The sequence below is a fragment of the Hakea prostrata genome, chromosome 8, assembly GCF_041222555.1.
Source record: "Hakea prostrata isolate BN-2017 chromosome 8, UWA_Hpros_2, whole genome shotgun sequence".
NCBI lineage: Eukaryota > Viridiplantae > Streptophyta > Magnoliopsida > Proteales > Proteaceae > Hakea > Hakea prostrata.
Window position 1 is genome coordinate 1,949,232 of NC_142607.1, and position 69,891 is coordinate 2,019,122.

Genomic DNA, 69,891 nt, shown 5'->3' on the forward strand with positions numbered 1-69,891 from the left:
TCGTCCGTTGAACCACTCAAAAATAAGGTCCCCTATTTGCCCAAGAGCTGCTCTCCCTCTCAATTCCCTTTTCTTTTTTTTTTTCTTTTTTCGTGTGTTCCAAACCTTCTCAATCTCCTTTTTTATTTTTTTGGTATAATTAATTTGTGTTAGTTAAGTTAATTATAATGGATTATCTTGAGGTTAGCTTTTAGGAAATATATCATCTACATTTTCAAAATCACAGGTATCATCTATGCTTTCCATTGTAAGACTCCAAATTTACCTAATAAAACCACCATTAAAATATCTTTTCATCCTTGTACTATTATATTAATATATTTCATTAGAATGCAAAGCCTTGTTTTATATTTAAATTATATATATATAATACATATCCTTAAGGAGTAGTCAAAATATGCATAAACTAGCCGAGGCGAACCTCACTTTCAAAATTAAAAACATCAAATCTTCCAACAAAAAATTGCTTCTTCTCTAATGCATCAATTTTTCTCCTAATAGTGATTATAGATTCAAACAAAATCATCGTTTTTAACTAAGAGATCTTCTTCTCCACTATATTAATATTTATGAAAAAATAATAATAATAAAATTTAGCAAAAAGTATATACACCTCAAACCCATGCCTATTTAAAAGTATACAAACCTCAAACTATGCCTATTTATTATTTGTTCAGTTTTTTTTTTTTTTTTTTTTTTTTTACAAAGGGGCTTTGATAAGCTGGGGGATGGAAATATTAATATGCCTCAACAAGAGTCGAGACGACCTCTTCACTAAAAGGTGTTGGTTTCACCACTAAAACAGCTCTGTGTTGGCATTTGGACCCCCATTTTTATTAATAGTGGATGTATCCTTAGCTATATTATTCTATATCTTATCTTATAATATAAAAATATAAAAATGACAAAAATAATGACACGTGGATAAAGAAAAAACATTAAATTTAGGATCATATTTTACCAAAAACAATATTGTAAAGTTGGAAGAGATCAAGGGCAACTTATAAATTGTAATCTTGTCTAGTCATGACTAAGCAATATTTTATTAAGGTGTGTACTATTAGGGCATGGTTGGTAACATGAATCCAATGATTTCAAGTCTCTGGATTCATGAATGTGATATTTATATCCGTTTAATTGTAAAACTCTCTGAATTCATGAAATCTAGAGTTCATCTTTTTACACTTAAAACGTTAATCTGTATATTTATGGGTAATGGGATGAATTCCAGATATTTCACCCCTACTATAAAAGTGCTAAACATTTGCACGTTCATAAAAATAACATCGACCAAATAGTTTTTCAAGATGAATTGAAATATTTCATTCCACAAATTCAAGTTAACCAAATAGTTCATTTTATGAATTATGACTCCATAGATTTGAAATTTATGGACTCACGTAACCAAGTAGGTCCTTATGTAAATGTAAGAGACATTTTGTGGGGTAATTACCAATTTGACCTAGTTTTGAGGTGCGAGTGCTTTTTGCCAATTATCTTGTCCTGAATTTTTCAAAAAATAGGCTCCTTATCTTATATAGGAGAATAAAATAGGTTCATTATCTTATATAGGAGGCCTGTGGATTACTTTGGACAAGCTGATAACCTACTAAAAAATAATTTTTAGTGTTTATTGTTTCGAGAAGCCAAAAAATTGCTTGAAAACTGCTTAATAAAACAAGTTGGTTTCGCATGGCTTTTAAAACATAAATTGAAGTTTTTGAATTTTTTGCCTCAACTGACACTTTTGACATATGTTTCTCGAAGGACAATTGGGTGCAGCTTGGATTTAAGTGAGATAATGTAGAAGGGGTATTACAGAATTTGGAACTCTAAACATGACAGTAACAAATTTCATAAATTTTATTTTAATTTTTTTACTTCAAAAAACAAGTTTTATCAAATGTCTAAAAATGTGTTTTTATTACAAAAAAAACACTGAAGCCCTTTTTGGCGTTTCTTGAAGTATAAACACTTGGATTACCAAGAGATGAAAATATCATATAGTTTGTGCAATCTATTCATGGAATTTACCATAAAATGAAAACTCATAAAATAGACAATATGTATTTAGGTAACAATTTTTACAATGTTATTATTTATATGATAGAATTTAATGAATGTCAATTTGTACTAGAATCTTTAGATGTGTGAAGATATATTCTTAAAAGACTATTGTGGGTTGTTTTGTTAACCAAACGAATAACCAAACCCTAAAAATCCACCGAAACGTGATAGAATTTGTACCAAATCTGGCAAAATCTTGAAATTCCGGTCACCGATTTTTTTGTGTGGGTACAAAGGGCTTCTTAAGTAAGAGAATGGGATATTGATATGCTATGAGTCGAACCCACTATCTAGATTTGGTTTCACCATGGAACAGCCCTACATTTGCAGAAATTTAGAATTTTAATAACTAATAAAATAGGAACAACAAAGAGTTAGATCCAATTGCTGCACCGGTTGCATCAGACCTGAATTGATTGGAGCCTTGGTGGTGGGCGTGTGTAGGTTTTTCAAAAGAAATCCTACTGTTTTCAGAGTTGGCAAACAGTTATTCCGGACTCATGGAGGAAATTCGATCTTGATGGGGGCTTTCGGAGAGAGGAACAACCTTAGAAGGAGGAGAAGCTATCTGATATAGCTGATAACCCATAACCCTCCCTCCTTGGACATTAGTTCAATCCAACTGAATTAGAATTGGAACAAATTTGATTCGAAAATCCTCTTTGTTATCCATCTACCTACTCTTGTCGCTTCGAATTTTTTCTGCTAGACCCTGGCCTTCACCTCCTTCTCCTGTTGACAATTCCCTAACAATCTTCTTCTGTTGAATTTGAAAAACCCTTAGCCTTTCAGCTCGTTCATCTTCGTCATCCTAACGACACTCCGAGAATCACTGACTAACCCGCAGATTCCGGAAGTTTGAAGCGAGATGGCCCTGAGTTGGGTCCTTCAATCTTCATCGGCTGCTTGTCTCAGTTCCTGTCCTTCTTAGTAAATTATCTATCATGACGGGTGAGGGCTCGGATTCGAAAGGGTGGAGCCGAGCTCGAGGTTTGGTTGTCAAAACGTTAGTATTGTTTGGAGGTGCACTTCTGCTCAAGAGACTAAACAAGTCCACCACTAGGTGGGATCATGCTCGGATCGTTGCCGATTCCCTCAGCGGTGAGAAGGTAAATCAACGCCCTCTGTTTCTTTCTTTCGTTTTCTTTTTTCACTTGCAGCATTTCTCTTGTGTTCCTAGTCCGACCCTTCATCACTTCCTTCTGGTTTTGCAGTTCTCTCGGGAGCAAGCTTCCAGGGATCCAGATAATTATTTCAACTTTAGGTATGCATTAAATAGTTAATTTCCACTTATTTAAGTGCCGAGTTTATTTCTGATCGAGAGTGCATGTGGGTTCTTTTATTTTTATTTGCACCTGAAATAACTAAAATTCGAACCCCTAAGACTACGAGTTGGTAGCCATCTGATTTGCCTCTTCTTACATTTGAAAGCTTTGACGGCAGATATTCCAATATCTGAGTGTTTGTACTTTGGTTATTGATTAATTTAGTTCAAAATTGCTGAGTTACATGACTGAAACTTCTACTTGCATTAGAACTTGGAATTGAGACTACTTCCCAGATAGTGTTACTTTTCACACCTGCCCTTTTTGCCTTCATCTGGAAGCGGAAAAGAATGGCTTCCTTTTTCTGGTGTGGAAATGCTTTTATCCACCCAATTAAATACTTATATAATTATGCTTTTTCAAACTGCCATGCCGTTTCTTTTTGTAATCCTTATTGGGGGATATATTTCCTCAATGTGAAGAGTAGTAGTGATAAATCTGTTTACTTAACCCAAGATGTTTCAATTTTAGAATGCTTACATGCCCAGCAGCAGAGATGGAAGGTTCAAAGGTGTTGTATTTTGAACAAGTGAGTGTCATTGGCCTTTCAATCATTGTTACTTCATCATTTGATGGTCAAACAAATATATAACTTTGAAGAGGAATTGTTTTAATGGCAGGCATTTTGGAGGACTCCTCAGAAGCCCTTTAGACAGGTATGCTAGTGGCTTGCCTCAGTCAACATCACTTACACCCCCACCAAAAAAAGAAAAAGAAATCATATATCTGTTTGTTTTGAACAGCTATATTAAGATCAAGTGTATAACCATAAATGTATCATATTATGTAAGAGGGGCCTATGTTGGAAGGTTTTTAAGGAGAAGAACATTATTTGTCCTCTGCGATTTTACTTTAGGATGCATTTGGATCATGGATATTTGAATGTCTAAAGAATTTTATATTCTAATACTGTAATTCCAACAAACATGTCTACCTTTTCATGTGAATTTTCCCTTGTAGGTAGGGAGGGGGAGAGAGGAGTTCCACATGCCAATTCCTTTTCCCATACTTAAATCTAGTGAACCCAAATGCACCCCCTAATTTGACTTTCTATCTCTGGTTTAGAAGTCAGCAGAGTATTCTAACATCTTTCTTATTTAATCCTTTTTTGGCAGCGATTTTATATGGTGAAGCCTTGTCCCAAAGAGATGAAATGTGATGTTGAGGTGGGTTCAATCATTTTCATGGTTCACATCTACTAAGAGTCAGGATTTATTGTGTTATAGATTTTTCCCTGGTTATTTGGAACTTTTCAATCTTTTGTCTTTTGTGATGATATGCATGCTTAATTTCGTTTGCAATTGTAAATTGTATATGAAGGCAAGATTTTGGTGCTGTTATCATTATAGACTGTACAGTGAACGATCATTAGTATTGTTGTACTTGTTGAGATTGTTTTGTTTTGGACCTGAAATATTGTGTTTTCAGAATGGCATGTACTCTTTAACTTGGTTTGTTCATGGGACTCTTTTCCTTTCCCTTCTTTTCCTGCTAGTTTTCATTTTTTATTTTTTTTAGTAATTTTCTTCCTTCCTTTTGATTGTTGGACTTGGGAGGGGAAAGGTTGAGTTGGAAATTCAAAATTTGTGTTTATTGATTTGGTTATATATTGAGCTTGTTTTCAGTTGTTTGCAGAGGAAATAGTATGATGTTTGCTACTGATTTTAATTTCTAATATTTCATGAATAGCTAAGCTCATTTGCCATTAGAGATGCGGAGGAGTACAAAAACTTCTGTGACAGGCCAAAAGACCAGCGCCCACTGCCTGAAGAAGTTATTGGGGTAAGACTGCACTTTCCGCTCATATTTTTATTAACCAAGATGCCAAAAATTGAAATCTGGTATTTGCATGGTGAAAAATGTCTAGATAATAACTTTCATCAAAGACCTATTTGTTAGTTTCTCTGCAGTCTCTGTGGCAAATTAGAGTTTGGGTCTTGAGAAAATTCTATCTTGTACTCAGAGACTTGCTTTTGTCCAATTCTTAGATGGTCGTTGAATCAAAGATTACATGCACTGAGACATAAGGTCATAAATAAATATCCTTGGGGACATGGAGGTGGGGATGAACCTTTATTATGTTACCCAGGTGTCTTTACATATCGTCAACGCTATTTCATATACTCGTATTCTCTCTCTCGCGCTCTGCCCCTCACCCCGACTCCCCCCCCCCAAAAAAAAAAAAAAAAAAAAAAAAAAAAGAAAAAGAAAGAACCACTGAGGCTTGTAAACTGGGGATGAGTTTCAGGAGTAGTTTATGCTGGGGGGTTGCATCTTGTCGAAGAAAAAAATGATCATGATGGTGTGCAACCTCTGGTTTTAGCAAAGGTATAGATATGCATTAGCTTCACATATGTTCCAATGATAATGGCTACAAAGTCAAACTTCGACTGCTGGGATTTTTAAGTCTATTCAGATAGAATTTTTTCTTGGGAGAGTAATTGGAGAATCACTATGGTGTTTGATGTGTGTAACAGAGCTAAGTGCTATATCTTTGAGCAAGCAAATTCTAACTTTTTCCCTGATGAGGGTCCATGTATTTAATTCACTTGCATAATCCTTGAAGGTGCTATCTTTTGCCAATGATTTCAGCAGTTTTAAAACCAAATCACTAAATGATCACTAAGTAGGAACCCCTCTCCCACCTCCCCCTGCCCTTAAAAAATAAAAAATAAAAAAAATTCAAAAATCCCCTCCCGTATGAAAGATTTTAAATTTTCTGTCCTCAACCACATCTTGTTTCAGTATTGAACTAATCCACCCCATCTCCATCATGGTTTTATTATTATTATTATTATTATTATTATTATTATTATTATTATTATTATTATTATTATTTTTAAGTAAAATAATAGTTATTCCATAATTTATCTATTTCATCACCATTTGTTTGTGTTATTTATGATGTGAATAAAATCAACCATGATGAGTGAATGTCCACTCTATACAGATCTCACAATCTTTCCGTGTTTAAAAAATAACGTCGCTCTTACTGTTTATCTTGTTGTACCATCTTCATCCTTAGTCGTATATTAGGATGAGGCTATTTTTTTTGCACGCCAACAGTGTATGTGCATCAGATATGTGGGGGTTTCTTTTTTAAAGCTAGAGTTATGCAACACAAGCCTCATCGGTTCAACAAAAATCTGTGAGGGCAAAAGCCCAGATGTACGATGTGTCTTAATGTTTAGTTAGTGGGCGTCATCTTTATCTGTTATTTATCTTCTTAGAACAATTGATGCTTAGAGTTCTTCTTACAAAAATTTTGTTGCATAATGCATTTGGTGGTTGCTTAATATGCTGATTGAGTTTCATCTTTGGCAAACTTGAGAGTTGTCTACTCATGTTTAGTTGTGTATTTTCTTTTCTTGACTTCATTAAAGACATTGAGAAGCAAAAGGCACATGTCACACCATGCTGAGGCAGAATTTCAAACATTTCACAATGCGTAGACTAGCTAGAACCCCAATGTGGGAATCAGCCAACTGATTCGATGATAATTGTAAAATTGTTCAGAACCAGGGAACTGTTTTGAGGTTGTCATCTTGTCTTTGTTTCTTCTCGCTTATCTGTTTCAAGGCAAATACTCTCAATTCAAGTTGCTCGCTGACGGTGCATTATTGCCATTTCGCCTAGTCTAGGCTACATTAAACTTTATTAGATTCATATGCTGTAGAGAGTCCCAACTTGGAAACCTTGCTTTATGGTCTGCCCAGTCCTACCATGCAGCATGACGATCTGGCAATTGTGATTGTTGTATAAACAGGTCAAGGTCTGGGTCAGCCACGTGGCAATTGCGCATAGCCTTCTGGCTTTGCATGAATGATGAATCTAACATGCCTGGCATTAGCCATAGATATAAAACTACATGCCCTTTTGACATGATAAGCTGTATTAAGCTGACACAAGCCATGGCTGTTAACAAACTGATAGTGTTACCGCTGGGATATTTTTGAGAGAGTAAAGGAATGGTCTGACAGTTGAGATTAGTTCAAGATTAATGTGGTAGGATTGTAACTAAACATGATCCCACCCTTAGTCGATTACCTATGAGAAGCCAGCTACGTTGCCTCTAAGAATTATTTCATGTTCATGGTCAAAGTTATCTGCAAAATATTCAGTGTTATGGTTGTAGAAATTACTTTTGAGATGGAGTTTCTACAGTTTTATACTTCCATTTCCTACATCACATGCAGGACGTTGCTGAACATTTGACGACTATTTATCTCAAGCGCTGTGAACGTGGAAAGCGCTGTTTATATGAGGGTTCAACTCCCCCAGGTGGCTTCCCAAATTCATGGGTAAACTTTCGTCCCTGCTGCTAGTTGGCCTTGAAATTTCTGTGTTTTTTCTGAACCACTGAAATATTTCCACCTAACAAGTTTGGTCTTTGGATAACTCTATGTATCTTCCACAGAATGGTGCGACACATTGTACGTCTGAGCTTTCAGTCCTGAAGAATGGCGAGATACAGACTTCGGACAGGGGCTATGACGACAATGGAAATCAAGTTAGATTTGATTGCCCAAACATTGCTTTTATCTTTTCTCTTCACCAAACACCCCTGCAACCCCCCCCCCCCCCCCAAAAAAAAAAAAAAAAAAGGTTATATATATATATATATATATAATATAAGATGCATACTTATTTTTCATGTCAAACAGGTTTGGGGAGTGAAGGGAGGCCCATATGAGTTCAAACCTGCACAGTCGTCGAGTTTAGGCAGCTTGTCCTTTCTAGATTTCTCTTCGTCAGCGTCGATGGAGGGCACATTAGTTGTGCAAGATCAAGAATGATAACTTGTAGATGCTGTATTTGCTATGTAAATTTGAAGTATTCTTTTAGGTACTTGAATTATTTCTAAATAAGGCGTATTCGTTTTCATCACTCCCCTGTACTTCCAGGTTGTACCATTTCACTCAAGCTGGAAAAGACTCACACCCACCTGATCTGTACAGCTGGGTGTTTAGTGAACTCGGTATCAATATCCTTGTAAACAGGTAAAATAATGTTGTCTCACTCTCGAAAACGTTACACCGCACCCAGGCGGCTGAGGCTCAATCCAACATGATGGTGGCAAATTATATGGAATCGCGAAGACAAAATCTAGTGTGGTTTTATGGAGGTACTACATTGGTAGCGTGTTGACGTTGAGCCTTGTTCTTGCAGTCATATATGGCTAAACCACCCTGTTTGATACATAATATAGTGGAAGCGAGCTTCAGGATAGGAGCTAATCCATGTGATGGTCAGTAATGATGGGTGCCTACCAAAATTATCGTTCAGCTCGGCTGCTTGGGCAGATAAGGAACTTCAGCTTAGTTAGTCAGCCGTGCATGGGTTGCATTGAAGGAATCTTTACTGATCATTATCGGTCTTACCCTATTACAAGTTTTGCCAGGCGACTGTGCACTGGACATTATTTACGCTGTCAAATTGAACAAACAAGTACCCTGTCCAGATTTGCTCTAAATCTCAAAATACATCTGGGCCTTTGACTGCTGGATGCAACGTTGCTCCCAAGCAAAATCATTTTGCAACCATAAGGGACTCCAACCGGCAAAACTATTCTAGTGCAACCGATAGATGCTGGATTCAGCAAGTTTTGTTCCAACCATTCCCACCTTTCTCCCTATTCCCGACTTGTGGTTGGTTGGGAGAGAGAGTAACTAGAAAGAGCTGGAGTGCTCGCCCCCTAGTTCAGGGGTCTGCTGATAATGGAAAAACCAAGTAGTCATCCATTTTTTTTTTGAAAGTTAACTTCATCTTCTGCTATCGATCCATAAGACATATTAGAAATTGGAAAATATGAATATTGTATTTCTATATTATTCCAACTATAGATGTTACAGACTATATAGCAATTATGGTTACAATACGGTTGCAACCCATTTACAGCTGTACAATATCTAAATCTCAACAAGACAAACAACAAATCTATGACCAATTGATTTTCAGTGATAGTGTGAATATACAAGCATTCTGGAAAACTAGGATTCAAAGGGGGAATTCTGACATGAATGTATACTTTCTAAAGTGGTTCAATGTAAAACGACTAGTGAGAACCTTGTATTCTGGCATTCTGATGGCATAGCGTTTCAACTTTCCTCTCCAGCTATATAAGTGAAACAATGTCATGCTGTTTGGGTCTATTTCTTGCCTCTTGCTTGCCTGGAGTCAGTTTGCCTCTTGATATGAAACAGAACTTATGGTCATCACCTCGTGGATGCTTTCCAAGTTGCATGAATCAACTGATGATCTTAGGGTTTAGGTGCTAATGGACTAGTGCTTTGTGGAGTGTTATGCTCCAAGCCTGCGCAGAGAAAGACCAGCATATGGACGAATAGACAATGGAGCTAATGTTTCTCAATCAAAATAAAGAATGATCTTCCCAAAAGAGCTGAGAAGCAATCTCTTTAAGGCAGGCCGAACTTGTTGGGCGATCAGTCTCGAACAATTTTGAGGAGTTCAATATCAAATAACAAAGTCTTGTCTATCAGTCCTTGGTTCCTCAGCACAAAATCTAGCGCTCTTTGACCCTGTTGAACAGAAGATGATAAATTATAATAATTTTTTTTCTTCAAACTTATGGAATATAACTAGGAGAAAAAGATCACTAAGATAAAATGACAAATACAGAAAATGTTGTCGGTCTTGGGCCACTTTTGTTGTAGTCATTCTCTGGATACCCCAACTCTGGGGGCACAATGATCCTGCATCACCATGAAATGACCATAGACCATGTCTCGTTAGAGTTAGTGTTTATGTTTTGTACATACATATACATTTCAATACTTCTATCCTAGACTGTCATGGTAGGTACGCAGTTGTAAAGCAAGAAACACTATCAGGACTATTTAAGAGAGTGAGCAAGGAGAAAGAGGTAAACATATATTTTCATGTCTTTGGTTCCTATACATAATTTTGAGCGTCCAAACAGCCAACAAATTTATTCCTATCAACAGAAGGCTGACCATGAAATTAGATAAAGCAACAAAAGACTATAGTTTTCAAAAGGCCTTTTGATGGATATAAATGGACATTCATCAGTGGTTTGTGAAGACAGATGGGTTTTTTGGGGCCAAATTTCCCGAGATTTTTTTTATGTTTCGAGGAAAGTGAAACATAAACACACCTGTGAAATGAAACTGACTGGTTGACTACAATTTTAACGAATTTACTGTATTTTGGTTAAAATCTTGAAAATTCCAGTTCAAATCTGAGGAAGTTTGGAAATTGAGTATGAGTCCCACTTAAAGCGATGTACTGAATCAATTTTTGTGAACATCTTCTCCTACCCAATCCACTAACAATACATGCTACGAATGGCATCATATGATTTATCACAACTGATCAAGAGGTTTTTTCAAATTTGGTGATCAATATCCTAAGATTGGTGCTCAAAAAGCAGTACAAAATGGACCAAGGGTTTTCCATAATGTGAACTTCAAGAATGTTTAGATGTGTGGAAAAACTGAAAATACATTCAGATTTGACAGCACAAACACAAATAAGAGTGCAAATCCAAAAGGCTATTGTGTGTTACTTTTTAAACCAATTAACCATAGAAATGTGTTTATAGGCCCTAAAATAGGTTCTCCAAAAAGAACCAGACCCAAAAAATGCATAAAACCGACCAAAACATACCACCAAAAGCTGGCAAAATTTGTACCAGGTTTCGGCGAGATTTCAGTCGTCTCAAGGTGGCCAAGCCTCGAGACGAAATAAAATCTTGAACCTTGCTCTACAGTTTATTCTTTGGCTCTAGCATTGCATTTGATATGCCTGTATTGTTGTATCTTTACATTAGAAAAGCTTTTTGCCCTCAAACAGAAAAAATAATAAATGGATAGGGTGTAAATAGAAAGAAATTATGGATCACCTTCTAACGCCACCAGTGGCCATGCCTAGGATGGCTTCCTCAAAAGCAGGAATTACCTATCCAAGCATTAGGCAACTGTATTAGGAAACAGTATTTCCAATGTCCAATAGAATTCCATTGACAGATGGAATATATAATACACACACACATTAACTAATAAATATGACAAACTGTAGCTCCTGACCAATCAAAAATCACAAGAAACTGATTCTGTGATTTTTGACCTGTGTCACAGATTATTAGAGTACAGACCTTTTAAATACACAAGGTTGAAACCTTTCACAACTTTCATCATAAAAAGAGCTCCTGGTTTAATGAAACACATAAAGAAGTATAGGCAGAGAGGAAAAACCATTACCTCATGAGATCCAATTGTAAATTTGAAGTAGTCTTTGTTGTCACCCTGGGTGTTGACACCACATAATTATTCAAATAGCATAGGAGTTGAACCAAATGATGATAAAAATGTGAAACAACTTCAGCAATGTTAATATGGGCAAGAAAGAACTCAATTAAAGGAATCAGGAAGTATGGTGCTTGTAATACCTCAAAAGAGCCACCCTTTGTCTTGTTTCGGGCTTCAAAGATTCGGCCGTAGTATCCTATGGTATAACCATCCCAGTCGACCTTGCACGGATTAATAGCAACAGTATGCTTAAGATTTTTTTTTCATACAATAGGCAAAAACATCAGACTAGGGTAGAATATCAAGAGTCACGGCCTTACCACAACTGTCTCCCCCATCTTTACAGTTGGGCCACTGCCAACTCTTAAGTCCTGGATCCTTTAAATCACAAATTTAGAACACCTTAACCAAAATATAGTTCGGTTGTTAAAATAGATAATAACAACATTTTTTTTTTGGGGGATCAATGACCTTGTACTGAAGACCTGATTCTGTTTCTGCATAGTCTGGGTAACGCATTTTTGTCTTCCCATAATCCTTCCCCCGAAGTGCGGGCACTGATGAACAAATGTGCCGTCGATTTTAAAGTCATTCACACCTCAAAAGAGTAATCACAGTATTCTAACTTTTTACAATGCCTATGACCATTAGAAAATAATCAACATTGTAGTTCTAGAGGTATCCTGCTGTAACCTACATGAATAATCATCAGTGTATGGTAATCTTTAGGTTCCAGATGCTCTAAAGATTTGGTGATTTAAGAATTCAAAACTCCAGGTCAATCAGGTATGAAACCAGCTTATGTTACCTAGATTGTGAAGAAGTAGCCAGTTGGTTGGGCAGATGGAATACATCCAACTGGATCTAAGATATACAAGGGGTTGCATCAATTTAACTAATCCCGATGAAAGAATACACAAAACATGATCCATATCAACAACCACCATTTTTTTTAATACCTAATCATTGCCACTTACTTTATGCAGGAAGATGGGAATGGAGATGGCACATGCTTCAGTGTTAACCCTGTTACCATAGAATGCAACAGTAGCACAGGGGCACGTGCAGTAAAAGAAATAGTAAAGTCCCCTAAGCAATCAACCACAAATAATATTGAACACTATAAGATAGCTAGGGTTGCAGAACTTACTGTCAGCAAATTCAGATGCTAGAGCTACTTCATCCTTTAAAGCATCACATATGGCTGCTGATAGAAGCCCGACTGTCGACAATAATACTTTTCTTCTCTCAAAAGCATTTACAGAGATGGAACCATTTTTACCTAAAAACCAACAAATGAAAAATCCTGTGTTAAATTTATTATGAGGGCACCCCAAAATTCCACATTTCCACCATGGCCAACCACATACTTTATTAATCTAACCAGCAAGCCTTCACAACATTTTTGAACCATGCATTGATGGAGTTATGCATCTGAAGTGTGAATCAACAAAATCCAAATGAAACAAGAAGATTGTGACTCAGGCTGTGTTTAAGCATGGATTCTAGGGTACAGGCTCAAATGTACCCTTACCATTTGATTCTGAAATTAATAAGATTTTCGTGACCAGGTTAAGAAGTTCACCCAGAAACTAAAACGCCTTGACTCATATAATTAAACGAGAGTTTTATGCCCATCCCTCAATATAAATACATATATAAATAAATGAAAACAGTTAATTATTTATAACAAAGTAAAAAATGATGGAAATGATTAACAAGAAAAATCTATAAACTGCGTACTACAAAACCACTTTGCATTAGTTGACGAATGATGTATATAAATAGAAGCAATATAATTAATGGGTTGAAGCCTACATTTGGATTTTGGAGAGGGGCACCACATACTTTTGCATGCTTCCGTCACAACATCACAGGGTGCAAAAGAGAAAGCAGTAACCAAATATTTGACGACAAAAGTAGCAGTAAGTTGTCTGCAATGGCTGAATAACTGACTATTTAATAGGGATATGGTGAGGGAGAAAAGTCAAAGGGATAGAAAGATATTCTACCTATTAACAAATAGGCTTCTGTATAATTTGTGAAGAACAATAAAACTTGCACTGATATGGAAAAAGAGTATATAACTCTCTTAAAATAGAACCCTTTCTTGCCACAGCAGAGAAAATAATGCAGAATCAAAGGCTGGACAAAAGAATGGTAAGGGACAAGGCCATGGAACCAAGATCAAATGGATCAGCACTGGAGGATGCTAGTTCAAGCCAACCCAATCAGCTCGGCTGGTCTTTTAGAATGCCAAAATGAGGGCAGAACAATGTTCATGTTACTGTTTCAGGTACTGAAGAAGCTCTAAATCCAAGGCTGCTAGTAACTCCAATCATCAAGACTGTGATTTGTGTTGCTGCTGCTAATAACTCTCTCAATTGAACCAGGCTGCTATTATACTAAGATATGGAGGACTGCTGCATCAACAGGACCCTCATCTCTTTCCTTTCACTTACCAAAACCTGATGGATTTAAGCCATTCCATCTCATCGCCTCCTCTATCCAACCCACCCACTCATTCTATCCATCCATTAGACCATATTCCTTAAATCTTCCATGTTACATCTCATTCTATCCATCAATTAGACCATATTCCTTAAATCTTCCATGTTACATCTCATTCTATCCATCCATTAGACCATATTCCTTAAATCTTCCATGTTCACACTACCTCCATAACTCTCACTCAGAATGAAACCAAAGTTGCAGCAAGTCTTCATCACCACAAGTACACCATTCAATCAAAGCTGAGAGCATTCCGCTGGTGGAGACCTATAACTACTAATTTGAGAACTGCTGCTACCTTCTTGATGCACAACCAGAAATTGGAGAGAATTTCAGCATATCCACCCTTCTTTACAAGTAACAGTTAACCCGTGTTTGCTGCCCTTCTGCTGGCTAGCTTGTTATATATTTATCAAGTTACTACCTCTAATTTGCCTCCAATTTGAATTAGTGCCTGAGTTTTTCTACTGATTTTATTGGAACTTGAACATCATAACTGGGACTGTTACCCTTTTGGTTTATAATCTGACATTATAAAGATCAGTAAAACAAGCTATCATCCAAACTCTTGTTTTACAGGTTAGAATTTATTTGTTCCATAGTACCACAGAAATTCCGGAAATGCCTACCCATATGGGTATTTCAGTAAAGACCATGTATGAGGAAAATTTAGGTAAAACCATTACAAAAAGAAGGATATTTTGCTTGAAAATTTTCCCGTTACAAGAATTATATGAAGAACCAAGAAAGGAAATGCAAAATTAAAAGGAACAGAAACTATATGCCCACTCCGTAATGCTTACGGTTGTAAGCTAAAGCTGTATTTTACTTGAGAAGAAACCAATTATAAAATAAAAAAATCTCCCAAAGATGTGGGAATCCAAAACCACAAAGCTACTATATCTGCCACAAGGGAGGTTGATTGTTTCCCAAAATAATCTGTAGTGGGTGCATCAATTAAGGAGTTGTGGCAATTTGTCTTTGCTGCAAGAGTTTGTTTGTCTGACATATGTATGCAACTATTTCAACAACACTGGAAGAAGTCTAATTAAATACAGTAATAAAAGGGAGACGGATTCTATCTTTACCTGGACAGGAGTTATCAGGTGACTTGGTATAAGCAATTCTGCTACTGCAAAAGTACCTATACGTGATGAAGACACACATATTTTAGGATTCATAAGCAAGCAAGAACGACAGAAAAAAGTGGAAAATAAAGAACTTGCTTGGAAGGAATACGCGTGGAGAATGTTGACGCAGCAGAGGAGATGGGTCGAGAGAGAGAAGAAGGAAGCACGATATGGAGAAATGGAACAGAGAAAGATGACGACCCGTGCAGCGTTGGGCCGACATGCCAATTTGGGGACACTGGAGTCATGCTGGCGGAAGGAAGAGGTTTTTGTCCTTCGGGAGGATAAAATCGAAGACTCTTCCTCTCGCGTCTCCCTCCCTCCCCCCCTTCTCCCGAGATTACAGTGGCAGTGACAAGTGAGTGCCTAAAGAGTTTAGAAAACTACGATTTTGTGATTTTATTATATGCCGAGGGTATTACTGCCATTCCATAATTGAGTAAGAGCGTATGGTCATTTATTAGCCTCTTGGCTAAGGATAAGGTTGCGACTTGCGAGTGAGCTGGAGAATTAATTCATTACCACACGCAGAGAGTAGCACACAGAGCCAGCCAAACCAACTACCATACCAGAACCATAGCAGCTCCTAGGTGGCCATTAACGAGCAAGACCAACAAGGCTCGCAGCATCTCTCGCATTTTCCACCTTCAATTGCCGCTCCAAACTCTGCTTCATCAGTCATCTCCAACTCACACTGTTTTCTCTGTTGGGAGTCTTGGGACGTGAGAAATTCAAAGCTGATTATACCGTATGTAATGCTGACTCGTATATGAAGAAGGTAAGTATTTTTTTTTTCTTCTTTTGAATATAATATTCCCCGCTATCCAGACCCAAGATTCCCAAACATGATCGGATGGACTTTTTAGACTGAATGCACCGGTTTAGATCGCAATGGAGGAGCCAGGAAGGGACGACATCAGTCTCCAGGCAAGCTTCAAAGAAAATTCCAACCTCAAAGAATGTAAGATCTATAAACCAGTTAGGCCCTGTGATGCATTTGTTTGTCTTTTTTTAGCTCTGCATTGAGAGAAATAATGAATCATACTCACGAGATAGACCCTTTTTTTTTTTGTTGGGGTAAAATGCAACCAGCTAATTTGAATATTTGATATGGAATACACTAGCTTAGGTACTCGATCAAACACAAACAAAAACCCTTATTAGGTACTAACACAAACTATTTACAATAGCAGAATGAGAATTCCTTATTTCAAGTTTCCTCTGGCAACCCAACTGACAAAAAAAGAAAATAAAAGAAACGATGAGATCCTCTGACGAAGCAAGCCAACTTGGCCTTACAGTGCCACTAACTTAAGGGTGTTTGCCTTCTCTTTTAAGGTACCAAGTAGGCTCTCGAAGCTCTTCTTGAACGAATCCACACCTTCAACTTCAAGTTGGGTCCCAACCTGGCCCCAGTCAATTCCCAATTTCTCAATGGCACTGTAGATTCCTTCAGCCTCTGATACGTTGGAGTCAATTGTCCTCGAGACAGCACCATGGTCAATGAATGCTAGAAGAGCTTGGTCAGGCATGGTTGAGACCTGAGGAAATGTAGAAATAGCAGGTTAGCATCAAACAGGTTCATAACTTCCTTTCTGAAACAAACTCTACTCCACTGTACTTCATCACTATTATCTAATTTAGTGAATACATGAGATGTACGGTAAAGATTGAGTTAATTACACTGTCTGGTCCAATGAGAGGAGCAACATATAAGGTATCAGGATATGCCGGATTCTTGACACTGGTTGAGGCCCAAAGCACCCTCTGCTTCTTGGCACCTTTCTTCTCCAAAGCCTCCCATCTAGGACCAGAGAATTTCTTCTGGTAGAGCTGGTATGCCAATACTGCCTGAGCTACTGCAGCCTACAATGCGTCAAAAATTCAAACAAATAAGCAGACCCTGTAGCGCAATGTTCATAACCTATCTAACAGTAATACACATGCCTCGACTTACCTTCCCTCGGAGATTAAGAGCTTCAGGGATTCCATTTTTCTCCAGCAACTTGTCAACAAGGGTGTCTACCCTGCTGACAAAGAAGGAAGCAACACTAGTAACTTTTGAAAGGTCGCTCAACCCAGAAGCCTCTAACCCATCCAAATAAGCATCAATGACTGCTTCATATCTTGTAAGAGAGAATATGAGCTGCACAATGGTACAAGCCAAGAAGAATTATCAGAGTTCCATCCAGTTGATACTTTGCTTCCAAGACACTAAAACATGTTTATCTAATCTTGAAGCACATGTGAATAACTTTCAGCTGCTAGAAGTCAATTTTAACAACCACTGCTAGAGTAATGACTGGCTGATCGCAACAAGCAGCAGGAATTAAATTTGATTGCTCAGTTGGAAATTTGTGTCAAACTATAAAAAGAGCAGCATATGGAGAAAGGAACTTACAGTTACATTGACACTGATACCAAGTGAAATAACTTCCTTTATAGAAGGCACGCATGCTGCAGTTGCAGGAATCTTTATGTACACATTCCGACGATCCACCACCTTGTGAAGCCATTTTGCAGCCTCTACAGTACCTTGCATATCAGCAGCTAGCATTGGAGAAACTTCAACAGACACATAGCCATCAGCTGCATTTGTTTGATCATAGATTGGCTCAAAGAGCTTGCATGCGTCTTGAATATCCTTGATTACTAGTTCCCAGTAGGCAGCTTCAATGTCTTTTCCCGCTTTTATAAGTTCACTGCAGATTCCAATTCAAGTGAGGTTCAGGAACCATAGAAACAATATGGCAGAGTTCCCCTTCCCCCTTTTTCGTTACCACAGTATGGGGTGGGGGGTAGGAGATTCGAGAGCAAAGTGATCAATATAACCATCAAATAATAATTAATAAAGTAGCATGATTTTCTAGTTGAAAGTGGGGTGTAAATGGATAACGAAACCGCCCGGCACCGCCCGTTGGGACGAACGCGATAATGGACGGAAGGGCCCCCTACCGAAACCGTCCGAATATCCGTGACTTTGATTTTTCTTATTTTAAAATTTTGCCGTGGCTATTCGTTTTCCTAGTTACAAGGTAAATCTATTTCAAACCGCCTCCAAAAGGTAGTGCGGTCAAACTTGTTTCTTTTGTCCGTGGCCGCCCCCCCGTGGATTTCGTCGTCCTGGCGGCCCTACCGACGCCTGTCCCCTAGTTGAAAGTGAATTGAAATAAAATCAAATGCTTAACTCTAACCATATGAACCCCAAAGAATCCAGTCACGTGAGTTTTCTACACCTATGCACTATTTTCTACCCCTTGTCAGTATGGTGGTTGATAAACCCAACACCAAATTGTTTCTATCCGAGTGCAAATGCCTCAACAAAATTGTACCGCCGGGGGGGGGACCTCAGGCTCACGTGACACCAAAGTAACGGAACAACACAATTTCCTTTTTTCTGTTCACATGCACTTTATACTACAATTTTTCATTCTAAATCATCCTTTAGCAATGAATGCATAAAAGATCGGAAGCAGCAGGTTGCACCATGGCAAGTGAAGCCACAACCTCTGCCTTAGGAAGGAGGAAATGTGCAATCAACCATGATGAGAGGTTGCAATTTTCTTTAATGGAAAATATTGACAGTACCTGAACTGCTCATTGTAAGCGTTTGATGATGATATCGCCTTCTGGAAGATCTGAAACGAGATCCATTGAATTTAAGTGATACTGATCTGCAACGGGATGAACGTGAACAACTCCTAAGCAGATGAGAAATACTTACGGCTGGGTTGCTTGTGACTCCTCTAACTCCACTTGCAATCAGAGGCAGCAAATCCGTGACAGGACGGCAGAGATTATCGTACCAGGGACTCTGTCCTTCCTTCTCGTAGAGATCATGAAGAGTGGTTCTCTTGGTCTGGGAACTATTTCCACCGAGCTGGGAGCACCTAACACTGTCGTAGGGAAATAAGGAACCAAATGCCAGACATCAGAAGCAAAGGAAAAGAACACTGGTTCGCAATAGGAATAGGGGAAAGAAAATGCCGAAACAAGAAAGACAACAGCCACGCCAACACTAGATCTTGATGAACAAAAAAAGGAAAAAAGTTTTGTAACTAAATCCGCAAATAGTTAGTCAAGCATCTAAACCTGAAAGCAATATCTGTAATTACCGTAAAACAGTTAATCGGAAATTGAAAAAGAAAAGAGTAAACGAGAGAAGGAGGGAGTGAATCTCCAAAATCTTGATCGCGCAAAATGAAAGCGGAAAACATGCAACACAATCAAGCTATATAGACAGGTGACAGTGGAAAACAATACCGCGAGACGTCAAGAAAGACAATCCAATTAATTAAGCATCAAAAGGATAAGAGACAGCCAGATAAGGGAGGAGAGAGAAAGAGGAAAGATGCAGAAATTACATCAATGATCGGTCCTGCACATGATCCCTTCGAATGGATAGCTTGAAGGAGGAGAAACCTTTGTTAATCGTGGATGCCGCGGGGAAACCAACCAGGAATCTCTGTTCGGAGGAACTGAGCTTGCCAGAGGGAGAAGAAGAAGAAGAAGAAGCAGCAGCCACGGCTGTGCCTGGAAACTTAGAAATGGAAGCCATGGGAGGTAGAGGTAGAAGAGGCGAAGGCAAAAGAAGAAATTAGAGAATTGCAAATTACAAATTGATGGGTGAGAATGCGAGTCTAGGGCTTCTTAAATTGAGGGTGATCCTAACAAACTTCAGGTGAAGAAATAAAAAAACCAAAAAAAGCCACAAGTGGGCTAGCGGAGAAGAGTTGGTGGCGAGTTGTTGGCGTTAGAATTCACCAATCCGAATAGGAACAGCCGAACAGGGACGGGAAGGAAATGAGACGGCGGCGTGGGTTCAGCCATATTTAACGGATTATAATGAATTCTTTGAGATGACATTTATATCCCTCCTCTAGCATTAATCTGTATTTATGTAGGAATTTGATTTGGTATAAAATATAAATGGAACAGATCTCAACCCTCCATTGGTATAAACGATAAACAGCTATTTATTATTCTCCAGGTAGAGACTAGAGAGACATCGGACAAGTAGATAACCCACATGTCAATATGTCATGTTTAGACCCAAAAAAAAAAAAAAAAAAAAAAAAATGTCATGTCGGCTACTGAGCTGGATTCCGAAACTGTGACTGAGCTGTAAACCTGTAATTACTGATTATACCCCCACATCTCCCCGAAAAAGACAATAACCTACCTCACTATAATCATTCTTGTTTTAATATATATTAATATATTTATTTTTTTTTGCAACAATAGACTCTACATAGATAATTGATCTTAAATTTTGTTATGTGTGAATCCTTTTAGATTATAAACTAATGTTAAGTCTTTAATTCAATATATTACATGTTTGTCTCAAATAGATTAACACAGCTAGTGATTTTTAATAATATTTAAAGTTAAATATAAAAATACTAAAATATCATAATTTTAAAATTAATTAAATAATTATTAAGCATTAATATATATATATATATATATATATAAAATGTATAATAATATAAAGTATTAAATAACTTGAAAGGTATTTTTGTCCATCTATGTTTGAAATTTGAATATACTTAATGGACTAACCGTGTTAATCCGATTAGAACCTACACGTAAACCCAAAATTATTTATTTTATGTTTTATGTTTCCTTTTTATCCAATAATAATTAGTTTTTTATATAAAAGAACTATCGAATAAAGCACCAATAGTAAAAAGTATTAATTTATATTTGTGATAAAAAAAAATCATTATTATTATTTATTTTAAAAAATCATTCTTACTATAATTATTATTATTTTGTACAATGGATCACCTCTTATTTGTCGAATTTGTGGAATCTACTACCAAACTTTAAATTAGTCGTGCTCATGGCAATGGAATTTTTCCTCCACTAATGGTGAAGATTGAAAAGTATTTCAGCTTTATTTTATATCTTTTCATTATATTATTTTCTTCTTCTTGCTAATTGGGGTGACTATAAAAGCATATTCAATGATAGTTGGACACTTGGATAACGCCAACAACGTTAAAATTATGTACTACAAGTATTTACAATATAATCCTACAAATTCAAACAAACAATAAATAATGCTTTGCTTGAAGGAGAGACAACCCTTCAAGTAGTCGAAGTGATAGGATTTATTCTATTCGTCTTATCTCTCAATAAATCTTTTATATTCTCTTTTAAGGGAATCCTTAACCAAATTGATAAAAATATTAAATATATAAGAGGTCGCAATCATTCACATCATTTAGAGTAGCTAAGTGAAGAATTAATTAAACTATAGGACCTTATTCTTCACACAATAATTCAACCAAGCACACCACGTTAGGTTCTTCTTCCTTTTATCATGCATCAAAAAAAGTAGAAAAATGCAATTCCAACGTCGTACCATCGCATATAAAAAAATAAAGGGGTAACCAACGGGAGTTGGTCCAAGTGGTAAGCAGCTTGGTTCGCTTAAGTAAGGTTTTGGTATCAAATCCTTATAGATGCAAAAAATCCTGGCTGGGAAACTCACCTACCACAACCAGGTGTGCGACGCGGGTCGAACCAACAGTTTATAAAATCGGGGTTGACAAACAAAAAAAAAATTAAAAAATAAAGGGGAAAAAATCATATATGCACGCACTTTTTGAATTTGTAGAGAATCACATTTGCACCATATGTAATATACTCTGTTACAAAAGTCTCCTAATTTTTAATACTGTTAGTTTTTACAAAAAAAAAAATATACATTATCCTTTAACACTCTTTCAAACAATAACTATACATACAAAACAACATCGAAAAATAAGTCTTTGTCTTTTAAAGGTAGTATAGTAACATTCATGGTTTGTTGTTTCTTTTGTGTGTGTGCTTTTTGACATTTTTTGGAATACAAAAGCCAAAAATATATATGTGTAATCCAGTCAGTTTCTTATGTTTTAATAAATTGGTGCTTTGAATTTTGAAACACTTTTGAGCACACTTCGAGAAATTTCACCAAAAAAAGAACGATTTTCCTGAAATGACAAAGGGGCATTCTTGTCTTTTTAACATCAAAATATAACTACCTATTTGAAAATTTAATTTCTATTCCCTATTTCATCCATTCTTTTTGTCATAGAATCACCTTTAGCTGTGGTAGTATGCATTCTAAATCAAATTCTCCTCGCTCCAAATGCATTCAAGACCTAATATCTGAAGATCAATGTTGAGGATGCACAAGCCAAATAAAACCCCTAGTGTTCAGGTTGACAGCCATAACAATAGTTTGTATGCGCAATGGTTTCCCGAATTATTAATGTCTAATGAGCTACTAGTTCTCAATGAAGACATTGGCATGCATATAGATAATACAGCATGAAAGATATGGGAAGAAATTTTCCATCCAATATTGTGGGAGCTTCAAATTAATACGTTAGTATCCAGAACAAAGTATGACCACCAACAAGGCAACATACAACACAGTGCTTCTCACAGCTCCCTCTCTATCTGTACTTGTAAAGAAAAGAAAGAGAAAATAGTGTACTTGAGATTTGTCTTTCAACAAGCTTTCAGTAATATGTGGATTTACATCTACTTTTCAGTATGAATGAGACTGACGCCAAGCGACTGGTAGACTTGAAGCAGACAGGAATGAATCAGGTGAAGGCCAGGGGAAAAATGGCGAACTATGGCATCCCAAAAAAGCAACAGCGGCTACCATGGTTTCAAGTCACCAACAGGACCTGCAGTCCAGTCTATGATCTTCTCACCAGGCTTAAGGTAAGTACTTTTGTCATGGGGCAACTTACGTGCAAGCCCATTCAGTATCTGATGGAAAGCGTCTCCCGGTCGAGCTGGCTGTGGGAAAAGCATTGCCTGCTTCATTGATGGATTAGCAAGCAACCGCTGCTTTCTTAGTATAACTTCTGGGGGTATCGATGTAAGGATGGCATCTAGTTTTGGAACATCTTTTTCATCTACAAACACGCCAATTTCCTCCCAAGGGATTGCGTCTGCAAATGGCAACACAATGTCATCTGCAATGATAACAGGAATACATCCAAACACCACTGCTTCAACCAGTCTAGGACTCCATGGAGCCCAACCAAGTGGACACAAGCAGAAAACGGCACGCTGCATGTCTTCATAATAGGTCATTGGGTGCTCAGTAGAGATGTCAAAAAGTGGATTATCCTTGAAGTTCTCCCATACTGATGCACGTGCCCCTCTGCAATCGAACAACACAAAGTTAGAGAATGACCGTTTACCAACCAATTCAACCCAACATCCTACAACACAACCAAAACAAAAGCTAGACACTCGTTCATCCCTCAACTGTTCATATATCTGATGCATAAAGCAAATGCTCACGGCAAGGTAAAAGCTCTTGCTTCCAGAGATACTATAGACACATGCCATATATAGATCTGAAAATAATGCACAAAAGAGTAACCCACTTTGGGAGGAAAAAAATATTTTGCCAAATAGTAGAGCTCATCACTTTTTGGCTTTGTGCCTATCATTTTTCAGTGGCTGCTGACACCCTGACCATCCAAACACATTGCCAGTGGGTAAAGCTTATGGGTTCCATATCAACTCTGGGTTCAACACCCATCTTCAGAAGCTACTCACTAAGCCTAAACTCTTGCTTCACCATAAACTTGACAACCATAAAGAAATAAGGCAAAACTTGCCAAGTAGATCATCTGCAAAATGGGACGTTCTAGATGGAGATATCTTGAGTTGCAAGTGATACCCGAGACATAGATCAATAGTTTTACTTGATGCTAAACTACCTAATAATACCATGAGTCCATTAGAAACATACCTTGCATAGTAACCACCTTCTGGGTCATTGCTGACATCATAAAACAGACCCCTGAAGTAAACAAAGATGGAGCGTGGAGTATCTGGGGTAATTAGGTGGGCTTGCATTTTCTGGGGAGGAGCATATGGAGGAATTGTGATTGAACCATCTTTCAGGCAAACATGATTCTTCTGTCCAAAAGTCTGAACCAAGGTAGCACGTTGGAGCAAAGAAAGAATCCCTCGTTCAATAGCTTTCTCTTCCTATAACGACATAGGTGTATCAACCATAGATGAATTAGTCAAGAAGAAATTGCGGCATATCAATAACATATACAAACTTACATTCAAATCCACTCAGAACTGTCAAAAGTCTTACGGAAAAGAATAAACTGTGAAATCTCTCATACAACAAAATTTGCACCAGCCAAAAGATCTGGTGAGCTTAGCAAGGAACCTTAAGTTATCTGACCTAGAGTTATACAAGATGCACATGTAGGACCATCTGCATCTGATGTCTTAAGAGTAAAAACTGACCATACTGACTCACATACGGATTTGGAACACAAAAACTGAACTGGCTTTTTCAATGTCCACAGGTCTGATAAAGTCACCAAATCCAGAATATTTTGCACACAGAAGTCCTCCAAGGGACAATGGTAAGCCCATGGCTCTCAGTCCTCCATGCAGGGTATGGGATGAGTTATAAATATAAAATACCATGCCACCAGTGTTAACTTGTTACAATTTGCTACAGAATTGTCATTTGTCAAATTACACACTCATTCAATCAACTCCGTCCCATCTATGTCCATGCATTTATATATTCTTCAGTTCTTCATGCATTCCATGCACCATGCACCCTCCCATAATCCATGGGATTTTCAGACCTTCATTCTACCACTTGGAAACCTCCATTCTCACAGAACCTTCATGTAGGTAGTAGGTAGGGTTCACAAGATTTGGGACCCATCTAATTTGCCACTCAGCAGCTATCTGGTCATTCTGACAGGATAGGTAAAATCAGGCTCTTATCTACACCATATCTCAACCTATTATTTGGGGATCAAGCAGCATTAACACATACCCATACCAAACATCTGTACCCATATATGAGATTATGAGATGGTATATGGCAAGAAGCAAAGGAGGAGAAAACCACCTTTGTCCTGACATCCTGATACAGGTACTCCTCTAAAGAGACAAAGGAAAATATAAGGAGATTATCTGCAAATCTTACCTGATAGTGAAAGCAAGCTCCAAAGTCATGGGGAGTAATGAAGAAGTGATCAGCTCCATCTGTTCTATTCCAGTAGGGCCAGTTCGTAGAGATCAGCTGGATAACACTTCGCATCATCCTTGGGGATTTGAAGGGCAAAGGAAGTCCATTGGGTGTAAGGTCACAAGTGGTATACACAGGGGTGTAAAACCAATCAGCTTCTTCAGGATTGAGTGTCCGAACAGGGCTGCTTAACAGAAACCGATGCATGTATATCTCAGCTGCAAACATGTGGTTAAGGCACCTGGGATCCTTCTGCAGTATTTTCTTGTTATATTTGCTAGGCAGCTCATACACAAACACTTTCAATCTTCCCACTGGATCATCTTCCAGAACATCACCAGCACTCCCTAAAGTTGGCCAAAGGTGGAAGGTATCAGATCCCATAAGTGAAAACCTAAAAGTTAGAATTTCAAGAGCATCCAGACTTCATGTTTTTCAGGTGTTAATGGGTGTATGCATGGTGAAACAAAAATATTTTGAAATTTATCCATAGGACTGCATGCTTCAAAATACCGTGACAATCATCTGAAGTCCTCAAAATAATTTGTGTCCAAACTTAGAAGAGTAGGGAGGGTGTTCAAAACAATTTTGTCAAAAGATAAAAAGTTTAGCACTTGGTTTTCCTACATACACATTAAGGGGGGGGGGTAATTTCTCCTTAAGGTGCTCTTGATGTGCTATGTGCTAGGTCTGCTGGAACTGAAATATTGGACAGTAGACCCATGGTCCCCTACTCTCATGTCAAATTCCAAACCCAATAAGAGCAAGGAGTTGAAAAATCTGGGACTACCAAGACAGAGCATAGAAGATATCAGTAAGACTACATGAACCCATTAAAAATTTCTTCCATATACGACCATGTGGTGAAGTTTTTGACGAAGTTATTGGTATAAATATACCAAATTTATTAGAATACTGCAGAAGGCCTAGGAATTAAGTGTTGAAGTTCAGAACACCAGCAAGAAAGCAAATAAAGGTTCAATTTAAATTTCACAAAATCTACAAGGAAAACACAAGCATCATTGAAAGATTTCTGGAGGAGGGGGGAGGACCTCTAATAACGAGTTTTGACAAACCTATTTTCAAAACTACTCCTAAATGAAACATAGTTGGAGCATCTATATGCTGTAGCACAATCATAAACATTACTAGCAGTTTGAAACTTGGATCCTGCTACCTAATTGACATTCTGATATTGGTCTCAAATTTTAACTTAGCTTAGCCAGTGAACAGCAGGATTTTAAACTTCTAGTTGAACTAGAACTGAGCCAAATCCAAAACTTAAAATCACAAAAGAATTAGTAAAACAAGTACTTCAGCCCAAGTTTAATGTTCAATGATTATAGAATTCAACGCTAGTTGAAACAGTAAGATTCAAATCAATCATAATGGAATCATTACGACCTCCAGAGGAACTATGGGTGTACAAGAGAAACAAGACCAACATGGTGTGAGACAAAATAATCATTTAAAGCCATTGCGTTCTATAGGACTGGAAAACCCAGGAATCCATATCCAAAGTCTTTTCTTAATTCACTATGTTTTCCATCACAAATTCACATGGTACAACAGAAAGTCGCGCACGAGAAGGTCAAAGATAAAATACCCATGCTTAGAACAGATGAAATCTAAGTTATAAGTAGAGAAATCCTGAAAAGCAAGAAATACTACATGGATTGGTAAAGTCAACCCAAAATGCCCCCCCCCCCCCCCCCAAGAGTTTCCCATATGTACGATCTCTTACTTGAGATGTGAGCAATAGAAGCAATCCAAACTCACCGAAACAAGCCTTCTCTCTTTAGGAAGATCAGATATTTATATGGGAAGTCCAACGTACCAATGTCCCATGTTCCAGGTTTGAGCAAAAAAAGTACGAACACCAAGGAAAAGAAAAACCTTGCATTTCTAACTACCAGAATCCAAAACAACAACTAACAAAAACCCGCCCAAGCCTGAACTCAGTGTAATTTTTTTCAGTTCTAGTACGGAACAGTGTCCGGTCCAGCTGATCCTAGAAAGGCCACAAATTTCGAGTATACAACTTAGACTAACCTAAATCTGATTACTTAACGCCTACGAATGGAAAGCACAACATGCCGGAGACCAAAATGAAACTTAAGCTGAAGGAACCGAAATGGGAAATTACAGGCAAAGCAATTGAAATAGGATTTAAAGATAGAGATAAGTATGAGAGGGCACCTGAAATTCGCTCTGGCTGTCGACTTTGGTCAATCTCTTGGGCACCAATCCTCAAAAGAGAAGCACAAGCAAGAAACAAAGCCAAAGCACAGGACGAAATTTTCATCTTCGTCCCCGGAGAACCCAACTCAATCAATGAAAGCCAGGAAGAAGGAATGAAGATGGGTGTTGGAGGATGGGTATGAGAAGACAGAAGGGAGACTTTATTTGTGAAGACGATATCGTTGGAACGTCGTTTGGGGAGTGGTTGAGAGTTTTCTTATGTATTGGGTTGAAATGGGTTTGGAAGAAAAAGAAGAAAAAATAAAAATTTAAAAAAAAAAAATTAAGAAATGTTGGAGAGTAGTTTACAGAGATTGAAATGGCTTGAAGAAACAGAGAAAAAAAAAAAAAAGATTTGAAATCCAGAGTGTTTTATGGGTTATTCCATGGGAGATGTTGAAATCTGAAAACTCCATTTGCTTCACCACCTCCTCCTCCTCCCCCAGTGACCGAGTTGGATGAGCAGTCCATCTCATGGCACCAACAAATCTGTTGTGATGTTAAACCTTCAGCCTTCGATCTTTCTCAGTTGCTCTTCTCACCAGATTTTTTTTTATTTATTTTGTTTTTAGTTTCATTTCACATTCTAGTTATTATATGATTATCAATTCAAGGTTGGCGGTCGGCGGCATCCGCGGCTCTGCTGGAATTTTCTCATTTCTATTATTATTATCATTTTAATATTATTATTTCTATCGGAAAAACGTAATGAAGAATGAAGCTGAATTTTGAATCGGTCAGATCGGAATCGGTCAAAACCGATCCCTGATCGGCAATTTGACATTTTGACCAATTCATTTCTAACTTTTTAACATCAGTGAAAGTGAATTAGGGAGTGTATGATCAATATTGGGGTTCACAAGCAAACTCGGTTGTGGTTACTCCCAAAACTGAGAAAAAAAGAAAAAAATAGATGTGCCTTTGCTGTAATTGTGATAGTCATTTTCTTCTCCTTCCTCTTTGTATGGTAGTAATAAAACCAAAGTCATAGTGTAAGACATAAGCTTATGCTCTTTTACCTTTTCTTCTTCTCTCTCTCTCTTTTTTTTTTTTTTTCTTTTTCGGTAAGAAAACCCTTTATTAGAAGGAGAAACCACGATTACACCATTCTCTTGTTCTTTCCCTCCCTTGTTTCTAAGCGTGTATAGTGGTAGTAAAATCAAAAGTCTTAGCATAAGACATAAGCTTCCGTTTTTCCATGCTTTTCTTGCTCTCTCCTTTTCTTGCTTATAAGCGTCTAGTTTCGAATCTCATGATTGAGTTCAAGATGAGAAAAGAAACTCGTTTTCTTACAAAATTATTTTTAGTTATAGTGACTTATGACCTTCCATGTATAGTAACCCAATCCTGACAAGTCACATTAGTTACAAAAAACAAAGGCTATTACCAATATTTTCCTATGAGGGTTATTATTATTTTTTTAAGTTTCATTATTGGAGTCAACTTTTACCTTTTCCTCTTTGTAGAGATATGCAGTCCAAGGAGGTCATGGTTTGATACTCCGTCATTACCAATATTTTCCTTTCCCGCTACTCCACCCCCAAGTCTCCATTAGTCTTTATGACTGGTTAACAATTGCCAAAAGAAGAGAAGAAAAAAAAAATAGCAAGATTACTCGTTCATTTATGTTTCAAATTTTTTGTTTCCCTTGAGGTTGAAGGTTACTTCATCGTGTACTTTATCACTTAAATATGTGTTGTATAATAAATAAAATAATATTATTTTTTTAAATTCTATACTCCACAATACAAAGGATATGGTCAATAATAATTGAATAAAATAAACTATTTGATAAATGTAATGTAATTTTATGGCGTGTTTAGTGTTTACTTATTAATTTAGCTGAACTATGCATTAGAATTGCCCTCAGGGAAAAAAGAACTACAATTAAAATGTCTTCATTAACTAACACTAATTTAGAAATTGAAACAATAAATTTATACCATTGCATGAGGCTTTTATTTTCATATGGGATATGAGGGTCAACTATAACGAATCTGCAAAATTAATAATTTACCTTTTCTTTTCCCCTCTTCTTCTTTTTTTTTTTTTTGAGGTAAAAAAAAATGATTTACTGATTAAAAATTAAAATTATACATAATATGATCTATAGAAGATTTAGTCCATTGAAATAGTTATACCTCATTTTTTTTTTTAGTGTTAATTATTAATTGGGGATTCTGCGAATGTAAGATGAAAGTTATCGACACCAATAGAGATGTGTGAACAATGTTACTTTACCCATAGTCAATCAATTAATCCTAAGATTAATATAAAGATGATTCAATTACATTTAATGCGTGCTGATTGATTATTCCACTTCTCATTTTGTTACTTGCGATTCGTTTGATATTTCTATCATTTTTTACTTATTTTTTAAATAATTTAGTTGCTTGTTTGGTGTTGGCAGTTAGAAGTGCTTACTCAGAAAGAGACCATTGGTTTGTTGATGGAATCCATCCATAGTTTATAGGTGTGTTGTTAATGAGAGAATCAGATTTCCTGCTACGCAAGAATTGCAAAATGAACCCCTACCAAAAACTATTATTCAAATATATGTTGTCTGTGATCATTCAATCACCACATAAATTGAATCCATCTAACTAATACTTCAAAAAAAAAAAATTGTAACAACCCAGGTGGCTATTTTTAATGTCAATTTTCATTTCTTATTTTACAACTTTATTTATTTTTAGTGTATTTGGCATCTATTATATTACTTATTTTTCATTAAATGAATAGAGTAAACATCATAATCTCTTTTTTTTAAGGGCAAATATAAAAATTATATTAAATTTTCTAGCGTAACAATAGGAAGCAAGGATAGTAATAGATACAAAATCAACTAGCAGAGATTGCCACCAGACGCAATTAAGCTTAAACTTCTTAGCACTATGGCCTAGGAAGTCAGCATGATCGTTACAACCCTAAGAATATAATGAAAACAGACAAATTGAAGAGAATGAGAACACCGAAGGATGTCTGGTTTAGGCCATAACTTGACCAATTGAAATCGATGGTTTGGCCATGTAAAGCATTGATGACATTGAAAGAATTAGAAAAGAAAACAGCATGAGTAACATATACAAAGTTCTAAAATAAGAAATAGACAGTCCTTAATAGTCTCAAACTCCGTCGCAGAGCCAATAGACCAAAGTAAAATTTTGATTTGACAAGCACAAATCATCCTGTAGGGCTCCAAATAACACAACTTCTAGCACTGGTGTGGGTTTGGCAGCTGAAACTATTGGTACCTTCGTTCTTGTTTACATAGTCTTCTTTGCTACTGATCCCAAGCCAGAAACTCCCATGTCCCTGTAATTGGGTTTGCAGTTTTCATATATGGTGCACTTGGCCACAATCCCAATCACAGGAACATGTACTAACCCAGCAAGAAGTCTTGAAACTGCTATTATCTACAACAAAACCAAGGCTTGGGATGATCAATGTATCTTCTGGGTTGGACCATTCATACTTCAAAATCATTAGTTGATGCCTATAACAATAGATGTTTTATTCTAATGATGGCACTGTTTAATCTAAATAACTTTGAAAGTGTTAATTCATTCATATCATCAAATGCTTAAGTATTCCTTCGAATATATTTTTGTTTTTTATTTTATTTTATTTTATGTGGTATTCATTTTTGTCAACGCTCTCCTAGCTTCTAGCATAAGACAATTTATGGCTTTGAAACCTAAGAGGTCCTTATATAGTATGTTTTACTTACAAAGCTTTGCGTCAAATAGCTAATACGGTATACATGCAAGCAATCCATTCCTAATGATAGCAATCGTATTATTTGTCAATATTGAATTCAGATTAAAAAGATATAAAATAAAACATACCATGGATGAAGCAAGAAATTTTTGTAAAGATGAGTTAGAAAGAAAAAAACAGAAAAAATGGTCAGAAGGAAATAAAATATTTTAATTTATGGTTTTGGTTTTCTTTACAAAATTATGACCTGTGTGCTCCTTTTCTTAGAATTACAAACAGGAAAAAAACAAGGAAGAGAAGACTCTACACAATTTGCATGAACAAATCATCAAACGAAAGAATAACAACTTAAACTTTATTTTTACCATCTTCTTTGAACCTACCACCTATTTAGCATCAATGCATGAAAAGTTACACTTCTCGATCTCCAGTTAAATCTGAAAAAACTTCTTCTTCTTTTATTCTCTTGGTTTGGAATTGGAATGAGGTCTATGAATGGCTATTGCGGGCATGTGTCCTTCGACGTAATAGCTTCGAAAACCCTCTCCTCCTCTTCATAAATCCCTTCCTATATAATTTAAGCAAACAAACATGAATGCAAAACAGGCTATAAAACCTAACAATAGCAAAACAAGCACACAGAAATATAGGTGCTTTCATGTAAGCTTTGATACTTTTCTTCTTCTTTTTTTTAAATCCGAAGAGTTCCTATATATGGTGGGGAAGATAGGTGCTGCCGGAAGGGTGTGAACCATTGACAGTAAACTTTGATACTTGCCAAGTAAACTTCAATGCATATTTTCTCATCCATAAGATCTTTCAAGAGTAGAAATTCTTTTTTTCATAAACTTTGATACTTGCCAAGTAAACTTCAATGCATATTTTCTCATCCATAAGATCACATCCTACTTGGGTCACTTGACATGATTGAAGGATTATGGGCTCAACAGAACATTCGGAACCTTAAAAAACCGGTTCAAAAGATGGTCAACCAGGGGAATTTGACCTACCATGTTTCTACGTTTTTTTATTTTTTCCCTTCACAATGAAGTCCTCAAAGAGAACTTTTACCCCAAAAAAAGAAAAATAATAATAATAATTACCCTGTATGGGCTAAGCGAAATCTGAAGCCCAATAAACAGTGTGCTTTTGTAAGAAGCCCATGGTTGGCCCATTCATTCATTAACCATTAATAGAGTAAATGGATAGCTGGCTACAGCCTACATGTATAGTTATGGTGTTGTGAAGTCGTTGTCAATTGATCTAATCATAATTAATCCACTTGCTTTTTAATTAATATGATTTTCTTTTGGATTTCTGGTTCATCCGGGATAGCTTGCTCGCACCACGATTATATCGTCAAGAGAGGAGAGCTTTCACATAATTGATGTAGAAATCGAGAAGATTCAAATTCTGACCTCCTATATGAAAGCATTGGTCTTTTACCAACTGAACCAGCTCTCAGTTGTCAATTGATCTAATCATAATCAATACAATTGCTTTTTAATTAACATGACTTCTTCGCATTGTTTATCAATCAACGTGCTGGTGCGAGGGCCACGTCGTGGACCAATTCTGTTTTGTCATCATTAATTGATGGTTGGTAATTAAATTAATTGATAGGAAGAAATTGGAGGAGAAACCAAGTTTACCATCGGAACTGGGGGGGGAGTGGGGAGTGGGGACCCCCTTATTAATCAATTCAAACTTCAAAAACAGAAAAATCAAAGATTGACTTTCTGCTGCGATACACCCATTCGTTGACAATGATCTATTACCGATTAAAAATGTGGATTTAATTTTTGTTCTTATCATGAAGGCAGATCCCAGCATCTCTTACTCCTTCCACGTTTGAAATCGTTTCAAGTAGTTTTCGTTGGTGAAGATGAAAACGACTGTTATATCGTCAGGAGGCTTCGTCAATTAGACATCAATCAAATCTTTATTTTATCTTTTGTGTTTAATATCTATCTAGATCTTGTACTAACACGATCAGAACCTCAGAAGAAGAAGACAGACTATTATTAACATTTAATTATCTATCTTTTTCTTTTCTTCTCTTGAGTCTTGAGAGCTCAGTTAATTTATAAAGGAGAACACAACAGTACAGATGAATAGATGATTATCTATCTATCTTCTAATAGAAATTTACAGCTATCCATGGCCAGATGGCCATCCCCTGAAACAACTGTTGTGAGATTGTCATAAATGCATCTGATCTGAATGAAATGCATTTATGATGCCGTTGAGGCAGTTGGGTTGGGTTCGGTGGTTCATAATTAAGTGTCTTGCAGAACCCAACAACAAAAATAGCTTTACACAATTCCAAAATGCAAATTTAACACAACCCCCAAACCTTCTATTTGCATTTACAGCAATGGCAATTCAGTTTCTCAGTTTCTTTACAGTTGATCGTCATAGGGTACACCATGGATGATGTAGAAAGACTAGCTTTCTCGAATTACAACTTACGAAGGTCAATATATGTTTAATTCATCCAGGTCTGAAATCCTCTCTGCTTCAGTGGAATTAACGGATCAGGTCGAGGAGATCAATCCTTTATTCCAACAATCAATTAATTGTTGCACATAGTCAAGAAGGTAATCCAAGGTATTTCAGCTGGAAAAACTTTTATTCTCAGGAACGAGACCAAATCAAATCTTGATAACTAAAGATGACTTCCAGAATCTGATCTTGGAGAGAGAGCGAGACAGAGAGGAATGGCTCAGGAAATTATGTCGTCTGGTACAAGTATTTAACCGCCCATGAAGTATTCCAAAAAAGGAAAACCAAAAACGACGCCTATGGAGTGAAGGAGAAGGTAAGGGCAGCTAATCAAGTTATCGTAAAATAATGGCAAAATCCATTTCAGATTCTTCTAAGAAGTTTTAAGAGTGTAATTACAACTTCTTTGACTGAAACCCACGATCATAATCTTTAAATATTTACCTTCTGTAAAGGCCGATTGTGGATGCTCGAGGTTGACAATTCAATTCGCTACCCTCTTTTTTTCTTTTGGTTTTCATACATCACAAATGCCAAGTCCAACTAAGTTTTCCAAGTCTACGGATGGGGGTTGAATTGGAACTCTCTCTCTCTCTCTCGCTCTCTCTTTCTGAGAGACCCGTCAACGGTGGTAAGCTGAGAGGGGTAGTTGTTAATATTGGTTCAGTTTCAAACCAGAAAAGCTAGATTTACGGTCTGATATAGGTGTATGACCATGACAGGTTACAGAACCCATTCATGACTTGAAACTCGGAGAACAAATAGCAGAGAGAAAGAGCCTGAGATCTAAGAGTTCTGAGGCCCCCCAACTTCAGCTCTGCTCTGCCCACTCTGCAGCTCTCAAATGGGTTCTGAAGAGGCAACCAAGATTCCACAAGTTTGCCCAGAAACAAATGAGATAGAACGCAACAAAGTGGCTCTTATGAGAGCTTTTGTTGAAAAAGAGGACCCTTCTGCTAAGGTTTTATATACTCTGAACTGAACTTCTCCCATCTTTACGTTACTTTTTGTTTCTTTTCTTGGTACTTTTTACAGTTTTTGTACTAAATTCTTTCCCCTCCTTTTTGCTTTCCACAAAATTTGGATAAAGATTTTCAGAAGATCACTTCCCTGTATTTGGGTTCTCCCTTTTCTTTCGTAGGATCTACGAGTGTGTGTGTGCATCCAAGTTATTTCCTTATCCTCTCCTTCGATTCGATCCCTCTGCTGTCCTGCTTCTTGTCTTCTTTATCTGGTTTTCTTTACCTGCTATGGTTTCTGAAGGATCTTTTGTCTGTCAGCTTTATGGGTTCATATGAGATGATAGGAGACATTCGGTCTTTCTTTTGCACACTAGCTGATTTAGATTAGATAAGATCTTTGTCTGAACAGTCTCTACGCATCAAGGTAGAATGCGTAATGTGTTCAATCGGTGGGTGTTGATTCCTCTAAAAATGAGAAAGAACTTCAATCAGTGGTGATTGATTTCTCTGGAAATAAGTTGTTCAGTGAATTGGCTTAGCTTGCTTACATTTGAAAGGTCCATGCCAATTCGACAAAACTTGGATTTGCCTTCAAAGCTTGTATAATGCTTGCTAGCTTTGTGTTTTGCTATTGAATGTCATCTTCTAATAATGAAATTTCAGCGGCATAGTTTAGTTTGATGGCTACTTCCACTAAAGTAAAACAATATTGTGGATATATGGTTTCCCATTCAGGAAGAAGATGATATGCAGCTCAGAAGGTTTCTGCGTGCTCGAGATCTCGATGTTGAGAAGGCTTCTAATTTTTTCCTCAAGTATCTAAAATGGAGACATTCATTTGTCCCCAAGGGTTCCATTCCTGAATCAGAAATCCAAGACCATATTGATCAGAACAAGTTGTTTATGCAAGGAGTGGATAAGAAGGGAAGGCCATCGGTACTTGTTCTTGCTAACAGACATTTTCCAACTAAAGAAGGCGTAGATTCTTTCAAGCGTACGTTTGCACTTGTTTCCCCAACACACGAAAAAAAAAAAATAACAATACAGAATAGCTAATTTACAGTAAGCTGATCAAATAGCTTTTGTCTTAATTTACAGGTTATGTTGTTTATGTTCTCGACAGAATCTGTGCAAGGTAAATCATTCAATTGATCGATGATTTGTCTATGGCATACATATATATGTATAACTTATCTTTCTTGCCTAGCTTCTTTTGAGTTTCTTAACTGGGTTAATTCTTACAAATTCTGGAGACTGAAATGGATTGTGTCCGAAAAACTAAAACATGTAGGATGCCTCAAGGACAAGAAAAATTTGTTGGCATTGCAGACCTTGAAGGATGGGGATACAAAAACTCTGATATTCGTGGATACCTAGGAGCCTTATCAATCTTGCAGGTTTGGTTCTCCACCAGTTATTATGTAATATCATTCAGTCTTTAAATTAGTGTATAATGAGTTTTTCTGCGGCATATATATAATACATGACAGGATTGTTACCCAGAAAGGCTCGGAAAGTTAATTCTAATCCATGTGCCTTACCTGTTCATGAAAGCGTGGAAGATTGTCTACCCATTTATTGACATGAACACCAGGGATAAGGTAATGTCTTCGAGATCTCTATGCATTATTGTCAGCTTTCCTGGTCAGAAAGAATGAGAATTTATTCTTGACACTCCCATTCCTAGCTCTACTTTTATTAGAAGATGGGTATATCTAATTACATGGACTGTAACCTTTACTCTTCTTCATATGCTGTTGATACCCTGAGCAGATCGTATTTGTGGAAAACAAGAAGCTTTTTTCAACTCTACTTGATGACTTCAATGAGGACCAACTACCAGAGATGTATGGAGGCAAATTGCCTCTTGTTTCTATACAAGACAGCTAGTGTACAAGCCCAGGCAACTTGCAAGATCTATCTTCCTTCATTGCAGTTCCCCCTCAGTGAAATCAACTTGGAAATCTTTTATCCTTTTTTTCTTTTCTTTGTGCAAACTTCGGAGTTGAGTTCTTTGGATATGTAAAAGTGATAAAAGAGGATGAGTAAGCCGCCATAGTTCCTTTACACTACTAACCTTTTTTTTTTGTTTTTTGGGTATTTCATTTACAATGTTGTTTGGCACCCTTGGGACTTTGTATGTTTCTCAGAATTTACTCTATTTAGTAAAGTTGTATTGCATCAATATTTGCAGCATTTGTTCACAGAAAAAGCAAGTGAATCTTTCAAGTGTTTTATATATGAGGAAACACATCAAATCTCGGCAGATTATCCTTTTCAGAAGGCAAGATAACGCCTCGTCTAAAGACATGGTTGCTCTCTTCTCTGATGGTGTTCCGGGTTGTGCTAAAAAAAAACCCTAAAGGTATAAGTTTTTGTTGCAAATTTTTAAGAAATAAAGCTTTAATTCTAAGTTGCACCACCCAGTTCGTCGGCATCTCTTGTTTGAATTGGAACTTATTGGTATGAAAATGAAGATGTGGGGTGTTAATGAGAAATTAAGGTATTTAACTTGACAGGCTATAGGAAGGGCGGTAGGCAAGTAGGATGTAGGAGAAGCACAAAAGAGGAAGCAAACTGAAAATTGAGTCCAACCCATTTATTAGGTTGTGCTTGATTGTTTTGTTTCTTCATTAAAAAAAAAATTTAAAAATTAAAAATTTAAATTAAAAAAAAGTAGAAAATTACATCCTTTATTCACATGAACACCATATTTTGGGATTCTTAACAAATATCAAACCTCAGAACAAAATGTAAAGGTTTCATTGTTTTTTTAGTGAATTTTAACCATACCTTGGGTTTGGCTCAGAACAAGGTTTTTCATCGTTGGAGGCAAAAGAACAGGAGACCCGTGAATTTGAAAGATACGCAATTCGAATGACACAAAGGATCATCGTTGAGTATTTTGAATGTCTGTCAACAGAAACAAGAAGCACAATGGAAATGGCACAGAAAAAGGGGATTACAAATCATAGTAAGTTAAGTTCAGGTTATGGATCTTACTAAGCAAAAGAACAAAACAATTATGAGAATAGAGTCAGAACTGATCGTCAACATAATAACATAGTAAAAGGCTTATTTAACAGCCTTCACAAACATTGAAAAGCATTCCTCCGCGAACGGGCAGGCCCAAAATTATTCAGAACTCGAAGTCAGAGCACTTCTGATAGAAGATTACAGTATGAGAACCACTAGACTAGACAGACCCAAGAAAAATAGAACTGTAAATACTTTAGGGCAAAGGAGGGAGGGGAGAGAAATAAAAGGAAAATTGTCCTGCGGAAATATATATTCCCCATCAAGAAACAAAGAAGATCTCAGATCCAACTATCCCACGTTACACTAGGAGAATCCATTACTTCTCAACCAATCATTAGCTTGTTTTCTTCCATGAAGCTGTAAGTGGGAACCTCCAAGTTGTAGGGTGCAGGTCCCTTGCGTATCCTGCCAGATATGTCATAATGGGACCCATGGCATGGGCAAAACCATCCACCATAGTCCCCAGCATTCGGTAAAGGGATGCAACCCAAATGGGTACAGACACCAATGACAATGAGCCATTCTGGGTTCTTAACCCTAGCTGCATCCTCCTCAGGATCCCTCAGAGAACCCAAGTCGACACTGTTGGCGAGTTTGATATCATCGTCAGTACGGCGTCTGATGAACACTGGCTTCCCACGCCACTTCACAGTCACAGTAGTCCCTGGCTCAATGCTTGACAGATCCACCTCAAGAGAAGCAAGCGCCAAAACATCCTTGCTGGCAGACATACTCAACACAAACTTGAGAATCAAAAGCCGGAGCAAAGATGCATAAACAAACCTCCCACCTGTCAAGACAAAGTATGCAAATGCCCGCTTGCTAGGATCACCAGGTGGAAAACGCACATGGTTGTGTTCATCGTATGTAATCTTTGAGGTTGGGTTCTTCACAGCAGCTACAGTCGCCGGAACGTCTGACATCATCCCAAAATCATGTCTTGGAGCAAGTGATTCCGATGAAAACCCTAACATAGCATGAAAACAAAATACACCAATTAAATTACCATCTACGATCTCCATGCATCATGGGCAGAACCAAAGGAGGACAGATTCCATCTTAACAAAGCAGGAAATCGCATCACATCAAAAAGAATTTCTATTTTTAACTCCCATTTTCTATTTTGCTGTACTTCCGCTTCCAGCACATTGTAAAGTGTTATTCTAAACAATAATACAGCTTAACATCTGCACAGAAATTATATTGTGATTCCCCCACACAACTAAAAAATCTGACTCTCACATGTAATTTAGATAACTCGCTATTATCAACTAATACTACCTTGAAGCCATTCTCCCACCCCTCAATACTATCAATACTCCTGCAATTTAGAAAGGACATACTTCCACCTCTTTCTTCCCTTACTAGTATATAATAGAACCCAACTACGAATTTCAAGCATTTAAATGCAACCAGTTATACAAATCCCTTAGTCTCACCAATTCTTCACAAGTCAATACCTATCCCTTTTTGCAAACTCCAGTCTACGCCATGTCACATTGAATCTAGATTACCAAGTACATACAATAGTCAAATTGGGCTGGCATATAGGCCCAGGACTAGGATCAATATTACTTGAGAAACTTGAAACTGATATAAGTCTGCAGAACTTAACGACACAAAATATAAGGCAACAGGAAGGGCAGGAATCCAATGGAGCATACCAATTGAATCTAGATTACCAAGTACATACAATAGTCAAATTGGGCTGGCATATAGGCCCAGGACTAGGATCAATATTACTTGAGAAACTTGAAACTGATATAAGTCTGCAGAACTTAACGACAGAAAATATAAGGCAACAGGAAGGGCAGGAATCCAATGGAGCATACCAAAAGATTATACCAAGTTTCAGATTTGCAACAATGGAAGGAAATCAGAAGAGCAAGATATCAGAAGAGAAAATGAATTTTTTGGAGCATAAGCAGAAAAGAAAGATGATGAATCATAACAGCAAAGACAGGTCTGATTATCATAATGAAGGTACAAGTAAATCACATCCAAAAATGAAACTCTAAATAGTGAAATAGAATAGTAGAATAGTAGAATACAATGTTCAGAAAACTTCTTCTATAAACAGAAAATCACATAAAGCAGCTTGTTTTTCCATGAAATCATGCAGGCCAGTGTCCCATGCATGCTTTAATAAGAAATTACTTTGAGACGTAACAAAACTTGATGAGACTGCAAGGGTGATTCGACTGGGATTACTGAACCACCCATCTCCTTGTTACCTAATCAAGTTGGATTCACCATAAAACTGATGCAGTCACACACCATTTGGTCACATAGGGAGTGTTTGTTCCTTGATAATGTGAAATATGTCGCTTGTTCTTTACCATTGCAGTCAATGTCAGTAAGCAGGAAATTAAACTTTCCATTCAATTCTGCTTCAGTTTTAGACTGGAACTAGAAGGCTTTGCTATATATATATCAGCATGTGCCCTATATATGTTAGACTGAATGATGAAAAAGATTAAGCAGTTATAGCGTGGGCACGTAACCAGGTTGACTGTTTGGGGTTTTCTCCTAATAATATACACATTTCAAGGACGTAACTCTTAATTAAAGCCTATTTTAATTCTAAAAATATTTCTCTTTACTTTTGATTAATATAAAATTACTACTATCACTCTGTTGGGAACAAAAAGGGACCAATAGCACTTAAGGTTGTAAGCTCAATTAATCTGTAAGTTTGGTGTTAACATCAACGCCCTCAGGAGACCAAACACATAAGTTACCCCTCAAAATCAACTCCAAATTGTGAACAATAACTGCAATCTCATAATTATTCATATTTGGAATTTATTCAATCCGGTGGGAAGGAAGGAAGTAACAAACATCAGGGATTTCAGGGCTTTGGAAGTTGGAACCCTACATTACACTGGAAACTCTCCTATGCATATCTAGTTCTCTGTTCTTTCTTGATTCCATTCTCCTCCTCTCAGTTTCCAATTCTGATTGCTCAACCAAATTCCAGTTCAGATGGTTTCCGAATTTGGCTTATGACTCTTCAATTTCAGGAATTGAGGATCTGTTTTCCACATCAGGTTTTCTAGTTCGGCACCTTGATCTTATTTCTGATGTTAGTTCTTAAAATCAGATTTTTCCATTGACCTTAAAGGTTCTGTTACTCAAATTTCCGGTTGTCTAATTATGGACTCCTATAAAATTTCTACTGGTCATTCTTTACTGCTATTCATCATTGATGCCAAATTGGAATATTCTAATGCTGCCATGAAATCCTGGAATTATGGGTTTCTAATATAAAATCCTGTTCAGAACAGGATTCTAACAAATTCAGAATTTACACATTAATATCAGACCAAGCTTTGACAATATTACCTATCAAGTCAGACCAATCATTGAACATAAATTTTCCCCATCAAAACTATTTAACTTCTGAAATTTGACTGCTACCAGTGTCGGTTTACTTCCTTATCTTGCAATTTTGGAAAATAGTTGTTCTTCTAAACCATAATATCTAAGTAGCGGGATCCCATTGGTTGCAGTCAAAAAGCAGAAGAGTAAAGAAAACATTGAATGGAAATAAGGGCTTCCCAAAGGAGAAAGTCAAGAATCCCATTTGAATAACATTGTAATATGCTTCCGAAATAGGGCACTTAACATTGGTATCTTTCGAAGGAGATTTCAATGAAAATCCACCAGAGGAAAAAACCCAAAGATGCAATAAGAGCTAGAATCGAATGATATAAACAAGTAGAATAGAAAAATCAGATACAAGATTTCAAGAATCTGGCCAGAAACTAAAAACAATCATCAAGGAGAGAAACTGAAATTAGTGAAATATTGAAAACACCAGCCAAGGTTTATTAGCAGTACCAGCAACATCAAATAGCAATAGCCTACGAGAGCCTAGACATACAGCTACAGGAAAATCTGCACAGGAATCTGATCAGTTGTTGGGTTCTGGTTTCCAGCAGAGAAATACTCTATGTTGAGCTGTCTTCTATTGTTTTTCAAATTATATGAGGTTTTAGTTCAGCGGTCTTAGGGCAATGACCAGGGTAGAATCTTTAGTTTGGTTAAGCAGCCGCCCATGGCAGTTACAGAAATGTTACAGATCTGTTGAACAAACTTGAAGACATCAGAAGGGTGGGTATCTTTCAATATCATTTTCCTAGTAAACTGAGAAGTCAAATGGTTGAACGTGTAAACTTATGATAACTCACCATGTACAAATAAATAATATAGCAATTAGTTGAGGTGAAGGGATATATTTTAAAGGAGACATGGATAGGATAATGAATTATATCATTTAATCTAATGATTTCTGATCAGTTTCTAGAAAGCAGATTCTCTAGCTCAAACATCTGCTTTCCTTTCTCTTCATTTCTATGTTCATTACAACCAGTTAATTTCAGGTTTTGTAATAGCTAGTATCTAAACGATGTCCAGCAGGAAATAGCAGTGAGGTGCCACCTCATCCATTCTCGGGCAAAAAGCAGAACCAGAAATTCTATCTACGAGTTCCAACAACTACTCTAACTAAAGTAAACTGGATGGACTTAATCAGTGGATGTCCTTGGACATATCTAAATCTCTTTTATCAAGTCTGGAAAATCTTCTCCCATGCGTGCTGATGAATTGCTTATTGCAGGGTAGATACCTAGGATTTGTTATTGGTGCCAATTCAGTTTAAACTAGCACTTCCAAAAAAGCATAAACATATTAAAGTGAAATTTTAATGCAGAGGAGACTCAAAATATTGGGTACCAAATCCAAATAACTCTGAATATTTAGAACTCTTCCTCAAACCACAAATTTTTGCAATCCCTGGCAGATTCTGGTGAAGATATCCCTTCTAACCGGAGAAGAAACCAAAAAGAAAAAGAAAATTTTCAGAGATGAAAACTTAATATCAAGATTCAGAGATAATCACAGGACTACAACAGATTCAGTCATGTCATCATATTCCGTAGCGCACCAATACAAGAGGTGCCCAAATAACTTTGCATCCGCATGTGCTTAGAACCATCGAGTTCCAAAACCATTTTAGCTAAACGGCCAATCATAGCATAAAACCATCCAGACACTTATAACGTTTTTCTCATAAAAAATTAAGAAAGAAACACAAACAAACAAACAAACAAAAAGTAGCAACTAATCCAACCATGATAATCTCTTCGTTTCCTTGGTGCCTCATACACGATGTTCGCAAATCCAACGAGAAATAAGCTAACAATTGCAAAAGCAGGAGAAAAAACCAGACAAACTAGATGAAATATCATATAATGAAAGATCCTCCCGTATGTTAGTTCAGCTTCTTATTTCCATCCTCATATATCAGGCGTAGATCCACATGGAAACCGAGTGACGAATATTGACAAGGTGAAAATTTATATAAGTAAGGCTTGAGTTATTGCACAATTTCAACAATGAAAAAAGACAAGCGTTGAGAAAACGAAAAACTAATGAAACCCTAAATCGAGTAAGGCAAATAACAGGGGGAAAACATTGCGAAAGGAGACCGAACCTCTAACCGCATCACGAAATGCCGATCTGAAGTAAAGTTCATCGGGAGAATAGATCGGTCTAGAATCATTCGAAGATGCATCGCCGCCAATCAGATTTCGGTGGAGAACCGTCGACGCGGTCTGGTTCGGACGCCATGAAAGAGATGAGAGTCTGCGACCTGCAACCCTCAACATCTTTAGCTTCTCTTTCGAGGGTTTCACCAGTTCGGCCCTTGGACGGATGGATGGAGAGAGAGAAAGCGAACAATTAACCTTACGCCGGTAAGCCCAACCGACCCCGCGATAGATAGGGGAAGAAGATGTCCAAGAGAGAAGGAGAGAAGAGGCAAAATATATGCATAAATAAATACTGGGAACGAGAGAGAGAGAGAGAGAGAGTTGAAATTCTGTTGTCAACGACTTGGACGGCTGAAAATTAATTTGAGATCTCCGTTGTATGGCTACGATTTGGTTTTCCAATAAACGGTCCATATTAGACGGTGAGCTGAGGAGGAGGCAGGGCCTCTAACATTCTTGCTTGCGTGTAGCAAACCACACGTGTATTATAGTACATCCATAACGGAAAAGGATCTCAGCACCGATATACCAAATAAATGGTTGAGATTAAAATCAGACAGACAGTTATTAAAATCTTATTAATTTAATTTTGAGCTTCTAATCTCAGCCTTCCATCTAGTATATATGTGCATTGGTGCACAACAGATGATTTTTCCCTTTCTTCTATATCCAACAGCTTAAAAGCTGTCTAACCGAGTTCGTTACCTTTAACAAAACAGAAAAGAAAAAACCGCTACCCTAAAGGTAGAAGTGAAATCCCACTTAAAATGTAGGAAAAAATGGGTAGCAAATAGTATGACACCTCAATAATATTTCAATTATTACCAAAAATAATAATAATAATAATAATAATAATATTTCAATTAATAAAAACACCCCAAAATATCTCTTACACGAGAAAATACACTCCGTTAAAAAATTTCATTAAATTATGACTAGATAATCTCATAATGACAATAATATACTTAATTTTCAACTTGACAATAGAAAATGACAAATATGAAATCTATTTAGGATGGTATGTTACACGAGAGAGGGTCAAGGGTGTACGTTGTACCCCAACGGCATGAATCTACCTTGGTTCATTTTTAGACTACCTTTATTTTGTCTTATTTAATGTTTATTGAGGTATTCGAAATTGAATCTGTAAGAGTAGATTTTATCTATATACCATATATACTAATAGGGGAAAGTTTGATCTTATAACTTCTTCACTAGGTGTTAGTCATTGTCAAATGTAAGTAGTCTTTGAAGATTATCTTTTGAATTACCTATAACTATTAGTGAGTGTTTAGCTTATAAAACTAACTTCAATCCTTACGCTTTCAAACTTTAATTGTGACAAAGAAGTTTCACTTGATATCTTAATTATGTTTTAGTGTAGACCTCCAAAATTATATTAATTTCATACAATATAAAAAGATATATTAGGATGCATTTGATAAACCATTGGAAAGATAGTTGAGGTTTCACCAAAAAAACAAAAACACCCTCGAGAAATACAAAGACAAATGGTAAGCGATTGTTAAAACTGTTCATTCTCTTTTTTTTCCCTCAAAGAAAAAACAAGTGAAAAAAAAAAAGGTTTGGAGAACGGCTGTTATGAAATATGTAAAACATATATCTTCAAGAAAACAAAAACTCGATAAGGTAGTGTTGTTTCAAAATCCATTAACCCGTGGTGTGGTTTAAAGATGACTCAAACCAACTATTTACAAACAAGAATAATAGTAAGAGTGGGGGTTGCCTCTTGGACGGAAAGCCACATCAATTGATCAAGTTAAATTATAGATAATAGAGATCCTCCTTAAGAGGAGTTAATGTTTGAAAAGTGTTTGGCCTCCTGGGTAATTACTGGAAAATTAATGCAAAACTAATATTAGATTACCTTCATTTTCTTCTAATTTGTGCCATCATAGACAAATTCCATGATTTTTATGAAAAAGACAAATATTGACCATCAGATCTATTCATTTAGAATGGAGGGCTTGAAATGGTTGTGACACCAATCTTGCTATAAAAGCTAAGGCACAAAACTTTTTGGAGAAACTTAGGACCTAATACACCTCCCATAGAGTTGTTAGTAATCTTGACATACTTGGACCTTGGATGTGACATATTTGCTCTTAAACTCCAAAAAAATCTTAAGGAAACAACCCTCAATAATATTTGGATGAACTAGTGCCCTAATGATAAGCATTAAGCACTTAATACATAAGAGTTTAATTTAATGCTTTGACATGCTTGCAACTAAAAACAACTGTCTCTCATCATCTTATCCCTTTTACCAAGAAATAACATTTTAGATATCTATTGAGAGTCCATGTCATCATGCTAAAATTTTCACATGGCAATATCATAAGGAAAGCCTCAAGGATGAATCATTTCCTGTAAAATGTATGACAAAATGTTACTAGCTGATTGCTTGACCCGAGTCAAGACTATATGTGCTAAGCCAAACAGTTCATTATGGTTTGGTGGTCTAAGCCATAATTTTGTATGACACGTAATTACAATCATAGAAGTTTATGAAGACCACCCCACCCTTTTGAGCCCCTCTTACGCTCTTCAATCATGTACCATTGTTCAAAAAACTAGAATTTGTAAATTGTTGATTAATTGAGAAATATTTTTAAAATTGGTTTATCAAAAGTCCCTTTCCAAACAAAAAGATGAATATTTATTTCAATACTTTGTTTTTGGTAAATAGATATTTCATTAGAATGCAAGGACTATCCAGAAAACCACCTAGTTGTTTTCTGCAGTTGGTAAAAAAGTGTAAAAGTGGTTTCATACAAAATTTAATATCTTATAACCAAAGCGTCACCAAAAACATTCATACAAAAATTTTCGGTCCTCCATGGTGGTGGTATATGTAATAGCCCCTCCATTAAAAAAATAAAGGGTAATTTTCATCAATATCCCTTGAGGTTTGGTCTATGTCATTTTTAGTCAAAAAAAACGAGACTTTGCATCTGCCTCCCCTGTACTATAGAAAAAATCAATATAAGGACAAATTAATACTTTTATGACTAATTTGCCATTTTTATTTTTTATTTAAGTAAAATTTTAGCTTAGATGGATGAAGAGATTTCCCCTTCACCCATCTTCTTCATTGATTGAATTGAGCAAACGGCTTGTAGACATAAATGGTTTGACAAATAACATGTTAGAAAACATATACCCATCGAGAGTGCTTGGCGAGGTGGGGTATGGTTTTGGAGAAAAGATTGACATTGCGCTATAGCAGGTTGAGTCTGGATTCTCCGACAATCTGACGAGCAATACCACAAGACTCCTATAAAAATTTGGAGAATGATTTGAACTCAGCACTCCAATCAGTTTGGAAAGACTTTATAGTGGTAAAAGACTGATTTTCAACGAGGGTTTTAAAGACTTAAAAAGCCTTAAGTGCACTAGATTTGTGAGACAAAGTATAAACACAGCATTCTTCACAGGATGAGGCATAGTTTAAACTTTAAACCCCATTTTCAAGCCGACCTCTCAACAGTATGTATATTATATAGACCTGTTTATAGAAACAATCAGAGTGAAATTAAAAAAAGACAAAATTTGTCCCGCTCTCCTGGGAAAGCGTGATCGATATTTAATCTATGATAAGCGACATTAATCATTCAATTATTAGAAAATAAAATCTTTTAAGTTAATTTTAAATCTAAATATGAAGTTTTCAAAATGCCTAAAACACTAGAACCCTAACTTCATTGTGTCGTCCTTGCGACCTTGCCCACGCGTGACCAAATTATTATTGGTCAAGAATGAAAAATTATTTTGTGTTTGTCAAAAATAAATTATGGAATGAAAAATAAGTTTGGTATGACAAAATAAAAAAATTGTTAGAAAATAATAGTGAGCAAGTTAGAAAAGAGAAAAGAAAAGAAAATAAAAAATACAACTTTTTATAAAAGAATGTATATTAACTATTTTACCCTCATCATAATTGTAAAATTTTAAGTAAACATTTACATAAATGAAGAGCATGAAAACTGATAATAAATGATAAAGCCATGGAAGAATGTAGTGGTGTCTATTATGGATTTTGAAGAATTTTTTAAATCAAGACAAAACTGATAATAAATGACAAAAAATTTTAAAATAATGAAAAATTCTCATAATTGATAATGATAATTGATATCAAAAAGAGCCTTAGACCGGGAGGAACCAGTAACAACTACCGTCGAGCACAACCACAGGGGCCAGATCCATCACCTTGATGTCCCCACTTGGGTCACAAGCTCGTGCTACATCGCTCGACATCAAATCTTTAGCATCTTCAATTATGTAAGCGCTACGGTGTTTCAGTCGGTGTGGGCAAAACATTTAGAACCTAAGTGTGTGTGTTTCCACCATTTGGTATATCTTAATTTATTCTATCTCTAGTTGGATCAGGTAAGACACCACTACATTCTTCCATGGCTTTATCATTGTACTTATTTGTGTCAAAAAAAAAAATCTAGTTGATTTGGACTGATCCACCAGATTCAATTTTTTCAACCAATAGAAGGCTTAGGTTACAAAATAATCAACCATGACAGTGTTAGGTCAGATTCGTGTTTAGCTCTCAGGCCAACTGAGCCCAATCCAACCCAACCCGATCTTGTGCTAGTTTAGTTTAATTAAAATTAATATTTAGAATTTAAAATTTAAAATGACTTTAAACAAATTAAGTATCACTTTTGTTTTGGTAAGTAACAATTGGAGTGTCCGTTCTTTTTACTAAGTAACCATCTAAGTATCTCAATAATCCTAAATATTTAAATACACTTTTATAATTTATTAATTAAATTAATTAACCCTTAAAAAAATATTAGGGTAAGTCGGGGAAATCTGACCCTACCGAACCCTACCAAGGTTAATTAGGGCGTGCTGCGTTGGGTCGGGCTTTGTTAGGGTTGGGCACTCTCAAGTTCGGGTTAGGTTCGGAGATTTTTAAACCCAGACAAGATTGATGAGCTTGAGTTTCAATTTCAATCTCTACGATGCTAACCCATTCCAACCCGAAGAGTGACAACCCAACTACAGTAATGATATTCTACTTCAATCCAGAAGCTACCCAATGATCCAATATAAATGAAATTGGCAGTAAAAAAGACAATACAATAACCATAAATCTTTTTAGAAGCTCCAATATTTTTACTCAATAGTTCATTGCATACCATTTGTTGCCAAGGAAGGGGTTAACAACTGAACTAATTTCAGATGCAGCTATCCAAAGTCTAGATAATTGGACACAGACTTAAAAGCCCCTCCCTCATACCCAAAGTGGGATGAAACAGAAAAACCACCATCTCTAGCAAATCCACCAAAGGCCCTATGATATGGTTAGGAAATTGCAACTCAAATTGTTCAATTTAGGGTTTTCGTATCTGATTTTTTAAAACTGTTAGTATTGCGGGAGTTCTTTTATTCTAAATTCTTTGTAAAGAATAAGTCTTTGGATTCAAATTCAAATCCACCGTAACTAGCTCTATCATCTTCGATTGATCTTATCTCTAACTGATCAAGAAGAGTTTGAGTTATAGTTAAAGTATCAACAAGTTATAGAGTTTGATTGTAAACAAGTTAGTAGTTCAAATTCAAATATTTGAATTGTAATTTATATATAATATTAATATACATGTTTAAAGCAGTTTTTAGTCTCTTGTTTCATTCATTCAGTACTAACTATATATGCTTGTATTTCTTTTTCCTTAGTAATAATAAAAGGAAGAAGGCCGGCCTAGTAGTCTCTGGTCATGGCGGCGGAGAAGGAGAAGGAGAAGGAGAATTATTTCCCAGAGGACATCATCTTCGAGCTGTTCTCAAGGCTTCCGATCAATACTCTTCTGAGGTTCAGGTGCGTATGCAAATATTGGTTTGGTCTAATAGACCATCCTTATTTTGTTAAAATGCACCTCACTCGATCCATTCAATCTAGTAGCAACCTAAGCATGGTATCTGCCCGATTCAAAGACAGAGGCATGGATGGCGTAAGTATCATCTCTGTCGACCTAGACCTAGACCTAGACCTAGACGTAGACGATTGTAAACAACAAGAAGCAGAAGCAGATCAAAGAATAGAAGTTGAAGTTGGTTACCCGTTTCCGACTCCTGTGGAAAGCTACTTATTGATTTCTTGTAATGGTTTAGTATACATGTTTGACACCGACCTTCCTTTCAAAGTCGATTCACCCACATTCCTTTTAAATCCATCCACAAGAAGGCACAAGAAGCTGCCGTATATGCGTCTCAGCAGAAATACTCACCTTTCTTACGACGTTGCTTATGGATTTGGTTACGACCCTACCACCGAAGATTACAAGGTGATAAGGGTTTTAGGGTTCCATGATGATAGTAGAAACTACAATATTGGCTTCGAGGTCCAGGTGTATTCTCTTACTACTAACTCATGGAGAAGAATTGATGATGAGGCGGGCAATAATAATATTCCCTCCTTTCACGTCCACCACCGAGTTGGGGTTCTTAAAAATTCTGCTTTTCATTGGCTTTCAAGGTCCAAGACTAATGAGGACCATATCGGTGCGATTGTTTCTCTTGACATTAAAGAAGATAAGTATCGAGAGATGCCACTGCCTGACCACCTTCATCTGCCAAGTGAATTATACGGGCTCACGAACCTAAATGGCTGCCTCGTCGTGGAGATCGGGGTTATAGGACAAAAAAATGATATCTGCTTGATTTGTGTCTCCTTCAAGAAGCTTGAGCTTTGGGTGATGAAGGATTATGGGGTGAAGGACTCTTGGGAGAAACTGGTCTTGATTGAACAATTTCGGGTACCATCAAGGTGTTTTTTTAAGTACGTCAGACCAATATGCTTTTCAAAGAACGGTGATCTTATTCTCGAGGCAAATATCGTTGGGTCTGGGTTTGTAGTAGCTCTGCTGCTTTATGACCCGCGTAAAGGAACTTTAAGTGAACTTAAAGTTACTAAGCCTCGCAAATTAGGTTGCTGCGGACCAGGACCAGGACCAGTAGGCAGACCAGGACCAGTATGCATTGGGAGTCTCGTATCACTGAACTGAATTGATACTGAATTGATAAGAAAGAAAGAAAGATGGAGGAGCTAGCTCTCCTTCTAGCCGAAGAAACAGAGGTATGTAATCCGGCCGGCCGGTCTTAATTACGACAATTGTTTCACATAATTTCTTTCTTTATTTATGTTTACGTACACTACTCAACTCAATTATAGTTTCATCTCAGAAATTATTCTTATGAATGATCGATTATTCCATTCTTGCAAGTTAGCAACCATCTAAAGTTATTTTGACATTCTAAATAAAGGATAATTAATAGCTTAATGAATTTTCATTCTAATATCTCTGCATGCATGACTCCTTATTTTTCTTTTTCAACGTACCTGATTCTCTCTGGTACTAACGCTAGCCCTCGCTGCTCCATGCATCCATGACCTGGATTTTATTAGATGTGGTTCGCCAGCTATGGTGTTATTGGATTATATAATAGGTATATTCATGCTCGGAATTAGATCCAAACCTATTTTGTAGATTGCTCAATTAAAATGCTAAATTCTTGTGGAATCATGCACTCCTTATGCAGCCTTGCACTTGCATCTGATTTTGTATGTCTCCTAAATTGGTTGTGGTTTGTCGCCCATGCTGTTGTTGGTAATGGTTGCCTCGACGAGATTATTTATATTTGGATATATAATATATAGACAAGACCACTAGATCCATTTTCATCAATCAATTGGCAATTAGTTAATCACGCAATAGCTCCAACATATTTTTCTTGGCTGTTTGATATATGTTGAACAGATTTGTTGGCATGTTTAAACCCCAAGTCTGATAAATTTAAATTCTTGTGGAATATGACAACCATCTTGGATACCAGGAATATGCATGGTAGCTTGTATTCTGTAGCTTGGCAGGAGTACTGGTGATGCACCCGCCTCGAGTTTTATGTATGGGTCTCCAAAATGTAGATCGGGCTATACACGTGTTTAATTATGCCTCTAAGTCTTTCGATTGCCACAGTTGGAAGAGCTTGACCTGTATGTATAGAATCTAAAATACTTGAGAAATCTCTACTTAATTACCAATTATTCATTGTTCTACTTCTGCCTGATTTTATCATCATGCTTCAATTCATGCATGGTATTTCTATTATAAGGATTTCCCCATGCCTGTTAATTATATTTTCCTTAATACGTACGTTATGTGTCTTGTTGGGCTCTTTTGAGAGGTCACCTCTTTGATGTACCCTTTTTCCCCCCCAAAGGGTGATGCAGGGTCTGATGCTTGTTTATATGATGATTGTACTCATTTACTAGATGATTCAAAGTTTGTCCCTGACATGGGAAAATTTTCATTGAACAAGTTTACTTGTGGCATAGGTTTTAGGGTCTCTTTGGTATGACTTGTATATTTCTATTCCTCAAGCTAACTCTTTGGGCTATTTGAGATTGTGACTATGACTTACTTCTTGATTTGTACTGTGGTGTTTAATGAATCTATGTTCTAAAGCTTATGAACTAAGGGGAAATTTAGTAAATTAACTTTCTGTTTTTTCGTTTTCCCAGAATTGGCATTGGGTTCAGTAACTATTCATGCCTACCGATTTGCTCAATGGTCAATACAATGATATCTTTTTTTTTGGCAGTCCATTAAGGATTTTGAAGTGCTTTGAAGGAGGATACAAGAGAGGTTACTTTTGCAGTTTATTTTAATTGTATTACCCCTTGAAATTTTGGTATGACACGTAGTTATAATCGTAGAAGCTTATGAAGACCACCCCCACCCTTTTGAAGCCCTCTTACTCTGCTCTTCAATCATGTACCATTGTTCAAAAAACTAGAATTTGTAAATTGTTGATTAATTGAGAAAAAAAATTGGTTTATCAAAAGTCCCTTTCCAAAGAAAAAGATGAATATTTATTTCAATACTTTGTTTTTGGTATATAGATATTTCTTTCATTTTTCTTTCTTTTGAATAATCGTTTGATAAACTAGTTTCAAAGCTCTTTTCAATAATAACCTTGCAGGTGTTTACTCTTCTCTTCTTAGGTTAAGCCTATGAAAGAAATTTTCAGATTTTTCATGAAAAACATATTGAAATCTATGAAAGAAAAGGTTCTTGGTGATTCATTAATGTAATAAAGAATACAATTTTTCTTATGTGTTGGTCCTCTTAGTAGAGCACAAACTAATATTGTCTCCCCATAATTTAATAAATTATGTCTAGTTTTCAAAACTACAAATAATGCGTCTCTCACAGCTATGTTTTTTTTCATATTTCAAACTTTGGGCCAAAATACCTCTTAAGTTGTTTAATGACCAATGTAGCCCCCCTTTACCTATTATATTCTTATGTCCTGAAGGCTTATTGTATGAAATGTCCGTCTCTCTAACTTTTTGCGCTACTTACGTCAAAGCGACCCTATAATGATATTTAACATTATGTACAAGTTCTTTATTTGGATATATATTGCAAGTAACTTTTTATCAAAAAGAGAGAAGAAGAAGACGATATTTCCGGAGGTATATGACCATAAACAGAACTGAATAAAAGATCGAGCCGTTTAGGTTTATCCAGGTGACCCAAGGAACGTAATATATAATCCCTAATTAGATCTCTTTCTTAAAGAATCTCCTCTTCTAAAGATTACCCTCTTAATTTCTCACAGAAAACTCTATCCTACTGAATGGAAAGTGATTCATTGGAATATACCACCTTACCTATGAGGTTCCTTGCAGACTCCATTAGAAACCCGTCATATAACTAATCTTAAGAGCCCGTTGCTAAAAAGAATTATCACGTGTTTATATGGGATAAAATTTATTGTATATCCTTATTTGTTTCAAGATAAGAAAAAAATATATACATATTTAACAGGTGACTCAAAAAAAAAGAACCAAATTTTCCATGGTAAACAAATTAGACATGGAAAATGCTGAAAACAGAAATATATACATATTTAACATTGGTGACTTCTTAAAAAAAAAGGAATCCGAAACGTTTTTCCATGGTGGTAATGAATGTAGCTGCATAAATAAAAATACATAAATTAGACATTGGATAAATGCATGAAAACATAAGGTTCGGTCCGAATCAAGGAATGGAAATTGACCAAATGTCATATATGCAATAGATAAGGTCATCCTAGCTAAGAAATGTATCGAGAAGGCAACACACCACAAAGGCGGACATAGACACGCCACAAGGGCGGAAACGACAGCCACAACAAAGACACACCGATGGCGACTAGCAACACTAAACTCTCATAGCAGCAAAGCTTCCAGATGCACGGGAGACAATTCCAGCTCCGGCATAAAATCTTCATATCTGCGGAGTATTGGATCTCGCATCTACCTAAATTTTATTTTTTTTAATTTCTCTAATAATTTGAACCTTCCGCTTGGGGAAAAAGAAAGGATACAGAGAGAATGAAAAAATTGAGAGAAGAAATTTTTTTTTTTTCTTTATTTTCTTTTTGGATGTGTCTGTATTACTTTTCAAGTTTATAAATGAAGTTTTTCAACATCCTAAAAAAAAAAAAAAAACAGAAAAAGGAAATGACCTCCAAATCCTAGCAATCCCCGAAATCCTGGAATTATTGCGGACGCGAGGAGGATTGAGCAGGGGATAATGACGCGCGCGCTGTGAGTTAAGGTTAACATTATTGGCCGAGTTTAGCTTGGAATTGAAGACCACTAGCTGATACTTACCATGCAAGTTAATTAAAGTATCCTGTGAGTTGTGATGGCAAAGCAGCCGACCAAAACAACCATAGTACACATTCTTTCATTTTAATTTGTTGAATATCCCATCTTTCAACTTGTTGGAATTTTCATTTTCTAAAGATTCTATTTTATTTATCCCATGCAACTTTCAACTTCTTGGATTCTATATAGTCAACGTGGATTTTTCTGTTATAAATTAACTACTCTTCTCTAGCTGCTGGTTTCTTGCCAACCAATCCCAATCTCAATCTCAATCTCAATTTCAATGTCAACCACGGAACTCGATCGTTACAAGAACTCCGACGCACTAGTACTAATTAAACTCCCTCCGCTCCGCCTTTCGCATCCGAACAGTACTACTGTACTGGCTTAGCTAGCTATAAATACATGAACGCATGCAACCCCCAGTTTCAGAAAAATCTGATTCGATTGATCTAATTCCTTCAATTCGTTCCCTGAAGTACTACTGAACAGACCAGCAACCAACCATACACCATGTCTTCTTCGTCTCCACCGGCGACCTCTCCCTCTCCCTCTCCCTCTCCCCTGCCTCCGTCTCCCTCACCCGTGAAATTAGATGATGATGGTGAAGATTCTTCGTCTGTGCAGCTCAGTAATACTCCAATTAGCACTGCTCCTCCCCCACCCCCGGCCCCGGCCCTTCTGCAAGATGAGGTCGACGTTGTGATCTCACCGAGTTCCAGTTTCAGTAAACTAGATTTTTTGGAAACATGGAGGCCATTCCTCCAGCCCTATCACTTGATAATAGTTCAAGGTGGAGATCCCTCCAGAAAGATCCAAGTCCCTGAAGGCTACGACTATGACCTCTACAACCACCACGACATCTGTCGGATTCTTGGGGACAAGTCTCGCTGCATCTCCGTCTGTCATGCTGCCATCCGTTGCTTTGGATTCTTGGTTTCCAAGAAGAAGTATATCTTCACCCTCGATGACGATTGCTATGTATGTGATTAATTAACCCTCACTGGCTCCTCTCTTTCAATTTCTTTTTCTTTTTCTTTTTCTTTTCTTTTCTTTTCTTGTTAATTAATTATACGCTAGCTAGCTGCTCGATCGATCGATCGATCGATCTGTTTTGATCATGATTCATGCATGTATACATGGAATTAAGGTTGCCGAGGATCGAAACACCGGCGAGAAGATCAATCCCTTGGCCGTGCACTTAGAGAACCTTACGACACCGCCGTCGTCTTTTATACCCAGCAAACTGTACGATCGTCGCGTTGCAGGTGTAACCACCGTCCTCTCTCATGGCCTCTGGCTTAATACTCCTGACTATGACCCTCTCAGCAAAGGGTTTGTAGTTTTAACTGTACCCAACACTACATTTCTTAAGAGAACTTTCTTTTCTTTTCTTTACTTCTTTAACAATACCCTGATCGATTGATCGATCGGTCGAACACATGCAGGCTTGCAGATAGAACAATAACAGTTCCAAGAGGCACTTTATTCCCAATGCGTGCAGCGAACTTGGCTTTTAACAGGGAGATCATAGGGCCAGCAATGTATTTTGGTCTCAAGGGTTGGAACCAGACAGAGTATGGATATGGCATCTACTGGGCTGGTTGGTGTAGCGAGGTATATATATATCTATATCCATGCATGCATTTCCATGGCATACATATATATATAAAACTAACTAGATCGAAGAGACGACCTAGCTAGCTAGCTAGCTATTCTTGTGTTAAATTAACCTAGCTAGCTTGATCGATGATCTGCAGATTATATGTTGTCATCTGAACCTTGCAATAAAATGGGGGTTGCCATATATTTACAAAAGTACGCCATGCGAGCCAGTGGAATTTTTTGACTTATTTAATTTCGGTAAGCCCATTAAACGCGGGGAAGCCCCACCGGAGCCGGATTGGTTTAAAAAGCTCCCTGATGAAATGAAGGAAACGATTAGCAAGAATGGTAAAAACATACCAAGGCCTTGGCAAGACGTGATCGTCGAATTCTTCAGAGATTTTTCCTTCCCACCGGAGTGCACCACTGCCAGGAGTTGTTACAAAGAGATTGCGATGCAGTGGATGAAAAGGTATGGCCGCGTCGAGAGTTCAGTTTTGGGGTTTGGGAAGGAAATGATGAGATGGCTTGAAGCCTGGGATGACCTAAGTCTACCACCACCACCACCACCCCGTCCCAGTGATGATTCCGGCAGCAGCAGTGGACCCGCCATGAATAAGGACCTATCCCTCACCTAATTTATTTTCATATCTGTATGTATCTGTGCATGGCCGGCGGCTTATATCAATTCTGCAATTTCTGCTCAACATTAATGGAGTACGTACTTGGATCTATACGTTGCTGCATGTAGTCAGTCCCACCTGCCAACTTTTCTGAACTCAAATCTACACTACTGTTTATACATTTTTTATTATTCTTGAGTTTTAACCATATAGCCAGTTAATTTTCCCACATTATGTAAAGCTGGCTAGCTAGCTACTGTGAAGGAACAAATTCTATTACATCAAATCATGATTTTGGGTTAGACCAAAAATAAAAAATACAAAAAAATCATGATTTTGGGTAAATTAAGTAGCATGAAATTCTACATCTTTCGATATATCTCTCGCCTCTTTTGCCTTAATGCCTTAGCTCGATCAGATCGCATTGGATTTGGATCGATCCCACCACCAAATGTAGCAATTATTAATGATGGACTTTTTGCTTCTGTGTGCATTCCATGTAACCCCTTTTCTTTGGGGAGTATTGAATGACAACATATGCATAAGGAATTGTGCCATGTGGCATTTAAGTAATTCAACGATCACCCAATTTAAATTAAATTTGAATTTTATTTAAAGTCTAATTTGTTGGGTGACCGTTGGATTACTTAAATGCCATATGTCACAATTCTATAAAGGAAATTTTAGGAGATTTTAGGGAATTGTAAAGAAATGAATTATAGAGGATGTGAATCCCCTATACACTTCCAAGATTATCAAATTAAAGGGTCCGACATGGCAACCACAATTGACCCATCAAGGAACCATAATATGAAGCCCAGGCATGAGATGCCTTGCTCTCTTCACAATTCACAATAAGGGGGTGGTAGGATGGGCTGAATTAATAGGCTTCTCCACGGGCTTTGCTGAGACTATTTGTTACTTATGGGCCTATTCAAAGATCCTCTATTGTTGCAAAGCCTATTGTACACTTTCAGTCACAAATGACTAAGCCTATAACCACACGGGGTTGGAAGTGGGGTCGTCGTGGGACAGAGTTCCAGCCCAATCTCTTTGAACTTACTATCTCTACCTATAAAGTTTTTTCATAAAAGCACATCCACAGATGATACGAGCTTCTTATTTTATTTTTATTTTTTTCGTTTAAATATATTAGCATCCTATGAATTCTTTTTTTTTTTTTTTAATATTTCCCGGCCCATAATTTAATTTAAGTTAATGTTTCTTTTTTCTGTAATAAGCCCATATTGTAACTGCCATTGTACATTGTTTAATTAAAGTTGGTATGCCAAAAATAAATCCACGAAATAACGGCAATTAATGATCATCAATGAGATTTTACCAAAAATAAATATTTGAAATGTTTCCGGATTTTCATGGATGTTGTCCCAGGTCGATGTGGTGTATGTCATTGTCGATGGTCATTTATTAGTTTTGTTTTATTAGGAAATATTTTATTATAATTAATCACGCTGGGTTGGAAATATGACAACCAAGTAATAAAGCATAATGGGAGGCTAAAATCAGGTCCGATAAATATATATTTTTTTTTGGGGGTAAAAATGAAAATGATATTTTATTTATTTGACCCGTTAGCCCTCATTGCACCTACCAAAACCAACCTTCACTTTACGTTTGAAGGATTCCTTGTAATGTTTATCAACTAAACTCCGTGTTTTACTAACTACTAAAATGCCATTATATGAATTTCCCCATCTACCCACAAAATTTATTGATATTACTTTATCTAGTAATGTCAAGATATATCACATAACCTTCGTTTTACCATCTATATATTAAATGCTGCTACAACTGTACCACAAATATATCTACAACGATGGGGAGTTAGATTGAATATTTTTATGTTATGGTTTTTTTACTTTCCAACTTAATATGATATACGCAATTAATATTTCTAATATAAGTTTATACTTTTATGGTTCGCTATACAATGACGACTTTAATTGGTTAGGTCAATAACATTTTTCTTTTATGGGATGATAAAGACATGCTTCGTACAATAATTAAAATAGTTAAATAACGAAATTAAATCATTTCATATAAACCATCAAGTTCGCTTGAAGTAGTTCAATAATAAATTAGGTCGGTACTTATTTCTTCTTTAGTTCAAAGCGCAATTGTCTACAAAGAAAATTAAATTTCTTTTAATTAAAACTACTAGAGTCAATGACGTAGCTCAAACTTTATTGTAATCGTTTGTTGTTAAACGATATACTAATTATTGATAAGATCATTGTCTTATATCTTAAATAGTAGATTTTACACAATGATTATTAGTCGAAAGTTAAAACTTCAATAAAACCATATAGATGCTAAACTGTAATGCAGTATATAGCTATTTGTGTTGTTGCTACTTGCTAGTGCTTTGAATTAAGTAAAATGAGAATTACTGGAAACCAGGTTTATTGACTTAAGTGGTTAAACAAATAACTTTTATAAAATTATTTCAAACTACAAAAGATCTAAAAATCATAAACAGTAACCATACACCATTCATTATAAGATATAAATAATTGATACATCAAGTTCAACAGAAGAATAGATGAATTGTATCATTATAAAATATAAATAGGAAAAAAAATATTTTTGTTTGTTTGTATGTTGAAACTTATTTTATTTTTTGGTTGGGAGAATAAAAAGATAATTTATTATTGTTGGTTATACTTTAAACTGAGTGATATAGAGCATGGTATTTGTTATACCGAAAAATAATATAGTACATTTTTTGGGGTAGAAATATACGGTACCAATACATTATATTTATTTAAAATTTTGGATATGGAACTTTTTGATGGTAAATTGTAAAAAGAACATAAAAGTAAGGGCATTTTGGACATAATAGAAAACCGTCCCATCACTCTACTCCTCTCCCTACCAGCTACCCTGGACATAGGTCTCCATAAGTGGTAAAAAATCTTGGCATTGATGCGCTTCACTGGATTTCTATATATTCATTCATTCATTCACACTCCCCACCCCAACCCAACCCCTGAAGGCTGAAGCTTCCATTTCTTCTCTTCTTTATTATTTATTATTTACTTTACCGAATTTAAAGAGGGAAATTTAAAACCGGTCCGGAAAATATGTCACTTCGAAAACCCGCCATCGCCGTTTCTCCTCTTTAAATAACCCGAAGTTTTTTTTCTTCCTTCTTCTTATTCCGTACACAGAACCACATCACCATCGCCATTCTGTGTGAATCTGAACATTTCGCTTCGTCAATGGCGGAATCGCAGTCTCGACAACTCCCCTGCGACGGTGACGGCATCTGCATGCTGTGCCGGAAATCGCCTTCAGACGACGATAAGCTCTTCTGCAACACCTGTGCTACTCCTTGGCACCTCAACTGTCTTTCCGTTCGTCCAGAAACCCTAGCATCTGCTGTACAATGGGAATGTCCAGACTGCTCTCCGACCTCCGACGGTATTCCGGCACAGATCGTTGGATTTTCTATCTTATCCGGCGATGCTGGAACTTCTGAGGGACTGATCGCTGCGATTCGAGCAATCGAAGCAGACGAATCGTTGACGGAGCAAGAAAAAGCAAAGAAACGGCAAGACCTTCTGTCAAAAAGATCGCCGAATCTCGACGAAGCCGATTCCAAGAACAATATCGGACGGAATGATGTTCTCGGCATGCTCGATGAGAGCTTGAACTGTTCGTTTTGTATTCAATTGCTCGATAGACCTGTTACGGTTAGTATATTTTTATATTCATCTTTATGTTTAGATGTTTCGATTAAGATTTAAGAGATTTACACAGTAAATGCTGTTTTCTCATCCGATTTTACGCTGTAGCCACTGTGCATTCCTCCAGTAAGGGGGCAAAATCGGTATTACGCGCTCTCCTACTGTCCCTCTCCCCAACCCTCCGACGACGGCGGAAGTCACCAGGAACGTGCGTGTCGTGCACGATACACTTCCCCTTATTTTTATTGGCTGTGGTATTTTATCTATGTGATTTGAATTAGTTTATATCTCGTAATTTTCTGATCTATAGATTCTTCGGATTATCACCGTTATATTAGGCGTTCGTTACATCAAGCATTGGTACTATTGCCTTGTTTTCCGTCGGGGTAATCGGAAAACTTGGACCTATAAGGTCATTCTGTTTTTTTTCTTCTTCTTTTCTTCCCCCTTTCTCTCCCGAAGAACACAAGTGAATTTCAGTTTCTCTAGTAACAGTTTTCAATTTCAAAACGATAGTGCAACGGCAACTTTGGGTCAGACTTGAGAAGAGGGCGTCTTGCACTCTGCTCGTAGCCCCATCTTTCGGCCTGAGTCTTTTTTTCTTCGTATTTCCTGTGTAATTTCGTTTCTGACGGAAATAGTGAAAAATATAACTAGCCGACGCGCGCAAGGGAATAAAATCTTTTTCTCCGGAATAACCATTAATACCCCTTGGACCGGTTAGATACCGTGTACCAAGGGGTCATGGTGATAGGTTGTCGTAGTCGCTTAGATTCTCTTCTACTGGTGGTTCGATGAGGACGGGCTAGGAAGAAGTATTTGACGTTCACACCGAGTAGTTTGAGGATGTCAATTTTGTTGTCTTAAGTCTTCAGTCTGTACATCTGGTGCTCGCTCTTGGTGTTGCGTTTGTCGTCCTAAATTTTGTTGTCGAAGTCTTTAGTCTGTGCTTCTGGTGCTCGGTCTTGGTGTTACGTTTCTCGTCATAGACTCTGTTGCCCACTTTATTGACATTTTAAGGGTACTTTTGACTTTTTCATGATAAGAATGATGTTGAATACACCAGGGTAGTTTTTCCTTGGAATGGTGAAATCAAGTTTTCTTTCTTCAAATATATTGCCTCAAAATTCAACTTAATGTTTTCTTACCCGGATCCACATATGGTACCAATATCTGTGAAACTTTGCTCCTTTATTGAGTGTCACACAATGATTTATGATACAGCGGTGGAATTGACATTGAATTTGTAGTCTCAGGAAAAAAATAAACTAAAATAATATGTATAGGTTCGGTTGCAGAAGTCCTGGCATGATTTGTATCCGAGATGATCAATGACTAACAAGGAGATTAAACAAGATATTTGATTGGGTACTTTGGTTTTGTAGACACGTTTTACGTGTAATTTTGCTTTGCCAGTCATCAATTATCTTTGCTGTAAAGGATCAAGATCCTCCCACACCCCAAAAAAAAGGAAGAAAGAAAGAAAAAAAGTAACTTCAAATTTTTTTTTAAAATTAATCACCCGTTTATTTTCTCTGTAGTAAGTATTTTTGTTACTAGTAAAAATATATCGATGGAAGGAATCAAATGGACTTCGCTTGAAAGCAAAAATTTTCCAGTTAGCTGTGCTACTCTTAAGTGCAGGTTTGTCATAGTTGGAATGCAAAAAATTTACCAGTTAGCTAGTCTGCTCTTGAAGTGCAGACTTGTCATTGTTGGAGGCTGTGCAATAACTTCATTTATTTCTTTGTTTCAGACTCCCTGTGGCCACAATTTCTGCCTAAAGTGCTTTCAAAAATGGGTGGGGCAGGGGAAGCGTACCTGTGCAAAGTGCCGGCACACCATTCCCAACAAGTTTGCGAGTCATCCTCGTATCAACTCAGTGCTTGTTGTTGCCATCCGAATGGCCAAATTGTCAACTGTGACTGATCAACGAGGACCTTTGAAACCCTACCATTTTATACACAACCAAAACCGACCTGACAAAGCATTTACTACAGAGCGGGCAAAGAAGTCAGGAAAGGCAAATGCTTGTAGTGGGAAGATCTTTGTTACAGTCCCACCGGATCATTTTGGACCAATCCTTGCGGAAAATGATCCAGTGAGAAAGCAGGGTGTGTTGGTTGGGGAATCATGGGAGGACCGCATGGAATGCAGGCAATGGGGGACCCATCTTCCACATGTTGCGGGTATTGCAGGGCAAAAGGAATATGGTGCTCAATCAGTGGCACTATCTGGAGGCTATGAGGATGATGAAGACAATGGCGAGTGGTTTCTCTACACTGGGAGGTCTCTTCCTTCAACCTCTTCTTAGATTTACTTATCTAACTTGCATGGGTCATTTGATTGGTTAGGACTATAGGATTTATACTCATTATGTATGTATGGATGATCTGAATTTGTCTTTGACGTCCTTGTAAATGTACCTGAGCCTAATTCATTTGTTAGAGATATATTGTTGCAGATCTTTAGTTAATACCTTTTGGTGACATTGCCTGTTTAATATTTTTCCATGTGAAGTTACAATGGAATGGCAACCCAACTTAAACCATCTCCAAATTTGGAGTCCATTGTATTTTTATGCAGTTGTACACTAAGCAAGGGTGGTGTCTCCATCACCTTGCTTGAAAACTTTGCAAATTAGAATGGTGTGCATTAATTAAGTTGTAACCGTTCATTGGAAGAACGTATCCTTTGCCATAAAATTCTCCATTGTAGACTTTAGGAAGTGGATCTTTGTCAGCAGATGGAGAACTAATTGACTCTTGCTTCTGTCAATGTTGCCAATTGTGCGCTCAATTTGATTAAAGCTGAAATATTTGGTCTCCTATTTTAATATTAGTTTTGTAATACCTCTGATGTCCAGTGGATGGACATTGTCCTTATATGCAAGTATTCAACTCGGTAATGTTTTGTACATTTTATTTTTCTTTCTCAAGAGAAAGTAAGAGACTGCATGATGTCCTTCCCCACCTGTTCTGTATCATTCATCATAAACTTATTTTTCCAGTTCAAGAAATCATTCATATGATACTTACTTTATTTGTTGTTATTGTTAAATTCTTTAATATTAAACTGGGGTCCTCCTTGGAATTATTTCCTTATTTTTCATTCCAACTATTGTTTTGGATCTTTATCTTTTTTGTATTTTGCAGTGGTGGAAGGGACCTTAGTGGGAATAAGCGCACAAATAAGCTGCAATCCTTTGATCAGGAATTCACTTCTATGAATGAGGCTCTTCGTGTAAGCTGTAAGAAAGGATACCCAGTTCGAGTTGTGAGGTAAGACTCATGTTGGATTCATTTCCATGCAGTTGAGACGAGGAGTGCAAACTGCAAATATAGCGTAAACTTCTTGGCTGTCAATAAGGCATTTAACAAGTTTACGTTTTTGTAGGATTAAACCAACTTGTGGCCTGTACAATCCTTGTACTTTTTGTCCTATGGAACAACTAGAATTTTTGGGTTTTTCTGATCCCAAATGACTCTGTAACCTGGTAAATGTCGACAACTAACCAAAAATTACCTGAGCATCCTGACCTGTTGGTTATGGTAATTTGTCAATCATCGTTCACTGTGGTTGAAAATAATTCCTTTTCACCTGGTTTTGGGGTTGGGCACTGAAAATGATAATTGGAAAAAGAGGTGTCTTCTCCCAAATGACGTTCATTGTAGTTATAGGGTTTATGGAAACAATAATTTGGAGTCAGAATGCTACAAAAAAGTTAATACCTATAAATTAATGGGTTCCCGGGGAAGTGAACAAATTGAAGTATACATTTCAAGTCACTCTAGACAATTGAGATATTAGTTTCTTTAAATACGCAACTTCTTCTTTTGGGCATCGTGGATTAGTGAGCATGCAAGGAATCTCAGACTAGATGGGGCTATATTAGTACCACAAAAATGGCCAAATAGAGTCAATCAATACTGTAGGACCCAAAATAAAGATTCAAAGAAATTGTTTTCATATGAAGATGAAAAAGACCAATCAGTTTATTCCAAAAAAGAAAAGGATTTTACGATGGAGTCAATTACGGAATCAAAACGAAAATGATTGTTTATGACATAAATATATTATTATAATCATGAATGTAATAGGACTTATGTATTTATGGGTCGTCCTCATAAGTAAAGTAGAGTCAAAAGATTCCCTATAATTACAACAAACATAAACTTGGTCCATTTTATGGGCTAGAAGATATCTCTATTAATGATTATCTTATTTAGAGAGAGAAAAGTCCAGCTAATAATTATATGATGAGTATATATGGCCACCTGTTTGTCATATATTAGATGTACAAATTTATATTTCCACATTTACCTCAGGTTCAAATGATGACTTCTTTGTATAGTAGATTGTATTGGTGGCTCTAGTCTGATTTTCTGACAAGACCTGGCTATAATGATCATTTTATGTGCTAACAAACTTCTTTTCCGAATTTACATATTTTTAACGTTTTGGTTTTTCAATCCTATATGATTTAAGTGATTCTAGCTATATCTTAAGTGATATATCATTCATTGTACGATTGGCAGGTCTCACAAGGAGACACGTTCTTCTTATGCCCCAGAAACTGGGGTCCGGTATGATGGTATTTATAGGATTGAGAAATGCTGGCGTAAAGTTGGAATTCAGGTAAGACCGTCTTTCTGAATGGTTTGGAAATCCAGCTGTTTGTATTGCCATCTATTGCCTTTCATCTGGTCAGTTTTTTTATGCGTATCCCCTTCTCGGTGCCAGGGTAAGAAGGTCTGCAGATACTTGTTTGTTAGATGTGACAATGAACCTGCACCATGGACAAGGTTTGTGACTTATTTGGAAGGCTGGAAGTTGAATAGCTCCCTAGTGGCTTAGTTGGGAAAACTACTGGTTTTCTCCTTTCTTTATATGCCCATTATGCTGTTTCTTTTAGCAATTCTTCTGCACTTGTAACTGTAGTGATGAGCATGGAGACCGACCAAGACCTCTTCCTGCTATTCCGGAGCTTATCAATGCAACAGATATCGCAGAAAGGAAGGAAAGCCCACATTGGGATTATCATGTGAGTAATTGTGATTTGACCTATTTGATTGTTTTTGCTTTTGCAATAAAACTTCCTATTCCCTGTACAGGCTATTATGAACATTTATATTACAAATTATTTTGCTTTATCAACATTAAAAGGATCTTAATGCAAGGAAAATAATTAATGAGATTAGTTGCTATTTACATAGCCTCCGTTCATATTGTTTGGTGTCATTTGTATCACTCATATTGGCTAATTGCATTTTAACCATAACTGAATCTCTATGTTCTTGTGTATTATACTGTTTGGCAGGAGGAGGATGGTATTTGGAATTGGAAGAAACCACCACCTCCCAGCAGAAAAGCCACTGGAAGTCTGGGTGAGAGAAAGAGATCGGGGGCAGATATTAGGCAAGGAAAGAGAATGAGTGCACAAGAGAGGCTCCTGAAAGGTTTGTTTATTTGATTCCTTACTTTTGAAAACTCAATTTTTTTTTAATACTGCTGGAAAAACTATAGTATGATATTTAGTTTCAATAATTTTCATTGTCTATAATTTGATTATTTCATCTGGGCAATGTTAAATTGCTTGCCATTTATTTTGGTCTCCACAAGCCTTTCCATTGATTTTAATGTAAACAAAAACACAACGGCTGCAAAAAATATATATTTTTAGTTCCGAATATGAGAGAAGGGAAGTGGGGACTGCCATTAGTGTTTGGTTCCATGGTAATGTGTTACGTGCTTTAACTTTTTTTTGAAATTTTAAGGGCAAGGAGAACCCTTTCACTTGTTAAGAACCTGTAGAGAATTCTGACCTGCTTTTACAATGATTTGCTTGTTTAAAGGTTATCTCCATTAAAACGAATTCGGAGTAGGTTTCCTCCCACCCCATTTAACTGATGGGCTTCTTTTAATATAAATTGGAATGTTAAGACCGGAAAAAATGTTTTTTTTTAATCAGCTGGGATCTCAGTATTGAGATACAAATGTAAAAGAGAGAGTGAATTTAGGGTTTGTGTAATGATCTTAATTATGGTGAACTATAGTTAATTTTGATGTAAAGCATGCTTTTATGCAGAATTTAGCTGCCTGATATGCCGGAATGTGATGACTCTTCCCCTTACAACCCCTTGTGGTCATAATTTTTGCAAGTCTTGTTTGGAAAATGCCTTTGCTGGTCAAACTTTTGTAAGGGAGAGGACATGTCATGGTGGACGAACACTTAGGGCACGGAAGAATGTCATGAAATGCCCATCTTGCTCTAATGACATTTCTGACTTTCTTCAAAACCCACAGGTATTGCAATTTTTAATGACTGATATGCTTTTTTTAATGTACTATACATATTTAGATCAGAAACAGAGTTATTATGCCAGAGCCTATAAAGCGTAATTGAATTGACCTATTTTTAATGTGGCTGAAAATGGTACTTGTGCTTTGATTGTAACCCCATTATCCAGACCCTAATATTGGAAAACACGATTATTATAACTACTTGCTTCCATTTCATGGCTCCTAACGTATATGACGAGGATTTGATTATTGCAGGTTAACAGAGATGTGATGGATGTAATAGAGAGGCTCATGACTAAGAGTGAGGAGGAGGCCTCTAAAAGCGATGGGGAATTGAGTGACAATATTGACGAACCTAGTGTTGCTGAAAACACTAATGCTGAGTTTATAGATGAAGAAGCTAATGTGATTCAGAAGCTTGTTGCTGAGGACTTGAGTGATGACAAATCTATTGGTGTTGAGGAGTCTACTGATGCTGAGGAAAAAATAATGCACACTTGCGAACGAAAGAAACCTGATGGTGTGGATGGCTCCAAGGTTCCTGACAAGGTGAAGGGCAAAACGTCTGCAGAAATTTTTGATGCTATGGCTGTAGATGCTAAAATTTATCCTGACCAGCTTGGGAAATTAATGGATGTTAGAGAACATTTGAAGGCTCCTGGGGTTGACATAGATTCTAACTGCACTTCTAAGCGAAGGAAGGCGGATAATGCTGGGGGTTGCATTGTGAAGCAGAATGTAAGGCTGGCAACAGATGGAGGAGATGATTCACCATCTAGTCCTCTACATGTTTGTTCTGATGGTGATGATGAATTTCAATGATACTTCATCTTTGTGGGTGGAGACTTTTTAAATGAGAAGATTGAAAAACTTTTGATATTACTAGAATTTGTACATGGTAGGCTTTCTTTTTTTTAAGGAATTATCATCCTGCTGCTGTTGCAGTGCTTCTTGTGAAATTTCATCATATGTTAAGACTTGGATGGATCTCTGAAGCAGTTTATATAATGTCTCAAATGGTTTCATGTTTTATTGTGAATTTTTTTTTTTGGGGGAGGGGGGGGGGGGGGACTATTATAGTTCTTGTACTATTTTCTTTAATTTTATCAAAACTAAAACAACAGAGTATGTCCTTCCCCTAATTAGGTGAGACTGTCTGATGGTATAAACTTTTACCAGGGAGTGAATTTCCTCCTCTGGATTTAGAATTCAAAATTATTCCTCAACAAAACTTTTTGGATAAAATTTAATATTGGTTCTTTTATGCAGGTGCACCTGTGGTTTTTGTCTTGCACCCATTGTCAAGTGATGACACTATACACCGTGCAAATACTATATACACTAACTGCTAACTCATACAAATCTAGATGAACAATGATTAGATAATTAGATTATGTAGTGGTCTTGTGCTGGTTCTCTTAAAACTGAATTTGTTGTGTGGAAGGGTCTTCATGCCCCCACCCCCAACCATACTGCAATCTACTGTGTAAATATAAAATATGTTGTGTGGTTGACGTAATTTATTCTCTGGGCCATTCAAATCCTCCATCCATGGTTTGTTGATGGGTGAAATATCCAATTTCGGAAGTTTGTAGGAATCAATCAGCAGTAACTTAGAGGACAAGAGAGACCAATATCATTAGTCAAGTGAATGGAATAATTAGCCAACTCTACTTCCAAGTTCCAGTCTCCCCTAGTATGGGCTCTGATTCTGAATTCTTCACTCATCTTTGTCAAATACTCTCCTGCTTTTTGTTATAGCCTTTTATGTGTTTTCTCTGATATTGTCTTATGTTGGTGTCAAGGCTTTCCGAATTAGCAGATTGGAATTTGAAGGTAGAACAGGGGTTGTGACATCATTAATGTTCTTTATATAACAGTATCATATTTACTATAAAAGGAAGAAAGTTCTTGTCTGGGTGTGTGGTGCCGACTCCTGCCCCTTAACAGGTTGGGACCAAAAGGGAGATGGGTCTGGCGCCGATTGGGCCCTGGGCAGAGAATGTTTCCTTGAAAACAGAGATGCTAGTTATGTTTGTACTATTGTGGACTATACATGCTACCAGATGGCTAGAGCTTCCTAGTACTGGAAGGCATTTATCCTGAAATATTACTGATCATGTTCATGTTATTTCTGCAATGTGGTTCAGGTTTTTCAGTTCGTTATATTCCTGCACCACAGGCTTTTGATTGCATACTGTCAATGCTGAGTTGTAGATGTTTCATGAAAGACATGGTTTGGCTCTGGTGTATTATGATATTTAACACACAGTGGATGCTCTCCACGTGTTTGTTGTAGTTTAGCTTATATTTGGTCATTTCCTACCATCTTAACTTATATCTGATCATGTCTTGTCACTACTCAAGGTTGGCTGCAATCTTGTTATCGTGTTTACTCTCAAATCGTACAAAAGTATGCATGGATGCATGTATGCATCGTAAGGAAAGAAAGCAGGAACAGGCAAAAAAATTTGAATCCATATAAAGGTTGGTCAAAAAGGCTTTGGAGTTGTCTGCCAGTCTGATACATCTATACTTCTTTGTAAGTGCTACACTACTGGAGACTTTTATTTGCATAAATGTTAGCTACATACACGGTTTTCAGTTACACATGAATTGCTTTTTTAAGACTTCAACTTTACCAAAAAGTAGAAAAAGAATTGGTTATTTAAAGTTTCTCATTCCTGAAGTGTGTGGAGTAGCAAGTATCCTCTGGGTTGGTTTATAACTTAGGTATCTGTTGCTTTGTTTGGTTTAGCACTGATGAGGATATCATCTCAGCTGATTGTAGGTTCAGACTAAGCTGGAGGCATCACAGATCTCGGCATGTACTTTTTCTATATGGATTAGCGAAGAATCCCGAAGTCATATTGCTAGAGCACAGCCCTGTGAAAGCCACTTACGGTAGTAGTTTTGACTGGGATAATTACTGTTGCCCCTCTTGCTCTTTATGAAATTACTATTGCCCCCTCACTTCTAACGGTGTAAAGAGGCTGTTAAGGTTAGGTGTGCAGTATCCCTTTTGCCGTTTGTTAGAATTAAGGAGCCAAAAGTTTCATTTAGAAATAACATATGGAATATCAATTTTGCCCTTATATCCTAGTCATTTTGGATTTTAAAGAGTTGGGTCCTAATGAGATGACATAAAGGGTAAATAAGTAATAATAAACCTTAGGATAATTTTGGGGATTTCGAAAGATATGAAAATGCCACATCATCAATCGGCTAAAGAAGCTTAGCCGCTAGGGGCATCAGTAATTTCAGCAAAGTCTAAGGTTGGATTAGTAATTTCAAAAAAGTATAGAGATAAGGTGGTATTTAAGTTATAATACAGGGAGGGATCAGTAATTATCCCTTTTAAACTCTGTTTATTTTGTTTCATTTTTTTCTTTATAATATTTTTGTTTTATCCTGGTTTGTACAGTAATGCTCCATCAATTACTTCTGTTTTCTCCTATTTTATGATGTAAGTTGTAAGTGCGCTATTCTTCCCACTTCCCCTCAACAAACCCCCCCCCCCCTTTTCCTTCTTTGGTAGTTACAACTACTTGTTGTAACCATCCAGCCTA

General features: G+C 36.9%; 9 protein-coding genes and 1 long non-coding RNA gene across 10 annotated transcripts; 6 read left to right on the top strand and 4 right to left on the bottom strand.

Moving 5' to 3' along the window:
* The first annotated feature begins 2,331 nt into the window (after positions 1–2,331).
* CRL (crumpled leaf) lies at positions 2,332–8,972 on the top strand. Its single transcript, XM_089166318.1, has 9 exons — positions 2,332–3,176; positions 3,282–3,331; positions 3,864–3,921; positions 4,013–4,048; positions 4,508–4,558; positions 5,082–5,174; positions 7,589–7,693; positions 7,810–7,902; positions 8,057–8,972. Exons 1-9 carry the CDS (start codon positions 3,012–3,014, stop codon positions 8,186–8,188), a joined length of 783 nt encoding a protein of 260 aa, XP_089022444.1. The 5' UTR covers positions 2,332–3,011; the 3' UTR covers positions 8,189–8,972.
* A 324-nt stretch (positions 8,973–9,296) lies between these two features.
* Positions 9,297–15,684, bottom strand: LOC149006195 (FKBP-like peptidyl-prolyl cis-trans isomerase family protein). Its single transcript, XM_089164926.1, has 10 exons — positions 15,418–15,684; positions 15,280–15,335; positions 12,831–12,962; positions 12,152–12,237; positions 12,001–12,051; positions 11,821–11,901; positions 11,633–11,677; positions 11,275–11,330; positions 10,030–10,105; positions 9,297–9,931 (listed from the first exon to the last, which is right to left on the bottom strand). Exons 1-10 carry the CDS (start codon positions 15,567–15,569, stop codon positions 9,836–9,838), a joined length of 831 nt encoding a protein of 276 aa, XP_089021052.1. The 5' UTR covers positions 15,570–15,684; the 3' UTR covers positions 9,297–9,835.
* A 138-nt stretch (positions 15,685–15,822) lies between these two features.
* On the top strand, positions 15,823–17,894 carry LOC149006196 (uncharacterized). The gene is made up of 2 exons (XR_016174979.1): positions 15,823–16,099; positions 16,188–17,894. It is a non-coding gene; the product is annotated as an uncharacterized LOC149006196 (long non-coding RNA).
* On the bottom strand, positions 16,502–20,056 carry TRA2 (Aldolase-type TIM barrel family protein). The gene is made up of 7 exons (XM_089164925.1): positions 19,686–20,056; positions 19,046–19,217; positions 18,910–18,959; positions 17,723–18,023; positions 17,279–17,467; positions 17,005–17,187; positions 16,502–16,862 (listed from the first exon to the last, which is right to left on the bottom strand). Exons 1-7 carry the CDS (start codon positions 19,877–19,879, stop codon positions 16,617–16,619), a joined length of 1,335 nt encoding a protein of 444 aa, XP_089021051.1. The 5' UTR covers positions 19,880–20,056; the 3' UTR covers positions 16,502–16,616.
* A 2,609-nt stretch (positions 20,057–22,665) lies between these two features.
* LOC149006198 (putative beta-1,4-xylosyltransferase IRX10L) lies at positions 22,666–28,144 on the bottom strand. Its single transcript, XM_089165595.1, has 4 exons — positions 27,557–28,144; positions 25,316–25,704; positions 24,098–24,339; positions 22,666–23,497 (listed from the first exon to the last, which is right to left on the bottom strand). Exons 1-4 carry the CDS (start codon positions 27,660–27,662, stop codon positions 22,984–22,986), a joined length of 1,251 nt encoding a protein of 416 aa, XP_089021721.1. The 5' UTR covers positions 27,663–28,144; the 3' UTR covers positions 22,666–22,983.
* Positions 28,145–34,435: 6,291 nt separating this feature from the next.
* Positions 34,436–37,241, top strand: LOC149006199 (Sec14p-like phosphatidylinositol transfer family protein). Its single transcript, XM_089165193.1, has 6 exons — positions 34,436–34,784; positions 35,521–35,779; positions 35,884–35,920; positions 36,077–36,182; positions 36,276–36,386; positions 36,559–37,241. The coding sequence occupies exons 1-6, from the start codon at positions 34,668–34,670 to the stop codon at positions 36,673–36,675; spliced, it is 747 nt and encodes a 248-aa protein (XP_089021319.1). The 5' UTR covers positions 34,436–34,667; the 3' UTR covers positions 36,676–37,241.
* Positions 37,242–37,775: 534 nt separating this feature from the next.
* Positions 37,776–43,647, bottom strand: LOC149006200 (cytochrome b-c1 complex subunit Rieske-4, mitochondrial-like). Its single transcript, XM_089165192.1, has 2 exons — positions 43,322–43,647; positions 37,776–38,791 (listed from the first exon to the last, which is right to left on the bottom strand). The coding sequence occupies exons 1-2, from the start codon at positions 43,494–43,496 to the stop codon at positions 38,148–38,150; spliced, it is 819 nt and encodes a 272-aa protein (XP_089021318.1). The 5' UTR covers positions 43,497–43,647; the 3' UTR covers positions 37,776–38,147.
* A 5,488-nt stretch (positions 43,648–49,135) lies between these two features.
* On the top strand, positions 49,136–50,422 carry LOC149006201 (F-box protein CPR1-like). Its single transcript, XM_089165363.1, has one exon. The coding sequence runs from the start codon at positions 49,136–49,138 to the stop codon at positions 50,420–50,422; it is 1,287 nt and encodes a 428-aa protein (XP_089021489.1).
* A 4,172-nt stretch (positions 50,423–54,594) lies between these two features.
* On the top strand, positions 54,595–56,324 carry LOC149006202 (UDP-arabinopyranose mutase 2-like). The gene is made up of 4 exons (XM_089165366.1): positions 54,595–55,062; positions 55,232–55,404; positions 55,494–55,698; positions 55,842–56,324. Exons 1-4 carry the CDS (start codon positions 54,595–54,597, stop codon positions 56,322–56,324), a joined length of 1,329 nt encoding a protein of 442 aa, XP_089021492.1.
* A 3,001-nt stretch (positions 56,325–59,325) lies between these two features.
* LOC149006203 (E3 ubiquitin-protein ligase ORTHRUS 2-like) lies at positions 59,326–67,366 on the top strand. The gene is made up of 9 exons (XM_089166053.1): positions 59,326–60,025; positions 61,776–62,308; positions 63,175–63,300; positions 64,558–64,657; positions 64,763–64,824; positions 64,961–65,063; positions 65,340–65,478; positions 66,108–66,325; positions 66,578–67,366. Exons 1-9 carry the CDS (start codon positions 59,552–59,554, stop codon positions 67,142–67,144), a joined length of 2,322 nt encoding a protein of 773 aa, XP_089022179.1. The 5' UTR covers positions 59,326–59,551; the 3' UTR covers positions 67,145–67,366.
* The last annotated feature ends 2,525 nt before the right edge of the window (positions 67,367–69,891 follow it).

Coding starts and splice junctions, on each gene's coding strand:
- LOC149006202 (XM_089165366.1), top strand. CDS start 54,595: ATGTCTTCTTCGTCTCCACCGGCGACCTCTCCCTCTCCCTCTCCCTCT. Junction 55,063..55,231: donor CCCTCGATGACGATTGCTAT/GTATGTGATTAA, acceptor CATGGAATTAAG/GTTGCCGAGGATCGAAACAC. Junction 55,405..55,493: donor AATACTCCTGACTATGACCC/TCTCAGCAAAGG, acceptor TCTTTAACAATA/CCCTGATCGATTGATCGATC.
- CRL (XM_089166318.1), top strand. CDS start 3,012: ATGACGGGTGAGGGCTCGGATTCGAAAGGGTGGAGCCGAGCTCGAGGT. Junction 3,177..3,281: donor ATTCCCTCAGCGGTGAGAAG/GTAAATCAACGC, acceptor CTGGTTTTGCAG/TTCTCTCGGGAGCAAGCTTC. Junction 5,175..7,588: donor TGCCTGAAGAAGTTATTGGG/GTAAGACTGCAC, acceptor CATCACATGCAG/GACGTTGCTGAACATTTGAC.
- LOC149006199 (XM_089165193.1), top strand. CDS start 34,668: ATGGGTTCTGAAGAGGCAACCAAGATTCCACAAGTTTGCCCAGAAACA. Junction 35,921..36,076: donor CTCGACAGAATCTGTGCAAG/GTAAATCATTCA, acceptor TAAAACATGTAG/GATGCCTCAAGGACAAGAAA. Junction 36,183..36,275: donor GAGCCTTATCAATCTTGCAG/GTTTGGTTCTCC, acceptor AATACATGACAG/GATTGTTACCCAGAAAGGCT.
- TRA2 (XM_089164925.1), bottom strand. CDS start 19,879: ATGGCTTCCATTTCTAAGTTTCCAGGCACAGCCGTGGCTGCTGCTTCT. Junction 17,468..17,722: donor GTATCAGTGTCAATGTAACT/GTAAGTTCCTTT, acceptor ACCATTGTGCAG/CTCATATTCTCTCTTACAAG. Junction 16,863..17,004: donor CTCTCATTGGACCAGACAGT/GTAATTAACTCA, acceptor ACATTTCCTCAG/GTCTCAACCATGCCTGACCA.
- LOC149006201 (XM_089165363.1), top strand. CDS start 49,136: ATGGCGGCGGAGAAGGAGAAGGAGAAGGAGAATTATTTCCCAGAGGAC.
- LOC149006200 (XM_089165192.1), bottom strand. CDS start 43,496: ATGTTGAGGGTTGCAGGTCGCAGACTCTCATCTCTTTCATGGCGTCCG. Junction 38,792..43,321: donor ATTTCGTGATGCGGTTAGAG/GTTCGGTCTCCT, acceptor ATGCTATGTTAG/GGTTTTCATCGGAATCACTT.
- LOC149006203 (XM_089166053.1), top strand. CDS start 59,552: ATGGCGGAATCGCAGTCTCGACAACTCCCCTGCGACGGTGACGGCATC. Junction 60,026..61,775: donor TGCTCGATAGACCTGTTACG/GTTAGTATATTT, acceptor TCTTTGTTTCAG/ACTCCCTGTGGCCACAATTT. Junction 63,301..64,557: donor TACCCAGTTCGAGTTGTGAG/GTAAGACTCATG, acceptor TACGATTGGCAG/GTCTCACAAGGAGACACGTT.
- LOC149006195 (XM_089164926.1), bottom strand. CDS start 15,569: ATGACTCCAGTGTCCCCAAATTGGCATGTCGGCCCAACGCTGCACGGG. Junction 12,963..15,279: donor ACCTGATAACTCCTGTCCAG/GTAAAGATAGAA, acceptor GTTGGTTTTTAG/GTAAAAATGGTTCCATCTCT. Junction 10,106..11,274: donor GCCACTGGTGGCGTTAGAAG/GTGATCCATAAT, acceptor ATGGTGATGCAG/GATCATTGTGCCCCCAGAGT.
- LOC149006198 (XM_089165595.1), bottom strand. CDS start 27,662: ATGAAAATTTCGTCCTGTGCTTTGGCTTTGTTTCTTGCTTGTGCTTCT. Junction 25,705..27,556: donor ACAGCCAGAGCGAATTTCAG/GTGCCCTCTCAT, acceptor GGCCAACTTTAG/GGAGTGCTGGTGATGTTCTG. Junction 24,340..25,315: donor GAGCTTGCTTTCACTATCAG/GTAAGATTTGCA, acceptor ATGTCGTTATAG/GAAGAGAAAGCTATTGAACG.